The sequence below is a fragment of the Periplaneta americana genome, chromosome 16 (genome assembly GCF_040183065.1).
Source record: "Periplaneta americana isolate PAMFEO1 chromosome 16, P.americana_PAMFEO1_priV1, whole genome shotgun sequence".
Taxonomy (NCBI): domain Eukaryota; kingdom Metazoa; phylum Arthropoda; class Insecta; order Blattodea; family Blattidae; genus Periplaneta; species Periplaneta americana.
Genome location: NC_091132.1, coordinates 20,960,881 through 21,032,969, shown reverse-complemented (window position 1 = coordinate 21,032,969; position 72,089 = coordinate 20,960,881). Strand labels below are relative to the sequence as shown.

Below are 72,089 nucleotides of genomic sequence, written 5' to 3'. Positions count from 1 at the left end.
ACAAATGAACCAGAACTGTGGAGGAACTGTATTTCTCGAGTGATTGCATTTCTCCATGGGAAATAACTTCAACGACCTCTTATGTCTCCTTGGTAAACTACAAGTCTAGGAGATAAGTATGAGTATGTATGGGCAATCATCCAATTCAGCTAAGTCTTTGTATGTATGGGGCCCCTAAAGTCTTGTAGAAACTCCAGGAAATGTAAAAACAGAAATATACGCATAATTACTTTGAACGAGAATTTTTGGAGGAAAGAGAGAAAAAAATAAAGCAACTAGAATTGTTTGATTATGTACAATATATGTACCATGGACAGTCTGAGAGAATGAAAACATTCATGAATGAATCTGTGGAATATTGCAGACTGAATAAAGATAGGCCTACAGGCTTTTTGAAAATCGGAAATTTTTATGAGCAGTAATAAACCTAATTGGACATCGGTATATAGAAAGCTGGTCTATATTTTAATGAAAATATCATGTTATGAAGGTTTTGTCTACAATAGTAAAGTTATTATTGATCATACTCATAATTAGAATGTATTGTAGTTTTAAAAAGTACCGTACCAAGGTGAAGACTGCAATGTTGTATAAATATAATGCCATTAATGACAACAATACAAAGCCAATTATTGTAAAGTAATTTGTACAGACTTCGTGTTTTACTTGTTTTTAGGGAAATTATTAACTACAAATTCTGTCATAAAATTCATACTTTATTGGAAAGGAATGTTGCATGTCTGTATATGAATACAGTGTTCAGTGGAAGTCATTGAAATTAATAAAAACATTGTGATCTATTTCAAAGAATATAATGACAGTACAATTTATTTAAATTATGACATGCAGTAAATTCCCGTAAAATTAGACATTGCTTCTGGTGTTTTGTGTGTTTAATTAATAGGGTATTTTATTTTATAACCCTCAGCTTGCATTTGAATCACTTGCTCTCGTAAGTCGGGCATTGACGCTGTTGGAGGCCGGAGAATTAGCTGTGATAAGCTTTGGAGAGACTCCTAAAATACTGCATCAGCTTGGGGATCCTTTCACAGAGCAGAGTGGAGCGAGGTGAGTTACTATCATCTGTGGTGGTTTTTGTTGTCTTTAGACTCACATTATACAGTAGACTAACAGTTGCGCCATGTTCAGCGTTGTTTTTGCGTAGAACTACGTCTTTCTTCTCACTAGGTTCTGGAGGGGAATGACTTGGGAATTGAGCATCACATAAAAGTGCAACCCCACTTGTACGTGTTATTTATCTATATTTTTTATCAGACTATTATTATTACTATTATTATTACTATTATTATTATTATTATTATTATTATTATTATTATTATTATTATCATTATTATTATTATCATTATTATTATTGTTGTTGTTGGCTTATTGTTAGGTTTCGTAACAAGCTGTTTTTTTTTACCTATTTTTAAGAAGGGGGACAAGACTAACTGTAGTAACTTTCGAGGAATATCACTTTTGTTGACGTCGTACAAAATTTTGTCGAATATCCTTTTGAGAAGATTAACTCCATATGTAGATGAAATTATTGGGGATCATCAGTGTGGTTTCAGGCGTAATAGATCAACTATTGATCAGATTTTCTGTATTCGACAGATATTGGAGAAAAAATGGGAGTATAAGGGTACAGTACATCAGTTATTCATAGATTTCAAAAAGGCGTATGACTCGGTTAAGAGAGAAGTTTTATATAATATTCTTATTGAATTTGGTATTCCCAAGAAACTAGTTCGATTAATTAAAATGTGTCTTAGTGAAACTTACAGCAGAGTCCGTATAGGCCAGTTTCTATCTGATGCTTTTCCAATTCACTGCGGGCTAAAGCAGGGAGATGCACTATCACCTTTACTTTCTAACTTCGCTCTAGAATATGCCATTAGGAAAGTTCAGGATAACACAGAAGGTTTGGAATTGAACAGGTTACATCAGTTTCTTGTCTATGCGGATGACGTGAATATGTTAGGAGAAAATCCACAAACAATTAGGGAAAACACGGAAATTCTAGTTGAAGCAAGTAAAGAGATAGGGTTGGAAGTAAATCCAGAAAAGACTAAGTATATGATTATGTCTCGTGATCAGAATATTTTACGAAATGGAACTATAAAAGTTGGAGATTTATCCTTCGAAGAGGTGGAAAAATTCAAATATCTTGGAGCAACAGTAACAAATGTGAATGACACTCTGGAGGAAATTAAACACAGAATAAATATGGGAAATGCCTGTTATTATTCGGTTGAGAAGCTTTTGTCATCTAGTCTGCTGTCAAAAAATCTGAAAGTTAGAATTTATAAAACAGTCATATTACCGGTTGTTCTGTATGGCTGTGAAACTTGGACTCTCACTCTGAGAGAGGAACATAGGTTAAGGGTGTTTGAGAATAAGATTCTTAGGAAAATATTTGGGGCTAAGAGGGATGAAGTTACAGGAGAATGGAGAAAGTTACACAATGCAGAGCTGCACGCATTGTATTCTTCACCTGACATAATTAGGAACATAAAATCCAGACGTTTGAGATGGGCAGGATATGTAGCACGTATGGGCGAATCCAGAATTGCATATAGAGTGTTAGTTGGGAGGCCAGAGGGGAGAAGACCTTTGGGAGGCCGAGACGTCGATGGGAAGATAAAATTATAATGGATTTGAGGGAGGTGGGGTATGATGGTAGAGACTGGATTAATCTTGCTCAGGATAGGGACCGGTGGCGGACTTATGTGAGGGCGGCAATGAACCTCCGGGTTCCTTGAAAGCCAGTAAGTAAGTAAGTTGTTGTTGTTGTAATTATTGTTATTATTATTATTATTATTATTATTATTATTATTATTACGTGATTTTAGGTTGCTGCAGCAGTTCTCTTTTGAGCAGAAGAAAACACGAGTGGGTCAGCTTGTGGACTTCGCAACAACCATGTTAACTGCCACTCGCTCGCGAGCCGCAAGCAGCGCTGAGCGAGCCCAGTTGTTGGTCATCATTTCAGATGGTCGCATCGTGAGTGAAGGTGCTGACAGAGTGAAGCAGGCAGTCAGAAGAGCAAGAGAGAGCGGAATATTCATGGTGTTCGTAATTTTGGACAACCCTGAGAGCAAGGTAACGAAAATCATGTACTGGTACATTTCCTTTTACATTCCAAAAGAGAGCTTGTTAATGTTTCATAAATGATAAGGAAGGTAAACCAAACTTTGTTCACTTTATAAGAATAGTTTGCAAGTTTATTTTAAAACTTGATTACATAATTACTGAAAGCTATCATTTCCAAGACAATATCGTGAGGGAATCACGTAATGTATGTGAACGTAATAGTGAAACTTGTCTCTAAAGTTCTGACCTATTTATATTTAATTTCATCACGTGTGTGTATGTGTGTGTGTCTCTGCACGTGTAAGTGCACTTGTGCTCATGAATAATATAGGTACGTTACACAGTGTACAACTCAATTTCAGTAGCAGTATGTGCCTATCTTTAAGTTGTTTAAAAATATTATATCTCATATTATTTGCACAACTATAAAAATGAGTGGCTGTTACGACATTACTCAATTCAAAATCTACTGCATTCTCGAAAATCTCTGATGGTTGTATCTCAGTAATACTGGTGCCAGCATTTTTTATGTTGAGAACGTATTGTGCCTCTTACTATTGTAGTTACTGATCGAAAAAATGTTTCTCCATATTAAATATTAATATTTATCAACGTGAAATAAACAACAACTGAATAGACTACAGTGGACTATAGTGGACTTTATGTTGTCAGCAAACAGCTGGATACATTAAGAAGATAGAACAACGTCATCTCAAATAAAAACTTGTCACAGCGAAAAAATACTACGATCATTTGCATCAATCCAATATTTACTGGATTACAATCTTTCAGTTCAGTATTGGTACTAACTTTAAATTTTGTATGTTTCAGGACTCTTGTCTGGACATCCAGCATTCAGTATTCAGTGGAGGTACATTCGTAGGATTTTCATCATACCTGGATAACTTCCCTTTCCCCTTTTATTTAATTCTTAGAGATATTAATGCTCTTCCAACTGTCTTGAGTGACGCATTACGACAATGGTTTGAGCTTGTTACAAATATGGATAGGTAGATAAATAACTAAATGTTTGTTCCATTGCCTAAGAAATGTTGTGTTGAGTATCTAAGCAATATGAATTTTTTTTTTATGCTGAATGACAGAAATAATCAGTTCGTGCAATTCAGTGATATTTCTAAGACATACATTTCAGTGTTGTGTGGCAATTTACATTGAAATGTATATTGAACTGTATTGTTTTACAACGACATTATATTAATGTGTACATTTCGTTACTGTTCTAGCGAGCTAAATATTATCTACCTTGTCTTCCATACCTCAGTGAAAAATATGGTATTTCGCTTTACAACTGGGATGTTATAGGCTTACTATTTGGAGCGAGGGGTTATTTACCAAAATTTAAATGTAATATCCTTAAGTCTTTTTAAATTCCCTTTTATGAGGTTCAGAAGATTATGATGGAAATTCTGAAGGCCTCTCTTCAAATTCTACACTATCATTTATATGTTAACACATAATTTTTTGTTTTAATATACAAATCGAATAATTATTTTACTCGTATAATTTCTCTTTATCTTTTTATGTTTGTTAATTCTGGATCCCAGTGGTCAATCTCACTTGAGGACGGATGATTTTAAATAAATCGTAGTAGTAAGACGTCCATTTTATTTGCAGTATGGTATTGTTGTAATAAGTGTGAGTTTTTAAGGATTTTATGAAGTACTGAATTTTGTAGGTTGAAGAAAGACCAGAGAAAAATAGCTTCCTAGAACACTTCTTTATTTGTAAGTGGCTTCAGTCCAGTAATTCTTTCCTTAAAATTAAAAAGAAATTGAACATAACACTGGAAATCATACGCATTTAGTTTATTGTGTATTGTTTTTATAGCATTTTACATTGTCAATGTCTTTATCATTCTGAAAATAATAATGAAGAAATGTCACATTTTTGTGTGTTCTTATTCATGAAACATCTTAATAGTTGGTAATTCTAGTAAGAATTTCTTCGTTAAAAATCACAGTTTTCGAAGTCTTATTTGCAAATGTTTCACCACACTGAAAAAAAAAGATAAGTATCAGTATTCAATTAAACAATTTGATACCATAGAACAATAAAGAACTGAACTGAAAAGGTAAATTCCAAAACAAAGTCAAATCATTATATCATAGAAATTGTGTAACAATTAAAAAATTTGGTCTTCTTTTAAATTAGACCTAATAATGGGAAAATTCTAAATTAGAATTTCTTTATTTTTGATACAAGACTTGAATAGACTATAATGAATGATGAATGTTTGGTAGTTCTTCCCAGATGAAGTCATACTAGTTATTATTTCGAAATTGAAATTAATTATTTAATTCTCAGACACAAGAATTAGAGCACATTACATTCGGTATTTACAGTTATATTAAATCACAACTGACGGACATTATAACTTGCAATAAAGATGATATGGTGTTTTCCTAAACATAAAAATTCTCTCTTTCATAATATTTACCTCCTGTAGTGTTTTCTTTAGAAACTTAACTTTCCAAAGTGTTGTAAGTATGGTCAATTTTTTTTAACAGTTTTATGGTGAAAAATGCAGTTGATGAGAATAAGCGAGAGGAGCAAAGATGAATATGATTGTGAAAGAAACGAAAAAGTGTGGACATATTGGATTCTTATAAGTATGAATGGTATCAAAATATCGCAATCCCACCTGTAATTTTAAGTAGGTATCTAGTAAGTAGCATAATGACGTTGTAAAATGAATTCAAAAATAGTTGTAATAGTGCTACACCCTGGAAATATGTAATCATCTACGAAATGACATTTTCAGAGAAATGAAAAACTAACATGATATAAATTGCCTAGTGAAATTTAACTCTAGAGTTACCATACCACTGACATGAATTTAATGTTTTAATGTTGTATTTCTGATAAGTTCATAAACGTCCATTTTAATTTTATTTTAATGTTTTTATTTTTAAAAATTTTGTGTTTTTATTATATTCAGTTGTATTTGCTTGTATTGTGTGCTGTGAGGAATTCCAAGATAGACGTACATTTTTGTAAGATTATTAGGCTATAAACTTTGTTCCTATGGAAACTGATCAATAAATAATCACTGTTTATTCCTGTAAAAGTGTTCAAATAATTCATTAGGCTATAAGGTGCTCTCCAGCACTGTGAACATGTTTATTGATACATTCGTTAATGATATTAAAATATGTCCCTGTGTTGGCAAGTGAGGATAAGTTTGTACTAAACTTGAAGTATGTTGAATCTATAAGTAGTTCAACTTTTTTTCTTGATAAAAAAAAAGTACCGTTTCTTTCAAGTGTTTATTTCTGTTTTTATCATTTGAATCATTGCCTTCATTATTTTACATGTTGGTCATGTTCGTAGCATTTTGGTACGGATTTTGTTCCAGAGAACATGTGTAACAGGGATTATAGGAATATTATTATATTCTTGGCTTCTGCCCCTATAGTGAGGCCCTTCGCAACATCCGTCACCATGCTGTCCGTTCTATGCTGGCCAAGGCACTGAAGGAAGTAGGGTTTACAGTCCATCAAGAGGTGCAGGGACTAGCCACACAAGGAAGTGTTCAGCAAATTGATATCATTGCCATTAAGAACAACTTGGCATACATTCTCGATCCCACCATCAGATTTGAGACACATGCAGATCAACCGCATGAGGTGGACAGTGAAAAGAAATGGATCTATGAACCAACAATCCCGTTCTATAAAGATAAATACAGCCTGTCCCACATTGATGTAATAGGTCTGATAGTGGGAGCACGAGGTACCATACCCTCCTTCTTTGCCAACATATGTAAAAACCTGGGGCTAACACACAGCATTGTGAAGGAAATAGCCATTAGTGCCCTCAAAGGATGGTTCAGATATTGAGAAATCATTTGTATGGGAGTGATAATGGAAATTTCAAGTTATCTTAACCGATGGCTGTTGATTGATTTAGATATCAATGCCAATACGTAAATCCGTACTATTATTTTACTCCCGGTATATGGCATTCATATCATTCTAACCTATCTGATGATATTTTTTTCCCCCTTTCTTAACTGTAAATGAGCACAAACGCTACTTAGGTGTAAATTTTTCTGACATTTTGTATGTTCGATTCCCTCATTGTTTCAAATGCATATCATTTTACCTTTTAGGTGTGTTTCCAAATTATATGTAATACGCTTTGTCAAATCTGGCAACCTTTTCATAAGGGAAGCTAACTTTCTTCTTTTTTTCTAATGAATCGTCTCATAAAGTTTTTGTAAACTTGTGTATACCAACCTGAGGAAGAGAAATTCGTTTTATTATGATAAAACTCCTCTCATTTAGGAAATTAATTTGTTTATATCAGGTACGAATGTTCATTATGATCGTTATGAATCTGCTTTTGTATTTAATTTCATACAGTTGTATTTTTGAAAAACACTGTTGAGTTCTAATATACTGTATTATTAAGAGTAGGCTAAACAAATTCATTGAAATGTCAAATTGCAGTCTAACAACTTAATTTCATATTTTCAAAACTTTCTATTAAAATAATACCGATACACAGCTATTACAATGTTAAGTTCACTGCAAACTCAGCATTCTTTCATATTTCCTGCCTTCCTCTTTGTCTCAGCATATGATCCATGTATCTTAATGTTGTCTAGCATCTGATATCTTCTTCTGCCCAGAACTTTTCTCCCGTTCACCATTCCTTCTAGTGAATTCTTCAGTAGACAATTTCTTATTAACCAGTGACCCAACCAATTCCTTTTTCTCTTCCTGATCAGTTTCAGCATCATTCTTTCTTCACCCACTCTTTCCAACATAGCTTCATTTCTGATTCTGTCTATCCATTTCAAACATTCCATTCTTCTCCATATCTACATTTCAAATGCTTCTATTCACTTCATCATAATGTCCATATTTCTGCATCCATACAATGCCACATTCCACACAAAGCACTTCACTAGTCTCTTCCTTAGTTCTTTTTCCAGAGGTCCACAGATGATGCTCCTTTTCTATTAAAAGCTTCCTTTGCCATTGCTATCCTCATTTTGACTTCCTGGCAGCAGCTCATGTTACTTCTTATAGTACATTCCAAGTATTTGAAGCTGTCCCCTTTCTCTGCTGCCTCATTTAGTATTCACACGTTTATATTCTTTATTTTTCTTCCGAGAACTATGGTCTTCATCTTGTTTGCATTTATCTTAATCCCATATTATTGTTCAGAGCCATCATGCAGCTTCAGTAGCATATCCTTTAGTATCGTCTCCTTTTCTGCTAACAACACCATATCAACAGCAAATCTTATCCTCTTTATTCTTGTTTCTTCTACTATCACCTTTCCATGTTCTGAAAACAGTTCTTCACTAAATCCTCCAAGTGGATGTCGAACAGGCTAGGTGATAAAGGGCATCCTTATTGTACTCCTCTCCCTATTTCACTTCCTTCAGAATTTCTTCTCCTGTCCTGACTTTGACTCGTTTCATATATAGGTTATTGAACAGTCTCCTCTCTTTCCAATCCACATCTATTTTCTTGAGGATGCTCATCAGTTTATTCCAATCCACTCTGTCAAACGCCTTTTCTAGGTCCACAAATACTATATACACTTCTTTATTCTTTTCGAGGTATCTTTCATATCATTTTTTTAAGGAACGGCCTTTTTTTGTATTTTAAAAAGGCCTGTGGAAGTCTCATTCGATTTATTCAAGGCAGATGGAATAACCATATATTCTTCCATTATTTAGCTACTTCTTCCTGATGCTGAGATCATTTAAAGTTCCTTTATCATTTGGTAGGCCTGGTTGGCGCAGTTGATATAGCGCTGGCCTTCTATGCCCAAGGTTGCGGGTTCGATTCTGGGCCAGATTGATGGCATTTGAGTGTGCTTAAATGCGACAGGCTCAGTAGATTTACTGGTATGTAAAATAACTCCTGCGGGACAAAATTCCAGCACTGGCGACACTGATATAACCTCTGCAGTTGCAAGCATCGTTAAATAAAACATAACATTCCTTTATCATTTTTTGGTTTCAATTATGTCCTTACAAATATATTTTTCTGTTTTTCAGAGGAATTTAATTATTCCATGTGTGATTCTGGAGTATCCAGTTCTTGTTGTCAATTGAAAAGTCAGATTTCCAGCTTATTATCATCTTTCGTTTTGGATTGTTTCATAATGACTTATTACCTCTAATATTTTTACTAAATTAGATAGATTCTTCTTGACAGTTTCACTCCATGTTCGATGTTAGGAAAAGTATCCAATATTTTAGGAGGTGATGTATGCATCAAAACAAGAAAACAATGTCTAATAAACATGGGTCCTATGACACATATTTTCTGAGATCTGAACACTTGTTCATAGGAGGTGCTCAATGTGACGTCCATTCATGGCAATGCATTTCTCTGCCCTGCAATGCAGCAGACTACCAGATAATCATACCGTAGTTGACACCCCTGGCATGGAATACTGATACGTCGCAAGAAATACTGACAACAAAAGTCTGGTTGTGGATATGAGCGGGGTTCAGCAGAGATGATGTTGTGAATTTTGGTAATCAGCATGTGTAGGCTGATAAAAATCTCCGTGCAGTTGAAGAAACAATGCATTAGCACCAATTCTCAATCAACGTATGGGCAGACATTCTTGATGATAGATTAATAGGATCATATGTGCTGCCACAGAGATTAACTGGGGATGGTTATCAGGACTTTCTTATTAACGTATTAAAACAAATTTCAAAGAGTGCGTGATTCCTTACACCAAAGGGCAGAGGAATGCATCGACACAAATGAACGTCACATTGAGCACTTCTTATGAACAAGACGTTTTCAGAACTCAGAAAGTATGTGTTGTAGCACCCATGTTTATTAGACATTATTTTCTTGTTTTGATGCATACTAGCACCTCTCAAAATATTGGATACTTTTTAACACCCTGTATATCATCAGACAATATTTTTCAAATGATTCAGTCACTTGGTTCAACCAATTTTTTTTTATGAAGAAAGGAGCACAAAAATGTACTAAGGAAACTTTTTGTATCAACCGAAAAGATAATTCTTTATAGATAAAAATTACTGTTTGATAGAATATTTCACTCTTCAGAACCAAGGCTCAAATACCGTTTTCATAAGAATTAATATCCAGTTTCTTTTATGGAGACAGTTATGCTGCAGTACAGAAAGAAAAGTGGCGACCGTCATAGCTCAGCTGGTAGTGTATTTGCCTACTGATCTGGAGATGTGTTTGAGTGTGGGTTCGATTCTCGCCTGGGCTGAGTATCTAGTTGGGTTTTTTCCCGAGATTTTCTCCGCCTGTATAGCGAATGTCAGGTAATCCACGGCGTTATCTTTCCAAATACCATCTTGCTACCACAATTCAATCGATGCTAAATAAATAAAAAGAAAGGCTGAATGTGATATTTTTTTAACTGTGCGACACTCGTAAAGAGAGAAATCTTCTAAAAACCTCATGCCGGAAATTTAAAAATGTATCTCTATGTAAGACTTTCCTTCCAGCTGATATCTGATCTTCAACTTCCAATACTCAGTCTATCTGTTAACAGACAATAATAATTGACTTGCTGGGCCGGCCTTCAGCTGTTTAGTTTCGGCGTAACTTTTACCATAATTGTGAAGTCTCATCTGTCTCCTAACTTCTATTTTAGAGTGTTGGTCTTCCTAGTTTTTTCTGTTTCTCCGACATTGAGCCTACATGGTAGCAGCCCCTCCCGTATTCCTTTGTCCACGTCCTAGCTTCCTGCTGGGATTGGTTACCCTAGCTTCCACTAGATTGCGTGACAAGAACAAGTGAGGGAAGAGAACTTCATTAGAGCATAAGATCAGATACTTACAAATCTGCTTATATTCACACAATGAACCATTAAGACCACAGTATTAAAGATGTTCGTGGGTAGTCATTTCTTTCTGCATATATTATTTATTGCATCATTTAATTCATAAATCTTAAAATGACAAAAGAGTTTATTGCATTTTAGGGTACTGGTAACATTTCTGCTGTATTTGTAACACAAAGTGGTACTAGCCTATTTTCGTTAAACTTGAACTCTGTGATAGATAGATAGATTTATTCGTTCTATAATATTCTTACATTTGCTTTATAGCATAGAATAAAGAACATGTCCAATTCTTACGTTTAACAATAAGGTGCAATACATATAAAATGCAAATATGAAATATGTACAGAATTAATACCTTAATAACAGTAATATTTTATACAATGTAGTATGTTTACCATTTAATAGTATTATAATATTTACACAGTATTGTGAAATGTCAAGAATTCATCTACATAATAGAAAGTGTGAGATATTAAGTAATTTTTTAGTTTTACCTTAAATAATGCAGGGTTTTGGCTATGATTCTTAATGTCTTCAGGAAGACTATTGAACAATTTTATCGCCATGTAACGTACTCCCCTTTGAAAGCATGATAAATTTGATGATGGCGTATGAAAATCATTCCTTCTGCGGGTATTTATACTATGTATGGCTGAGTTAGTTGGAAAATTTTCTTTATTACATACACGGAAATTTATTGTACAGTATATGTATTGATTTGTTAAGGTTATAATCTCTAATTTTTTTTTAAATAATCTACATGATTCTCTAGCCTTTGCTCCAATTATTATTCTAATGGCTCTTTTTTGTAATAAGAATATATTTTTACTATCTGCAGAATTTCTCCAAAATATTATTCCGTAGGACATAATGGAATGAAAATAGGCAAAATATATTGTCTTTAAGATACTGCCGTTTAGAAATTGTTGTAACGACCTAATTGCGAAGCATGCTGAGCTAAGTTTGATAATATAATTGAGGATGACCATTACACTTTAAAGATTGTCATAAAAAATTATTAAAAGAGATCAAATTGATCTGGTTGACAACCTCTTTGGGCTGTATTTTTTTGTATAAAATTAAATAATACGAAATGAGAGAAAAAGAACGATAAAGTTAAGAGTGTTTTAGATTAAATTTGTGAGGTTGAAGGAAACTGCGGAACCCCTGGAAAAACCCTCGCCCTCCGAACTTGTCCACCGTTCCATTATTCCAGTCACTGGCAGGGATCGAACTTGACTTCATAAAATAATGGGCTTGTGTTCTTACACTGAACCACTGGAATAAATTATTGTACAAGTTTGGAATCAGAACTAATTCAGAAGGAACCAAGTAGTGATGATGATGATGATGATGATGATGATGATGATGATGACGACGACACAAAAATTGTTTGTATGCAAAAACTACCTTTTTTTGCGACGAAGTTGTCAGTATTATAGACAAAAGAAAATTAATTAGAATGTTTGTGCGTAAGAGAGAATTAATGTACACTTATATTCACACTTTAGTAGCCTTTGTGATGTAATAGAATATGTAAATTGTGTATTTAACTTAATTCACGTGACACAAAATATTATTACAGTTGCTCTTTGTGTATACCTTTTGTCGACATTATCAAATTCCGTGCTGAATTTTGTTATATACTGTGACTTAATATTTTTCTGAAAACTGAATTTCTTAATTAGAGCACAGTAAAATATAAAAAATTAGATTTTTAAATTCTGTTTTGTTAAAACATATATTGATCCGACAATGTACTGCATTAAGATTACTCATAGCTTCTTTCAGCACTTCTTACACCTGAAGGTCAAACCTGATAAAATCAGTGGTCTCTGACCGCAACCTTACTGCTTCCTTTCGTGCAAGTATACCACAATTGATCTTCATCTTTCCTCACGCTGAGTCGTATTTTATCATTTATCATGTACTATGTAACTGCCTAGCTTATTGATTTTCTTGAAGGTTGTGTACCTGTGTGCCAATTGTGTATGTAGAAGTGGTGGTGGTGGTGTGAGGTCAAGAAATCAATATTAGGTAGACAGAAAGAGCTTGCATGCCAAGTGAGAGAAAGGGGCATTTGCTTCACGTTTCTTGCTTCGCATTCTTCTGTGGTAAATGGTTTGAGATAGACGTGTGTTTTACTTATGGTTCAAATGTTGTAGTATTCAACTATAAATAAGGTTTAGCTGACACCCATTCGTACAGAAGAAATGTAGCCTGAAGCAATTATGTTGATTATATTTAAAAAGGTAAGTATATAATATGTAAGCTGTAATTCAGTGTTCATATTTAAGCCACAGTACTCTAAGATAGATATAATAAATATGTTTCTAATACAAATCAACTTGTTTGTGACAGGAATGAGAATTGATGGCAAGGAAACTGGCTTCACTAATATGCACCTTTTAAAAATAGCATAATATTTCAATGGAAATTGCAACCAGTGATTAACTCTAGAAATGGAAGGATAGTGATTTAATTCTTGGTGCAATCCGTATTTAAAACCTGAAGCTGTTCATGTAAAAATTTAAGCAAGGTAAGTTATTTAAATTAATATCTATATTCTAAAGCAGAAAATATTTTTAATAGTAAAAGTAAGTTCTCTCCATCTCATAACGTGAAATTGATAAGATTCAATTTCCATTTAAATGAGTATTTAAGAAGAGCATATACGATATAACATCAGGTGCTGTAAATATGTTGTACTGAAAGTGTTGGTTGCTTGAGTTGTCTCACATATTTGTAGAAACATCAGTTTTTCACAATCTGTTGTCAAATTTCAAGAGATTCTGACTCAATAGATTTGGTTAGACTTTACAGTGGATAGTCATAAATATTTTCATCATTAATACTGAACTTATATTCAGTAATAATAATAATAATAATAATAATAATAATAATAATATTTACGAATGGCTTTTAAGGAACCCAGAGGTTCAATGTTGCCCTCACATAAGCTCGCCATTGGCCCCTATCCAGAGCAAGATTAATCCAGTCCCTACCATATAATAATAATAATAATAATATAAAATTTGAATATTTATCCTTTGAAGAGGTGGAAAAATTCAAATATCTTGGAGCAACAGTAATAAATATAAATGACACTCAGGAGGAAATTAAATGCAGAATAAATATGGGAATTGCCCATTATTATTCGGTTGAGAAGCTTTTGTCATCCAGTCTGCTCTCAAAAAAAGCTAGAATTTATAAAACAATTATATTACCATTTGTTCTATATGGTTGTGAAACTTGGAGTCTCACTTTGAGAGAGGAACAGAGATTAAGGGTGTTTGATAATAAGGTGTTTAGGAAAATATTTGGGGGTAAGAGGAATGAAGTTACAGGAGAATGGAGAAAGTTACACAACACAGAATTGGACGCATTGTATTCTTCACCTGACATAATTAGGAACATTAAATCCAGATGTTTGAGATGACCAGGTCATATAGCATGTATGGGTGAATCCAGAAATGCATATAGAGTGTTATAGGGGTACCACTTTGTAAATGCAGTTGTAATGGCATGCGCTAATCTCCCCTCCTACAGTTCTTGTTCATGGCGAGCGCTGAATTCGTAGGGAGTACAGTTGCGCCAAAGTGAAGTGAAGTGGTAGTATAAAATAAATAAATGAATACTAGTAATAGTGCTGTGTGTTTAAGTTATAACCAGAGTATTGAAATGTCTTTACGTGAGTAATATTGTTTGATCATAAACTCATGTATGAATGTTCCCCAGAAAAATAGACGAAATTATGCGAGCATGTGCGGAAATCAGAGGACAAATATTTTGACCAGAAGTGTACGGTTGAAGCGGAAGTAAAGAACACAATCCAATAAGAGTCTCGATAATAGCGACTTAGCACCGCCAACTTCGGTTAAGACACAGATTCTGATTGGTGATCGACGTCGGGGAATGCACAGAGGGGAACACGCAGCGAGTATGGGAGAAGGAAATGATTTAGGTTTCCGCCATAGCTGCCTTTTCTAAGTGGTCTAGCTATAGTTGGGAGACTGGAGGGAAAAAGACCTTTGGGGAGGCCGAGACGTAGATGGCAGGATAATATTAAAATGGATTTGAGGGAGATGGGATATGATTGAAGAGAATGGATTAATCTTGCTCAGAATAGGGAACGATGGCGGGCTTATGTGAGGACAACGATGAACCTCCGGGTTCCTTAAAAACCATAAGTAATAATCATAATAATAATAATAATAATGTTACCTACCTGCAATTAGAACATTACTTGTATTGTATAACATTTAATTTAAGTTATTACATGTAGTATGACATTAAATTTGTTTTTATTTACATGTACTAAGTAGTCTCATAAATAATGTATTTCTCCATTTTTATAATGTTACCCTTGTTTGTTAAAAAAATATTATGTACCATACTTCAATCATAGTATTTATGTAATTGTTTTGAGCAGTGTAATTAGAAATAGACTTTTGGGTATGTCACGGTATCCTGTAAATTAATATTTCCAATGTAAACTATAAATTGAAATTATGCTGTTAGTAAATGGCTACATATTTTTACAGATGGATCCTTTTTATCAAATCTTGGAAGTAGTGCTACTAATTTTAATATTCATTTCATTTATTCTATTCCAAAGATTTGACAACAGCACTGTGGCTTTGAGATGTGGAACAAGTCAAAATTTACACGAAAATATACAGCAATCCATATAAACCTTTACAATTTTAATGAGTTATAATTTCCCTCTGGAAGCTACTATAAACTTGAAATTGAGTTTAATGATCTCAGTGGCTCTGGGAGAATCTATATTGGTACCCTCACCATCCATTGTTGGCTATTAGTAATTAGTTAGCAGTCTCTAGTTTTTGCAGTCATAACACGAACATGCAGTTCTCAATTCAGCAGCGTAGTTTTTATTGTGAAAACGTATTGGATGACAAATTCCTTAATTCAAACACAACGAGCATTTCGAATAGAATTCGGTGTGCGCAATGTTCCAACCAGACCAACATTGTTATTGATGGCAAGAAAGTTGGATAAAACTGACTCGCTCCTCATCAATGGCATATTGTCATACGTCTAACAATTCCATGAAACTTACAGCCAGCTTATTTGTTGATCAAATCTTAAAAAAAAATCTATGGCCCCCCAGATCACCTGATTTAACCTCTCCAAACTTCTTCTTACAAGCAAAATTAACAGTAATAAGACCAATTGTAACATATGCAAGTGAAACCTGGACTCTAACTGAATTGTCTAAGCAAAAGCTCCTGGTTTTTGAAAGGAAAATATTACGAAGGATATTTGGCCCAATAAAAGATGCAAACGATGAGTGGGGAATTAGAAATAATAAAGAGTTAAATATTTTAATACAAAACCAACACATAGTAAACTATATCAAAGCGCAAAGGACGGCATGATTTGGCCATATCAATCGTATGGACGAAGGAAAAACAGTTAAGAAAATATGTAAATGGAACCCCATCATTAAAAGAGCAAAAGGAAGACCAAAAATTAGATGGAAGGGAAACATAACCAAAGATTTGAAAACAATGAATGTAAAGAATTGACCAAATCTTGTTCATAACAGAAAAGAATGGCGTAAATTAATTGAGAAGGTCAAAACTTCGACGAAGTTGTAGCACCTACTGAAGAAGAAGAAGAAGAAGAAGAAGAAGAAGAAGAAGAAGAAGAAGAAGAAGTTATGAGGCTATGCTAAGTACATAGTACACAAGAATAAACTGTAGTCACTTGCTGAACTTCGTAAGGCCATTAGGAATGAAATCAGCATCATCAATGAGGATACACTTCACAGAACATCATGGAATATGGTTCGACGAGTACAGTTGTGTATGATGCATTTACATTTACATTTTCAACATTTACTCTGTAATTCAGAACAGATTGCACACGTTTGCTATTATTGGTTTAGAAGTTACGAATCATTAAATTGTAAAGGTGTATATGAATCACTCTGTACAATACACAGCAAGCAGATTAATTCATGTTTCAAGCATAAGCAATTCATCAGTTGAGGAGAGGTATAAGTATGCAGAAATTTTGTTAATTCTGTTCTGAGCCTTTTCTCTTTGTCCTTCAAAGCTTGAAGACAATTAGGCATGCATTGAAAACCATAATACATGAATTGTGAACTATTTTTTTTTATAGCAGCTTAAACTAATGGAGGGTAAATGGAGACCTCATTTGTGTCTTATATTAAAATTATGAATGTCTTGATTAGTACTAAATGTATCTTGGTTTTTAATATATAAAATATCACAAGGGAAAGATTAATATTCTGGGCTAACTAACTGAAGCGAAACATTTTTGTTTTACAAAAGATAGCCATAAAGATAATGAGAAAGTGTGCATAAAATGACACGACCTAAAAATATTTTCCAAAGTAGAAATCTTCACAAGTTTTGTAGAACAATTTACCAACAGAATCGTTGCCTGTGGTGTGCCATAGAAGTCTGGTTTACCCTATACCCATAATGATGAAATGAGATGAGATGGGGATTTGTTGGGATGCCACAAGGAAACCAGAATTCTTGGATGAAACCCCTGCGCTACCAGAAATTATTTGTATGAGTAAAATATATTTTCTTTCCGCCGCTATTTTGGATCTTTGTTCAGAAACTAGCCTTGTTGAGAGAGATAATGCATTAAAGAAATAATACTTAAGTTTTTATAGCTATTGACTGTTTAGTAAGTAAAAGATTTGGAACTCCTATGTTTCTTGTTTCATAATTGTGTGTATCCGACCTAAGATTATAGTTATTAAGATGTTCTTCTACGAACATAAAATTGGAATGTGCATGCAAACTTGGCATAATTTTTAATCTCGTAAAAACAAGTTGATAGGATAATTCGAAATTTTCTCGGGCTTCCAGCCAGATCATAAGTTGGTGATCCACCGACGTTTCGAGGATGTTCATCTTCCTCATCTTCAGGGTTAAATGATATCTGAGGGTACCCAGCTCCTTAATTTATAGTGCCAGAGGGAGTCAGCCAAGGAGCTGTGCGCCGATTGGCTGTTATTAGTGCAGACCGCGGCGAGAACACGGCCGACGTGTCGTCTTGCTTTGTGCTTTCCGGCTGAATGACCTTGGGTCTCATGGTGGGCTCAGCGGACGAGTTCTCATGTGTCCTCCGCTGATGACGGCCCGTCGTCCGGGTGGTGAGAAATTTAATAGCTGGTGCCCATGCCGCGCTTAGTTGGAGACCCGAGTCCCAGTTCAGGTTACCGCATTCCGCCGCTATGGCCAGGGTTTCTTTTACTCTTCTGTCCCAATAGCCCGCACACTTTACCAGGACCTCGGTGTTATTGAAATTAGCCCTATGGCTTTTTTCAATGCAATGTTCAGCCAATTCGGATTTTTCGGGCTGCATTAATCTGATGCTTCTTTGATGTTCCGAAAGACGCATCGCTATTGTGCTTCCAGTCTGTCCAATGTAAGCCGCATCACATTCACATGGGATGCGGTAGATGCCTGGTACTCTGAGGCCTAGATCGTCTTTTACTGATCTGATCTTTTACTGATCAGGAACAAGGTCAGATCAGTAAAAGATGATCTAGGCCTCAGGGTACCAGGCTTCTACCGCATCCCATGTGAATGTGATGCGGCTTACATTGGACAGACTGGACGCACAGTAGCGACGCGTCTTTCGGAACATCAAAGAAGCATCAGATTAATGCAGCCCGAAAAATCCGGATTGGCTGAACATTGCATTGAAAAAAGCCATAGGGCTAATTTCAATAACACCGAGGTCCTGGTAAAGTGTGCGGGCTATTGGGACAGAAGAGTAAAAGAAACCCTGGCCATAGCGGCGGAACGTGGTAACCTGAACCGGGACTTGGGTCTCCAACTAAGCGCGGCATGGGCACCGGCTATTAAACTTCTCACCGCCCGGATGACGGGCCGTCATCAGCGGAGGACACATGAGAACTCGTCTGCCGAGCCCACCGTGAGACCCAAGGTCATTCAGCCGGAAAGCACAAAGCAAGACGACACGTCGGCCGCGTTCTCGCCGCGGTCCGCACTAATAACAGCCAATCGGCGCACAGCTCCTCGGCTGACTCCCTCTGGCACTATAAATTAAGGAGCTGGGTACCCTCAGATATCATTTAACCCTGAAGATGAGGAAGATGAACATCCTCGAAACGTCGGTGGATCACCAACTTATGACCTGGCTGGAAGCCCGAGAAAATTTCGAATTATCACGTCGCCAGGAAAGCTTCAGTAGTTATTTCAAGTTGATAGGATTGTTTATTAGCCATCCCATCGTAATTCTTATTTCCCCCCCCTTTTTTTTTCTTTTTTTGGCATATGAAAACCTGGTTTTGGAAACAGCTATTCCTGGTATCCTCTAAAAATAATTCATATTGCAAATGAGCTGAAAGAAAGCGTAGTATGCTATGATAATTTTGTCAACATTTACACAAAATTTCAGTTTCCATAAAAGATTAGTAATTCTTGACAATTTCATGCATACATTACATTATTAATGTAAACTTCTAAGTTAGTGTTTTATCGAGATGAATTCCTAATAACTTGACTGTTTTATGTATACCATCATTGCTGCCGGTACCTAATTTGGTACATAATTTCAGTCTTTTCTCTGTTTATTTTTAGTTTATTAACCTTAAACCAAAATTCAGCATTCTTCAACATAATATTTTGTTCTGGTCTTAACTCTTCCAGGTTAAATAAAACTATTGTTGTTATTACCATCATTCTTAGCTACAGTGAGAAAGTTAATGTCTTGGCATACAATATGTAACAATGTCAGCAAACAAATCGTTTATCAAATGCTTTGCTTAAATCTACAAGAATAGCTCCTACAGTATGCTTGTCTTCAAATCCCTCTAGTTGTAGGTTCCTTTCCAATTTTGAGATTTTCTCGGAGATGTACTGTACGTTTTCAGCATTGCTTGTCTAGAAAAGAAAAATGTGGATTTTCCTTACTCCAAAAAGTTAGATTTTGGCATGTCATTTCTATGTGTACAAGAATTTGAGCGAAACTATTCAACAGAATTTATTCTGAAAAAAGTAATATTTCATATAATATAATAAATATATTATACAAAACGTCAGTTTTCACGAAAATTAGCAATAAATTTTGTTTCAGAAGTTTATTTCTTACATGAATTGGTGTATCATCGTATATTACGAAATTATTATTTATACAGGGTGGAAGTGAAATAATCCTACAGATTGAAAGATACGATAGTGTACGATTAAAGGAATAGAAAACCTAATTATGTTTCCTGATTAAATGCACGGTTGATTATAAAATTTAGTTTGAAGTTTCAGCAGCCTGGCAACACAGTCTTCTTTCTTCTCGCAATGCAGATGTAAGAGTTCAACGAACTCAGGTCTGTCTCTGTATGCGAGCCTTCATCTTTCACTACGATGTTGCAATTGGCTCGCATTGTTCAGTGGCTTGAAATTAGTGGTTTTTAAATTAAATTTACTCAAAAATTGCCCACGTTATTGAAATACGTCTGAGGTATAAATGATTAATTAGATTTTCTATCGATATGGGCAAAAATCACGATCCTACTTGCAATATTTACCGAAAAAAGAGTGTGTTAAACATTTGGGGAAAAACTTTTTTTCTGAAAAAATTATGAACTTTACACCATTATGGTACTATACTTTTTTGTTATATATAATATGAGATATTCGCTCTGAAAATCTGCAGGGTTATGTCATTTTCATCTTGTGTAATATTTATGCCTCCAGTCAGAAACGACTCATATTGCAGAAATTTTTAAGGTAGTAAAATTAACTTACCCCTAGCCATTGTGGAAAAATTAAAAAGTACCGATAGTGTGTTTCTAATAAAAATTTTACAATTCTGTACAAGTCGCAAAATGTAGTCAGAATTCCTTCCTCACCATTAATAATTTAAACGTCAGAGAAGACCACATGTCAATTCCCAGTTACGCTTTGTAATAAAAGGATTCCCCCTTTCATAGTTACTTTTAAACACCACTTTTATATTCACATAGGGTTACCATATGTCCATCATAAGAAAAGAGGACACTTCTTACAAAAAAAAAAAAAAAAAAAAAAAAGGATACAGCTTTTCGGCAAAAATACGTTGGTATCACAGTTGTTTAATATTATATTGTCGTTGATTTTATGAAACCTCCAATGTGACAGTACAGGGCATAAGTTTTTAGGAGGAAGAAAAAAATTAATTAAACAATAGGCCTACATGTTCCTCGATGATGTCATCACATTCACCAACATTTTCTACCGAATTATCAAATATTTTTCTGTACGTCTATTGATATTTAATTACTTTTTTCTTCCTCCTGAAAAAAATTTTGCTTTGTACTGTCACATAGGAGGTTTCATAAAATCAACTATAATATATTAAGCACAATATAATGCTACCAAACTTTAGTTATAATAATAATAATAATAATAATAATAATAATAATAATAATCCGTGGCGGTACAGCCCATGAAGGGTCTAGACTGACCAGCCGGCTGCTGGCCTCACGGCCACATGCCGAAGCAGAGGTGGACGATCATCCAACCAGAATGGAGGTATCGTGTGGTTAGCACGATGATCCCCCCAGCCATTATAGCTGGTATTCACAACCGGATTTCGCTACTTCCAAACTTTAGTTAAATTAAAACAACCAAAAAGAAAAAAAAAAAAAAAAAAACGATAATTTACTACATCTTGATAAACTTGTCTTCATTTTGGTATATGAGTGACTGGCATAATATAATAGATCAGTAGTTCTCACTACATGGCCTGCGGGCCGCATGCGGCTTCAAAGACATTTAATGCGGCTCGCACTACTGCTGCTCAAATCCATTTTAATATTATCCTCCCATCTACGTCTCGGTCTCCTCAAAGATCTTTTTCCTTCCAGTCTTTGAACTAACACTATAAGCATTTCTGGGATAATAATAATAATAATAATAATAATAATAATAATAATAGGCCAGATAATTTAATAATTAAAAATTTGCACATTTCGTTCAGCTTCAATACTGTGAAATGCATTGTGGCTCTTGGCAAATTAAAATTTCTCACTTTTGGCTCTCTAATTTTTAGTGAGTATCGCTGTAATAGATAAACATACAAATTTAGTTCTCCGAATTTAAAGTAACTAAATACCGGTACCTAATTTAGTGAAAGTTCCATACTTATTTAGTTTAATATGAAGCTTTTAGTAAATTGCTGAAAATATCTTAATTTTAATCTTTCACCCAACATTTCACTGTTGTCTTATTCACTTAATGAAAATGCGACATTTTCACGAAAAAGAAAAATCCCACGAATCTCTGCTGGTTATATGTCATTTTTTTTTTCAGTTATGATCCGAAATTTTTTGATCTGACAACACTGATAGCATAACAACACTTATTCTACTCTCTCACGGGGAGCCATATGATTTCTCTTCAACCCCTTCTCCGCCGAACATCGCACAGCGTTGATGCTGTGACGGATGAATATTAAGCGTTCCCGTTTAGAGTTTGGATTCGCTTCTGTGCCGAGCCTTGGGTTAATGCATATTTCAACTTTTAGCACCTAAAAACGTATATTTTGTTATTTTCTTTATCTAGTTGGTGTTTAAACTAAGATTAAGAATACGGAAAATCTCAAAAATGGAATACAGAAGAAGCACAGACATTGAAACACATTGCAGTATTTATATTTTATTTATTTCACTCTGAAAACATGAAGACAGTGCATTGTTGCCTACCAATCATTGCGGACAATTTCGCGGCAATCAACAAAGCACTCCATGATGAAGTACATTGCTGACTCTGTGCAAATGTATAGGCCTAATATAGAGACGTTATGATGGATGAAAGTCGAGATTAAAAGAACTGATAATCAAAACAAGAAGCAGCTTTAACATCTACTTCTCACGTGCATAACATTTTGGCAGTTTTCACGAGAACACTGCAAAATGATAGGCGCATAAATTGCGGGAAATGTTGATAGACTTATTTGCACTTGCTAAACTCGAATTTCCCTGCTTGTCAACAATGATATAGACCCGATAATGCAATTTTCAGTCTTCTACTTGCCGACTTGGCAAATCATATTATTTCATTGATTGTGATGAGGAAATTCGATAGTGTGTAAAGCGAATTGTGTTTTAGAACAGCTTAGCCGCAAGAAAAATCAATTTTGAATTAGTTTTATCAATGACGCCAACGAAATAATGTGCGAGACGTGTACTGCTTAAGTAGTGGGTTGAAGGACACGCAACTCTAGCAACTGATGATATCTCAGTAGTCTTACGTATAACCGTGTATATTCGCATCACGTGTATAACAGAAAAACCGTCAATAATAGTAATTTGCGTGAAATAAAATACATATATTTTTATTTTAACAGTGCATATTTTGTTATTTTTAGTGCATATATTCTGGTTTTTAAGTGCATACATGCATGTATATTTTTCGGTTTTTAGTGCTTATAAATCCGCCTCCTAGTGATAATAGACACATACGATACATTTTGAGTGAGTCATAGTGAAAAATTTGTTGCGAGCTGGGTTTAATTTTGGAATGATGCTTCATATGAAGAGAAAATATATTGCATACTCTTCATTGATTATTTCTCTCTTCATTTTTATTGATTTATTTATTTATTTACTTATTTATTTATTCATTTATTTATTTATTTATTTATTTATTTACTCATTCATTCATTTATTGATTGATTGATTCATTCATTCATTTATTGATTGATTCATTCATTATTTATTGATTGATTGATTCATTCATTTATTTAACAGGGCAAAGCCCCAATTACAATAGACAGTAAAGATATTTGTTTGAAGTCCACACCTGTGGAGTAATGGTCAGCGCGTCTGGCCGCGAAACCAGGTGGCCTGGGTTGGAATCCCAGTCGGGGCAAGTTGTCTAGTTGAGGTTTTTTCCGGGGTTTTCCCTCAACCTAATACGAGCAAATGCTGGGTAATTTTTGGTGTTGGACCCCGGACTCATTTCACCGGCATTATCACCTTCATGTCATTCAGACGCTAAATAACCTAGATGTTGATACAGCATCGTAAAATAACCCAATAAAATAAATAAAAAATATTTGTTTAAAACATAGAATTGCAGATAACATGAAAAAAGAGATAAAACAGATACAAATGCAAGATACAAGTGTAAATACAAATTAAAAATTTAAAAAAAATAGACAAATAGATACTACCTAAATAAAAGACACAGGTATAGATATAAATGAAAAGTACAAAATAAAAATAAATTAAAAATAGATAAGTAAACCCATACTCTCCATTTGTAAACCGAAACAAAAACAAAACACTCAAACTAACAAAGTGTAGTGACGTATTCTATGTGTCCATGTATCCCTGATACAGCACAGAACTTTTTTTTTTTTGTGTAGAGACTGCTGCGCCCCATCTCGAATACCACGGCAGCTCGTTACGAAACCCAGCCTTATTACTTCCCAGTATTATTTAATGTAAAAACTTCTAGAAAGAATAACGAAATATGCTCAAAATCGACAGCTGGATTAAAAAAAAAAAAAAAAGATGTAAAAATGGGTTCATATCATTTTCTCTTCATTCACATCAGTTTGAAGCAAGATGGTACCGGTATGTTCCAGTATGCAATACCGCCACTCATTTTTCTTTATGATTAACAGACAAAATTAATGTCAGTAAGGTATAACTAGCTGCTTAGCTTGAGAATAATATAAAATGAAAATGCGAAATTTTAGTACCGGTAAATATGTCACCTTGAGTTGCTCCTCCCACACCAACAGCGTACAAATGCATATCATTAATATATTAGTGTGTTTGTGCATATCCCATCGGGGCCTCCTAACCTGCTACATCCGAAATCAATATCAATCATTACCAATAGGAACGATAAGAAAATTACGTAACTAGAATTATTTGGGACACAAATTACGAGTAATTCAATTTACATAAGACTAAAAATATACCGCTTTTAGGACTGCAGATGTTTTACATTAGGTTTACTGCCTTGTTAACAATGACGTAACAGTGAAAGTAGCTTTGTGGAAGTATTAGAATTTAGATTAAGCCTAGATTGAAAATAATTTTTATATCAATTGTTAATTGGGAAACCTAAATTTTACTTCATTACTTACCGGTATTTATTCATTGCATTTTGTGAATTTATTTGTTTATAAATAATTAAAATAATTCTATTTTCTTTCTTATATTCTGAAATACGTGCCAAAATTTAAAGTCTTACGAAATTAAAAAAAAAAACCCTTACAAAATAAATTTTACATATTGATTAAATGGAATACAGCATTATGACTTTAAAAATTGTTGCATAATAAATTTACGGTACAAAGGTTAAAAATAGCATTTTATATGAGAGTAGTGAAGCAATCCTACAACGAAATAAAATTATTTTTAAGATGTGTATCATACACTATTTGTTAGACATTCATCTGTTCATGCTGACAGAGGCAATTCCCCCTACTTCTCCACTGTTATAATCCATCACATTATAATAGTGAAACTTTATCACGTTATAGCAAACATTGGTAGAAGACTCGACTGTAGATCGAGAGGTTTCTGCTTCGAACCTGGGTGCCCCTTAATTTTTTTAGTACATTTACTTACTATACAGGGCTTTCATTTCAAAACCTCCCAATCTAAATAACAAATTATTTCAATTTAATTCAAATTGAAAAAAAACACGTTAATTTATATATTGAGGGGAAGTCTGGAGATTTTAGATTTCACTCCCCACTCCCCAGCCGCCCCCACTTTGAAATTTCAAATGGCACTCCTATATTTCTATACTTAAGGGAGAGTCGGGTAGTATCGGACATCGGGTAATATCGGACAGTGCGTTTCTTTCATCTACCACCATATGGTAGTACCTGAATGACATGGTTACGTTTCTCTATGCGACATCACAGAAACGTAACCATGTCAATCAGGTACTATCATCGTGTGGTAGATGAAAGAAACTCACTGTCCGATATTACCCGATGTCCGATACTACCAGACTCTCCCCTAAATATGAAAGAGCATTTAATTGTTTATACACCTCATTCATTTGTTTCCGCATCTTTTGTTCCCTATCGTCGCCTGGCAACCTGGATTGTTATTGTTGATTAGAGCTGAAGAGAATAAAGCTACAAAAACTTATTCAGCATTTCATGTAATAGTTGTGTTTGTGTATTAAATTATTTTAAAATGATGTGTACTCTTCAAGAGAGAACAGAAATCATCCTTATTGATTCAATTGAGGAAATTACGCAAAAAGCTGTGTTTTCATCCTTCAGTCAACTGATAATAACAAAAATACAGGTTGCCAAGCGACGATAGAAAACAAAAGATGCGAAAACAAATGAATGAGGTACATAAACAATTGAATGCCCTTTCATATTTAAGTATAAAAATATAGGGATGCCATTTGAAATTTCAAAGTGGAGAGTGAAATCTAAAGTGCAATTAAGCCTGGTTTCAGACTTCCCCCTCAATAACTAAATTGATGGTTTCTTTGTTTAAATTGAATTCAATTTAAATAATTAGTTATTTAGACTAGGAAGTTTTGAAATGAAAGCCCTGTAAATATAATTATCAATAAATAGTTTCTGAAGTAATTTATTTAATTTGTGTACGTCTCTTAATCAGAGACACTCGTTTTTAAAAGTATACCTGCTATTGTTTGAACCACTTTACTGATTCATTGCAATTGTTTCTGTATAACATCTGATGGGAAGCATAAAATAAATCAAACCAGGGTACCTCAATGGTTTGCCTACTATTCCGGGTTCAAAACCCACTTGAGCTTTTGTTTGTTTCTGTCTTTCTTCACATTGATGTGGCTGTCATACCCAACGACGGCTGGGTATGATACTTCAATGGGTATGATAGGTGAGAAGTGAGAGTGAGAGGTTAATTAGGATTAGGGAGGAATCAGGTCATGTGCTTTGAACACGATAGCTGGTTCCTGGGATCGAACTCCAGAACTCCTGAATAGAAGACGGAAAAGATAACTATTACTCCATCATGCTTGGTTCAATACATGATTTATCATTTTTTTAATCTTACGCTTCATCGCTTTTATTTGATATTTTAAATTTTAATATCTAAGCCTCTCCATGACTTAAAGGGAGATTAACTGCCTTGTACCGCCAATGTTTAAATTTCAAATTTAAATTATGTTTTATTTAACGATGCTCGCAGCTGCCGAAGCTATATCGGCATCGCCAGTGTGCCAGAATTTTGTCTCCAGGAGTTATTTTGCATGCCAGTAAATCTACTAAACACATTTAAATGCCATCGACCTGGGCCAAGATCAAACCCACAACCTCGGGCACACAACCATTAACTCAAGAACTACTGAAGATATCGTATTGAAATTTTTACAGGTTAAAGAGACGAGGTTGCTAAACAAACTGGCTCTGATTTATCATGAAATGCAAGTTGTAAAAGAAAGGATTCGATTTTTTAAAAATAATATTGATTTTATTCTGCTGTTTTTATATAAATAGACATAAGTTACATAATTTAATATGAGTCAGATCAATCGTTGCATTGTAGATGTTGAATAGGGTAGGTGATAAAGGGCATCCTTGACGTACTTCTCTCCCTATTTCGCTTCCTTCTGACATTTATTCTCCTGCCCTGACTTTGACTTGTTGTTTCTATAAAGCAGCGTTTCTCAAACTATGGTCCGTGGACCACCTGTGGTCCTCGAGGTCTGCCCTTGTGGTCCTTCAAAAAAGGCAGAAGAAAAAAGTAAAATTCAAACGAATTGCGTATCACTCTATAGCTTAAAATCTCAGAGTTTGGAAATGACACATGGCAATCGCCTTTCATTTTTTCTCTCAGTACTGACATTTTATGAAATTTATTACCCTGACATCAGACATCTGAGCAACGACTAGAACAGCAACATGCAAGCATCATTGTTTGAGGGAAGTTTAATAAGAGAACAGTGAAAAGTGTAGTGTCAAACAACATTATACCTAACGAACAGCATTGAACCTAACGTGGAGTAGCTCGCCAAGTTAGGAAAACTGAGCTAACCCTACCCAAGGGTAGGAGGCCTTTGCCCTTCATGGGACATATTGGGCTATTTCATTCATTCATTCATTCATTCATTCATTCATTCATTCAACCGTCTACTGACTTCCCACTCCACTCTCAACAATAAAAGAGGGATTTAAAGCACTATGAACGTGGTGTTTCTCGCCATCTTTTCCCTGCACATCTGGCGCCGACCCTGTAACCCAGCCAGGGACCACCCAAATTTATAACAGAGGACCAAACCTTTCCATTTATTTATGACTTTCTTAATAGTTTTGCCGACACCCTGTCTACACATTGAAATGGTGACGTTGTACCGTACAGTACACCAGTAATACAACTCTGAGGTCACAATTTTAAACTTATTTTCCGAGTAAATATGACGAATTTTCATAGGTTCATGATCACTTTCATTGCGATATTGAAACTAACAAACTTTCATGGAGTGAAATTAATTAATTATATTTTAAAATATAAGTATATTGATATTAAAATATACTACAAAAATGATAAATTTGCTTTCGAAGAGAACAAGAGTAAGGTGGTCCGCGGAACTGTTCTGACTTAAAAAAGTGGTCCCCGCTTCAAAAAAGTTTGATAAGCGCTGCTATAAAGAATACTGAAGCCTTCTCTCTTTCCAATGCACACAAATTCTCTTTAGGATCCCCATCAGTTTATTCCGATCCACTTTGTCAAACGCCTTTTCTAGGACCACAAATACTATATACACTTCTTTATTCTTCTCTTGATATCTTTCGCGGATTGTTTTGTGAGATAATCGGTCATTAAATAAGCAAATTTAACATTGGGGCATTGGCAGTATAGGGTAGCTAATCTCCCCTGAACTTCATGAACTGACATTGGAAATCTTTGTCATAAATAATGAAAGTGACTTAATTATTTTAGTATTAAATTGCAGCTTCCACGGACTTCTGCTTGCTATGAACACATAGTTGGTTTAACATGGAGACAACGCATCGCACAAACACAGCAGCAGGTACCAACAAGCTTACTGTGCCATTCTACGCTCCACCGCCATATGTGAAGAAAACAAGTGCAGAGATCATCAGTGAAGCAAGAGCATCCATAATACGAGACAACGAAGGAATTAGGATCGAAAGCACAAGAATGGCGGCCTCGATAAGACCTGTGAATACCAAGAGGCCATTCACACCAAGAGAAAGACAGAGGACGCTGTTCGGAACTGCGCGGAAGTCAAGCTGCAGGCCTCCCAGTTCCTTCAGGTTAGTTATGATTACGTGTTCTTGCATTTCCATATCAAATTCTATTAATGGTTTTTGAACGAAAAGCTGTCTCCCTTGAAGGGCTAATATCTGGAAAATGAATACAAGGCTACATTAATAATTATGTAATACCAGTATAGTGAGATTATTCATTAATCAGCTTTCCCCCACTATCTGTTACCAGATGTGAACATGTTACCAGAAAAATATCTGCGATTGTTTAAGAGAAGTAACACAAATTGTTTCCACACGTTTGGAACTTCTAGCTGAATACCTATTTGATATCTTACACATACGCCCAAATTACCGTTCACACCAATTATAAGATTAATAACCAGCTTACAGCCCTATTTGAGTATCCTACAAAGGAATTTCGTTGGTTGTAATATGATTCTGTAATTCTAAATTAAAAAGAAAATACTTTAATTCCAATATATGCATTCAAGTTTCTTTTCTGTTCAGTACTACGAAAATTCCTACCGCTCATATTCTACCGAAACTATCGGACTGTTTTGAGGTCAATCAGTGGCGGCTGGTGAGGCATTCTGGTGGTGCCAAAAAAAAAATTTGCACGCAAATCACCCTAGTGAAATGTGATAATCACAGCTCACGTTTACATTATGTTAAATAAAACACATTAATTAAACTAACTGTTTTACCAGGTGTGCAGTTAATAATGCACCTAGTAACAGTTACAATAACATTTCCGAAACTAATAACGAAATTTACTAATACAGATAATGCAAAACTTTCACAGTATTGTTATGTTAAATACAAACAACTTTTATTACTAGTAAAATTATTGGCAAAAACACACGAGATGAACAATGATATAGATAATAAATGAACACGTTTGCACTTTACTTAAACAGGCTGATGAATCCAGGACAGCAACCTGAATAACACATGTTCATATCCTGCACAGGTCTCGTGTGTCGTTAACAAAGCATCAATACTAGCAACAGTGTAGCAATATTTAGTTGCCGCAAAAAAAAAAAAAAAAAAAAAAAAAACAAATAGTGTTACATAATATGAAAAAATATTTATATTTCTAAAAAGAACCATAACTGACTATCTCTGCATTCAATATAGTTAAATGGATAATAATTTACACATTCCAATCCAAGTTTTGTGCATTAGTTTTGAATTGGTAACATTACATTAAGATTTGATGCGGAACTTTAACTTGTGTGTTCGTGAAAGTCTGCGCATGATGGTTCCCTGCCTAACATCTCCAACAACCCTGCCATCTAGCGAAATTTCTGCATTACTGCGTTCTAGCAGGTGGAATGTTAACTACCGAGTCAAATTGAATTCTGCTCATAGTCTGCCATAAGAAACGCATATAAACTTGAACCAGTAGCCTTTCATACAGTGTTATATGGGCACAGATAGTGCCACACCAAACTGGCTCCAACATTCGGAGAAATGCTGCAAGAGTGCGTCCCGATCTGTGCACACTCTCGTTCAGATGAAATACGATTAAAATGTATAGAAATAAACTATTACAACTGCTTTCTAGGATATTATTTTTTGTTTCTTTCATTGGTGGTGCCATGGCACACTGGCACTGCCTCAAAAGCTGCGGTCAATGTCCTGACTTTGATGTTTTGAGTAGAGGATCTGTTCGAAGGTGTCACGTTTCGCTTTTTATTAAGTAATGTTCACGTGCCTTCATATGTATGTAGTATTTACTGTAGTTTTCAAGTGTGAAGTCAGTAGACTTCTAGCTTCTCAATATTTAACAATATAACATTTTAGAATAGACTTAAATATAGCATTTATATTACAGAGAATGGATTTTGCTTCTGCATTGGACTGACACCATACTTCAATCCTTTTGGTATTATATTTGCCTCTTTGTCTCATTATGTGGTTCTTTCCAGTATTAAATTCGGCTCTGATTGACTGAACGGTGTGACTTTTGGTGTTCCAAATAAGTGCTTTAGTACGGTTCTTGGCATCTCTCAGTGCAATCCCTACCCAAAGATCCGATTGAGGGACTATTTTACCTCCGGAGAATAGAATAGACTACAGTGGGCTATACTGGGTGTTCAGTTCAAAATGTGTCTTGGCTCGCTGTATGCCGTCATGTGGCTAGCTGATGAGCCTAGAGAATTCAATCTTCCTACACTTCCGCAGAGGTGTATAATCTAAGAGGCAGAGAAGTTGGCTAGCAAGTACGGCGTTCATTCTGAAGAGTACGTGCCGATACGTACGGTAACGCCGGTAGTGGCAGGAATGTGAACTGTTTGGAAATACGTACTGTCGGGATATGGGGAGAGGGTTAAGATGATTACTTACGTATTTGTTGACATTAACTTCGACGGTCAACATGGACACAGAGCATTTGATTTGTGTTGTGGAATGTTACCGTACTCAACCGATGATAACAAATACCCTGCGTACGACTTGCCGGCGCAAAACACAGTTCGAAAGAGGTTATGGTAGCACACAGACCGTACAGACCGCCATCTGTTGCTACGACGTTCAAGTTATACCGTACACGTTCTCAAGTTCAGATTGAAGAACGCCTTAAATAATAGGCAACTTCTCTAACATATAAACTGAAACTCGCTTCAAATCGGTGACCCAACAACAGTGACGTCATGACACACTTTGAAATGAACACCCAGTAGTGGACTTTATGTTGTCAGCAAACAGCTGGATACATTAAGAAGATTGATTGATTAAATACAGCATTTAGATCCTGATGTCCATCGCTGTTGAGTAACAGTTAGCATGTCTGACTGTGAAACGAGCCAGCCTGGGTTCAAATACTGGTTGGGATAAGTTACCTGGTTGAGGGTTTTTCCAGGGTTTTCCCCTCAACTCTATAAGAGCAAATGCTGAGTAACTTTCGGCGGTGGAACCTGAACTCATTTCGCTAACATTATCATCTTCATCTCACTAAGATGTTAGATAACCATAACAGTTGACAAAGCATCGTAAAATAACCAATTAAAAAAAAATAAAATAATGCTGATCAAAGGGAGACAGACAGCGAAAGTGAGCCATCCAGGTGTTATAAAAGTAACAAATCACACTCTGTTCTTCATTACAGTTTGGGTTATGCTCAGTTCCAAGAAGCAGATCTCAACAGTTCTATAAGCACAACACCACCTCACGTCAGAAGACTAAACCCTATTCCTGCCACGCCATCCTCGGCATCTCTGAACGCCAGCAATTCACTGGTCGATCTCAGAGATTGGAAGACTCTGCTGACCAACACAAATGTTGAAAGCTCTGCTAGTACACTCGCTAAAAAAGGAAGAGTGTTGTCAGCTCAGCCTTTTGGGACATTTTTTACTCCTGACCAGATAAACAGTGCTGCAAATAAATTTCGACTGCCGTCTATTGACAGTGCAAAACCACTTCTAAGTAGAAGACATCAGTTCCGTGCAACAGCATCACTTGATAACTGTAAGTATAGCTTCATGTTGTTTCTGACTTGTTTCGTTTAACAAACCACCTGACGCTTATGGCTCAGTAAGTCACTATTCTTAAGAATCACTTCAATGCAGATATTTTACTGCTTAATTAACTTGTTATTCCCAGAACATGAATTTTAGCAGCAATCGAAAAGTATTGGGAACCAATTTGAATAAGGAACAAAAAAAAGTTTCCTTCCCAGGCAGGATTCGAACCACGAAAATCTTAGTTACCAGTCTATCGTGCTCTGGAGTGAACAAGTGTACAACACAAGACCCTACGTTTTGAATTCCTGCCTACGACATTTGCACAATAGTGCACAATATCATATCAATCACAAATGCTCATGGAAAGATTCGACTCAGTAAATCACTATTCTTAAGAATCACTTCAATCCGGACAGAAACATAACACAGTTCACAGTGTCAGAAATTATAAAGAAGTTCAACGATATGGGAAGCTTGGAAACAAAACAATTTTCTTGATAGATTAGGACATTGTTTGATGCTCACGTCGAACATACAGTGTAACCCTCTTAAGACATTAAAAAAAAACAGTAAATGAACTTATTAAGCAGGAAAACTTCTTAAAAGGGGGGCCCTGAAAAAGTGATTGTACCATACAGTACCAGTATTCCATCACTTTTGTATTTGAAGTTATAATTTATTCATTATTACGGTATGTTATTCATTGTAAATACAATTTTAATTTATATATACCTATATTCATATATATGATGTCTCGTCATCCTCATTGAATAATCACGACTACTATACAGAAAACCCACAACAACAACACACATACACAACACATCCAACCACCCCACACAACACAAACAAGCTGCATTCCAAACAATGGTACACAGACTACTCAACATACCAATGAACCAACAGGATTACAACGAAGAACTAAACACAATCAAATACATAGCACAAGAAAACGGATACAACCCCAACATAATAGACAACATAATACGTAAGACAAAACAAAACCACAAAAAACAGAAGAATACAACACAAACACAAGAACACAAAAAATACATCACACTAACATACGAAAACAAAAACACACATAAAATTGCAACCTCATTCAAGAAATTAAAATACAATATCGCATACAGAACAAATAACACTCTACAAAAACATCTCAACACACAAACAACACAAACAAACAAATACAACCACACAGGCGTATGCAAACTCAAATATAAAACCTGCAACCACTTCTACATAGGACAGACAGGCAGATCATTTCAAACACGTTACAAAGAACACATCACAGCCATAACAAAATTACAAAACAACTCCACATATGCAGAACACATCAAAAATGCCAACCACACCTACAGAGACATCAACACAGACATGGAAATACTGCACATCCAACCAAAAAGCCAGAAACTCAACACACTAGAACAATATGAAATATATAGACACACGAAAACACATCCCAACGATATTCTCAACACACAACTCAATTTCAAAACACATACACTCTTTGAACGCACCCACATGCACCCATACAGGAAACAAGAGGCACCAAGACCAACAACGACCAGTTCTGAGGATGACGCAAAATAGGTCGAAACATGTTAACAAGGTACGTTGAAATTTAACAGAAGAAAGTTCTTATCATACATAATCCGAAGTGATACAGTGTTAAAAGTTGTGTAATCAAGATGTATACTATTTTGTGTTAGTAGTCCTGAGTTAGGTCGAGAGTGTAGTCTATATCATCCTGTTCTAATGGATTTTCTGGGAGCAATATTGGGCATGGCTGAAAGGATATATCTAGTTTTTCCTTTTCCTTCATAACTTTCTGTAGAAATCCCTCTTGTGTCTTTGATCTTCGGGGTCTTTGCATATTAAACAGTATATTGACAGTGAGAATTGCTCTTTGCTGATAATAGGCATGTAGAATGCAATAGTGAGCAGAATCTTTAGGAATATGTATGATAATAACTTTCTTGTGTTAAATTTTAACGTACCTTGTTAACATGTTTCGACCTATCTTCGGAACTCATAGAGAATGAGTTCCGAAGATAACCGAAAATGGGTCGAAACATGTACACAAGGTACGTTAAAATTTAACACAAGAAAGTTCTTATCATACATATTCCGAAGTGATACAGTGTTAAAAGTTGTGTAATCAAGATGTGGAATCTTTAATTTCTGACAGAGAGCAAATAAATAATCTAAGAAACAGGGAAATGTTTTTACGAGAGGGGAATTCTCAACCCCTCCGACCAGGATCAACTGGACTTTGGAATATCGGTATTCTTGAAGATTTTAAGCTTGGTAATAAGTTAATAACATTTTCTTTCTTTTTCCAGTGCCTGAGGAGTTGGAAGTGGATGAAAGTGATTCTGAAGATGCAGGAGCAAATTCAAGTAGTACAAAAGAGGTTCCTACAGCTCGTAAAGCCTACAGCAGCCCTGTACAACGTACAAGAAGTATGGACACTGAATTGGGCCATTTTACAGCTGCGAAGTTGTCTACTTCAGATGGAAGGAAGTCGGCAATGAATCACAGAAGTTTGATGGAGACAGATTCAGTATTGAACAAAGATACGAAAGAATCCTTGAAGACAGCAGACAGTCTTAAAGAAACTGGCGGAAGCACAGCAAGTGGAGTTAGAGTTATTGTTGAAGATCCCAGTGGAGCAAACATTGCACATTATGGAATTTTAGACTATAAAAAGGAACAGGAAAAAGCCCAGAGACATGCACTACAGCAAGATTCTTCACTTCATGTGAAAGACAAAAAGGAAAATACATCAAAATCAGAACAGAAAATTTCAAGCAAAACAAAGACACAAGTAGAGTCAAGCTCTGATGTAACTTTATCTCAAGGCGATAATAAAATTGAAGGCACTAAAATATCAAAGACCAAGAAGAAAACTTCATCTGCTAGTGGGAAGAGGAGCAAATCTGTTACGGGAAAAGATAGTGTACCACGTGATATCCAACTAGAAGACAATGCATTTGGTCCAGAATTGGATACCGTCACCACAAAGAAGGAAGGAAAACCAACAAACAAAATAGAGGGTCGCAAAAATAAATCTGATATTAAGGAAAGTATTAATATCAGCAGTGTTCCCAAAGAAAATTCTCAGAGTGTGATTAAAGGTGACAGCATTATTAAACAGACCTTAGCAACAGGAGATTCTAGTGCTGTGAGTGAGAACTGGACGTCTGTAAGTCAAACAAAGATGCTTGTTGATACTGTAACAAAGTCAGAGCTTCATAACCCAACAAATGTATTACAACAAGCAAAACCAGAGATGGCGTCGGAAGTGAAAACAAAGCGATCACTGCAACAGACAAAACAGACGAATGAAACAGCTGAAGGCTATGTCAGCAAGAAGCCGAAGTCCGAAGATAACAATTTACTTTCTCCTACAGAGGTGAAAAGTAGCTCTGTTCAGTCAATTCTTGCAGTCTTGAACAACCTTGCTGGAAAAGGTAACATTATTTCTATGAACTGTCACAGTTAAGGGGAGAGGATGGTCTTTTTGATGAAAAATGACAAAATTTAAAAAAAAAAAAAAAAAAAAAAAAAAAAAAAATTCTTTAAAATACTCTGTGATATGTGTGGATCGCCATTTTTAAACTTCCTGCATTATGGGTTTTTTAATCACTCGCCCACTTTTATTGTTGTTTCCGGTAAATTAAATTTCCAAAAATTTTTTTTTCTTTAAAATACCCTTTTATATATATGGAATGCATTGCATAACATTTTGTGGGTATTTGTGCCCTTATCGGATGTTGAGACGTCATTTTTAAACTTCCTATGCTATGTATTTTTAAATCACACGCCTGCTTTTATCGGTTTCCAGTAACTTCATTTTTTTTGCTACATTGCCAGACAAAATGGATATAATTTCTGAACTATTACATGCTAGAAATTTAGAACACACATTCTTTAGACTATTAGGAAACTTTTCTCTGTAACAGAATTTTGTTAATTGATTTCATTTTAAAAATACTTCCGTTTGTTTGCAAGAAAGAAAATCAGAAAATTGTTATTAAATTTTTAATTGTTTATTTTACAAACGTAGGGACTAATATCAAAATTCTGTTACAGACAGTTTGTAGAACATACTTTTGCAAACACATTGCAAAAACTGTTTGAATCTATCTTTAAAAATGGTTTAGATATATCGGTCTTAGTACAATCCTGCATTGAGTATATTTTTTTCAAATTTGGGCCCTCAAATAATTTTTTTTTTTTTTTTTCAAAATATTTTTATTTGGTTGAGTTGCCACAGCTATGAGCTCTCTACATACAAAAAATTAATAATTTACACCAAATAGGAAAAAAGTTTTAAAAAATACCATCCTCTCCCCTTAAAAGATCAGAGTCCACCAAAGTGAAAAACGAGTTATTACTACCAGTAGGTACCGTAACTAATATGAGTGTATCATCATGTTAAATATTACTGAGCATAAACGGTTAGAGTCCGAGGAACACGCAGTTCAAGTTTGAACTTTGTATGAAAAAATGATAATGGTCGACCTTTCAATTTCCCCTGTACTCTTCATTCATGATGATACTTGCAGTGGGTTCACGTCAGGGGCGAATGCTAGTCACGAAAGTTAGGCTTGCTCTTTTATTCATAGGGAAAGATGGGAGGATATAATAATTCATAATTAATAAAAATAATCAGACCCACATAAATAATTTATTTTATAATTATGAAATCATTATGAGTCATGGATCATATTCGCTTATCAGATGTAGAAGTTCGATATAATATAACAAACATGGCCAACAAAACAGTTTATTTAGTTTTTTCGACCCTGCCAACCAATGCACATTGTTGTATTGAGCTGCACTGAACGAGCACACATATTCTCTATAATGTCTGTCTTCTCTTGAATAGTCCTTCGGGAAAATGGATTTAATAATAAGATTTCAATGACACACAATTCCGAACTCATTGCAATACTTCAAATTAATGTTTAAGAATTAATAATACATGCAGCAGCTAACACATGCATTCTGTTCATACAATTACATTGCACTCGCAAATCACAGCACATTCCCGCTGTCAATACTGCTCTGTGTAACGTTAAATAGTCGTTGGTGTAGCTCTCGGACCAGAGCTTCAAACAACACATAACAGAAGCATGTGCGCCTAGGACGGACTAAGGAGGAAGGCACTTGCGCGCGCATCATATTCTTGCTATTTCTACATCTTTCCTGTAGCTCCGAGAAACGAGCAAGCATTGCGATACTTGCGGTGTGCAGCCTGTGGATGGTATTACACCTATACAATATTCCAAAAATCAAAATAAATTTTAATGTACGTAATCCCATTTTGAGAAATACACATTCTACGAAAATATTGGGCTTGCGCAGCAAGCATAGCATGCCCTGAGAAATCACCCCTGGTTCACTTACAGTACAAGTCCCCTTAAATCAATACATTAATATAGTAAACATAGTTATCACTTATCAGTTAATCATTTTTAAATTGCCTTAGCTCTCAAGAAAAATTCCAATTTAGAAGACGTTTTTACTTGGCTTGCACTTTAATAGACTAGAGCAGCCAAAACTTCGAATCCACCTTTACCCATATTACTTTCTTGCTGTGTTTCCTTTGTCCATACTCCACACTTAATTAAGTTCCATTGAGTGAGATAAGAAACTAATTGGAAGTAAATATACTGTAGAAATGTTTAAGTTGAGAACCTTTCTTTTGTAAGTTAATTCGTAAGCTATATCACGAAAAAGAAATCATATTTATAATTCCTGTTTTCTTATTTAATCTTATAGAAGAATATACAGAAGAAGTTATATCTCTTATGTCAAAGCTATATACCGCTTTGGAAGCTGAAGGAGGAATTGGGAAAAACATCCAGAACACTAAACTCAGAGGCCAAGTACTGAAAACACTTTATAAATTTGTGGAATCATCAAACGAAACATTGCTACTCCAGATTGCACGTATCATCTTGGCTGTGAGTAACAAAAATATAAGCATTATTAAAGACAGAAAATTGAATGCACTTCTTATTAATCATCACTGTGATAAAACATAATTGTTTCAGTTCCGAGTCAGTGGCAAGAATTTGTCAGGTGTATGCAAATTGGTGTTCAAGGTGTCCAGGTGCGACAAGAATGATAAACTCTTCTTAGAAGACAACATCCTAGGTATGTAGAAAGCAGTAACTAAGAGCATGTCCACAAAGTAATGCCCGTTTGGACTCAACTACCAATACAAATTCAAGGTCACCCACTGGCTTTGTTCCATGTCCTTAAAATCAGTTTTATCGTTTTTGTGCTTAGGCTTGAAATAAAAAAATCTGTAATTCCGCCATCTCTGAAGTGCTTTATGTTAAATATTTAAAATGTCCAACCTCGTGATCTCTATCATCAAATAATAAGGCAGTGGATGGTAAGGATGTAATGAATCAATCATCTATGAGACAGTAGTGTTGAATTTTTAATGATGGGAGGTCAAATGTTCACGAAAAAAAAAAGCGATCTGGATATCAATCTTGCATTACTGAAGACTTGAAGTACGGACTCAATAATTCATTAAATGAGTCAGGGTTTCCATGGGATTTCTTTTTTTAACTTTCTCACTCTCTTATCCATGAAACCATCAGATGTCAACTCTGTTACAAAAAATCATGTAATGGGTTTCATACATGAAGACTGTTGAAAAAAATGTTGCATAAGTGTTGCACTTACATTCTTGTAACAACATTACGAAAAGAATAATTTCCAGGGAAAAATTGTTCCGGAGCCGGGTATCGAACCCGGGACCTTTGGTTTAACGTACCAACGCTCTACCACTGAGCTACCCGGGAACTCTAACCGACACCGATCCAATTTTTCCCTCTATATCCACAGACCTCAAAGTGGGCTGACAACCGTCAAGCAACCAACTTCGAGTGCACACTGACTCCGTGTGACTTAAATTGTGGTTTTCACTTAACGAACAGTGACGTGTATTATGCAAATCAAGATTTCAGGTTAACTCCCTGTAAAGATGATTTGAATAATTTCCAGGGAAAAATTGTTCCGGAGCCGGGTATCGAACCCGGGACCTTTGGTTTAACGTACCAACGCTCTACCACTGAGCTACCCGGGAACTCTAACCGACACCGATCCAATTTTTCCCTCTATATCCACAGACCTCAAAGTGGGCTGACAACCGTCAAGCAACCAACTTCGAGTGCACACTGACTCCGTGTGACTTAAATTGTGGTTTTCACTTAACGAACAGTGACGTGTATTATGCAAATCAAGATTTCAGGTTAACTCCCTGTAAAGATGATTTGAATAATTTCCAGGGAAAAATTGTTCCGGAGCCGGGTATCGAACCCGGGACCTTTGGTTTAACGTACCAACGCTCTACCACTGAGCTACCCGGGAACTCTAACCGACACCGATCCAATTTTTCCCTCTATATCCACAGACCCCAAAGTGGGCTGACAACCGTCAAGCAACCAACTTCGAGTGCACACTGACTCCGTGTGACTTAAATTGTGGTTTTCACTTAACGAACAGTGACGTGTATTATGCAAATCAAGATTTCAGGTTAACTCCCTGTAAAGATGATTTGAATAATTTCCAGGGAAAAATTGTTCCGGAGCCGGGTATCGAACCCGGGACCTTTGGTTTAACGTACCAACGCTCTACCACTGAGCTACCCGGGAACTCTAACCGACACCGATCCAATTTTTCCCTCTATATCCACAGACCTCAAAGTGGGCTGACAACCGTCAAGCAACCAACTTCGAGTGCACACTGACTCCGTGTGACTTAAATTGTGGTTTTCACTTAACGAACAGTGACGTGTATTATGCAAATCAAGATTTCAGGTTAACTCCCTGTAAAGATGATTTGAATAATTTCCAGGGAAAAATTGTTCCGGAGCCGGGTATCGAACCCGGGACCTTTGGTTTAACGTACCAACGCTCTACCACTGAGCTACCCGGGAACTCTAACCGATCTCTAATTGGATCGGTGTCGGTTAGAGTTCCCGGGTAGCTCAGTGGTAGAGTGTTGGTACGTTAAACCAAAGGTCCCGGGTTCGATACCCGGCTCCGGAACAATTTTTCCCTGGAAATTATTCAAATCATCTTTACAGGGAGTTAACCTGAAATCTTGATTTGCATAATACACGTCACTGTTCGTTAAGTGAAAACCACAATTTAAGTCACACGGAGTCAGTGTGCACTCGAAGTTGGTTGCTTGACGGTTGTCAGCCCACTTTGAGGTCTGTGGATATAGAGGGAAAAATTGGATCGGTGTCGGTTAGAGTTCCCGGGTAGCTCAGTGGTAGAGCGTTGGTACGTTAAACCAAAGGTCCCGGGTTCGATACCCGGCTCCGGAACAATTTTTCCCTGGAAATTATTCAAATCATCTTTACAGGGAGTTAACCTGAAATCTTGATTTGCATAATACACGTCACTGTTCGTTAAGTGAAAACCACAATTTAAGTCACACGGAGTCAGTGTGCACTCGAAGTTGGTTGCTTGACGGTTGTCAGCCCACTTTGAGGTCTGTGGATATAGAGGGAAAAATTGGATCGGTGTCGGTTAGAGTTCCCGGGTAGCTCAGTGGTAGAGCGTTGGTACGTTAAACCAAAGGTCCCGGGTTCGATACCCGGCTCCGGAACAATTTTTCCCTGGAAATTATTCAAATCATCTTTACAGGGAGTTAACCTGAAATCTTGATTTGATTTGAACATTACGAAAGTAACAGTGATGAATTTCAAGGCTACCTCATCACAGGTAATGAAACTTGGGTTCTCCATTTCACCCCAAAAAGAAGAGTCAGTTACTGTAGTAGGACCATTTTCAATTCCTGACGAAGTCAAAGAAGTTAAAAAAGAAGTTCTCCATCCAGAAAGTTTTTCCAGAGTTTCTTGAACCAAACAGGTGTCTTGCTTGTTTAGGATAAGTACGTTTTATCCTTAGTGGTGTATGTAAGCTCATCTCTCGAACTGTCTACCACAACATGTCAGAGACTGTCAGACATTGTCTAGTTTCAAAAATAAATTAAAATTGCACTTTTTCAATTCAGATTCCTTTCAGTTATAAGCCCTTTTCTCTGCGATAGTTTTGTAAAAATATAGGCTATATATTTCTTTCCTTCCTTTCCCCTTTTTGTTCTCTTTATCAGCCGATGAATTTATTATCATAGCCTTTTTATTGTGAATTTTATTTAATATTCGTATTTATTTTCTTTTTTATTATTATTTTATTACATTCCATTTTGTTATATTCTACCTTACGTTTTCCATATTAACCATTTGTACTAAATGAGTTGCTTTTACTATATTCCAATGAATTTTACTTTCTTTTATTGTATTATTTTCATGTTGTTTAGTGTCGATTTTATTATGCTATTATTATTATTTTTTTTTTTTTTTTTTTTTTTTTTTTTTTGTAATATGTTAGTATTCTGTTCTTTAACTTTTTGTTAAATTTTAACTGCTTGTATACTTTGTGACCTGGTAGAGTGTAAGAGAAGGCCCTATGGCCTTAACTCTGCCAGTATAAATAAAGAATTATTATTATTATTATTATTATTATTATTATTATTATTATTATTATTATTAATATATTATTTATTTGAGTAAGATAATTTTACGCCTGTATTTTGACAATGTCAGTTGCTTCTACTAAAACAATGCTAATAAATACAATGCAATAAAATAGAATACAATACAGTATGCATCCACATTGATTTTTATGACTTAGGGCATAAACTAACAAACTTCTTAGATAATGATGGTTGTTATGATAACGAGCAGATTAATACCTTTTCCTCCACTAAAGTGCTGTTAGGGTGTTTGTTTTATTTAACCCATTGTATGGACCTCATGTTTTATTTCCTGAGGGTGTTTCTGCTCTTTAGAAACAGTTTCCAGTGTCCATTCTCTTAGCTTACCTGCCCTATAAAGAACCGTTTCCATAAGCAAATGATATCTCTTATGCCAGTGACTACCTACTAGGTCAGGCCTGCACAAACAGCGCTCAACAAGCGCGCGTGCTCCTTCGGAGCGGGATAGTGGTGTTTACTGCTCGCTGAAACTGAGAGGAAGATACGTCAGAATGACATAGACTTGCTGTAGGTAGAGGAGAGGGAAACGACCACTCAGCTATCTAGTGGAGTGCAGTGTGTAGACCTATTCTCAGTAACTGTTTCATGTTGCTTACCTACTGCTACAGTACAGTATAGAGGAATCTAAAAGACGGAACATAATATTTAACATTTAACGATTTACAGCTCGAACTTACTGATCTTCAATGTGACCTAAGAGCTAAAGATCGTTTGAATAATACTACTAGCCTGGTTGAGTTTTACAAGACTAAACATTAGCAATAATATCCACGACTACACAGACTGGCTGTGAAAATGATTGCTATGTTCGGCTCAACACTTATATTTGTGAGCAACTGTTTTCTATAATCAACTTTAATAAAGGCAGGCATCGAACATCTGTAACTGATGTTTCATTACGATCAGTAGGCTACTGTTCCTTTCAGCTGCCAACAGCATAAAACCTCGTTTTGATGTACTGATAAATAAAAATATAACAAAATGACATTGTACATTCAAGTAGCTATAGAATTTCTATTACTTCTGTAAAGTAAATATTTCTTTATTAATTAGTAATAGACCAAGATAGTTTTGCAAACACTGAACGGGAATTCATTTCATGAACACTCGTAATATTACTTCCTTTTGTGTACATTTTGTACGAGATCACCCCTTCTTCCAGTCCACCCTTATACAGAGCACAGCTAATATCTACATTCCGCTCATGAGCTGTGAGCCGGCTCAGAGAGCGCAAACCTTGTGCAGGCCTGTTCTAGATCATTACAGCTACGTTAAAGCAAGTAAACTTACCAGTTGCCTAAAACATATTTCCCATTACTTTGAGAAACTTGCATATTGAATAGGAACATAATGGGCCCAATTGTATTTGAACTGTTTTAGAGCTGTTCGTGGAGGCGCTAGGTTCAGCCAGTCCTCTGGAGGACGCGGAATCTTGTGTCTATGGTTACGGTGCCCTCAAGTTTCTCACAATGAATAACGTCCTGCTTGCTAAAGTGCTCAAACTTGGGATCCTGGAGCTCATGGTCCTACACATGAAGATGGTTAATGCTGCTGTAAGTTCCTACATTACGAATCTAGTGCTTTTCTACATTCTATCAATAAAGTTTCATGGATTATATTAATAATAATCGGCCACCTTTTTATTTCTTAATTTAATAATAGTTTAATTAAATATACATGCAGTTGGAAAAGAGTAGTTTGGCTTCAGGAAAGGAAAAGGTACGAGAGATGCAATTGGACTAGTGCGAACAATCAGCAAAAGATTCCTAGAGAAGAATAAAGAGGTGTATATAGCAGTGGCATAGCGTCAATATAAGCTAAAAAGCTCAGCTTCCCCAGTTAATAATAATTTCATAATAAATCTGCAGTCTATGGACAAAATTATTTATTAATTTTAAGAGAATTTATATTTACGCATTAAATATTGTGATGCAGCAGCTCAGGATGATTTGTGATACATCTGTAAACAAGAAGCCTGCACACACCAGCTTCCAAGCACACTGGTTTCTTACACTCATTCTTCTGTGTAACCCACCCCGCAGATTTTCCATCCCTTTCTAACCAAACTACTCTGGTCGCAAGGCTAGCAAGAAGCTAGCTTTGACATTGGAAATAAGTAGTTTCCGAGTTATCCCTTTTCGTCAGTTGTGTTCAGTTGAAGTGTTAGTGTGCATTGTGGCTGATATAATAAATAATGAGTGAAATAACAGTTCCTGACACCAATTTACTTGAATTTTTTAGGACAATTCTATTATCAAGACTGACTTACGAACAAAAGTGTGATCTAAAAAACAAATGACCGACTCCCTTGCTGTCAATGAAGGACACAACCAAAAGACAGATGCATACTTACGTAATGATACTAATACTGTATCTATTGACCGTTAATATTGTGATTCCTCTAACTATGACAGGGAGTGAGCTAATGTTATACGTATACGTGTCTATTAGAGATATGTGTAAACCGTGAAATCATATTTTACTGCATACCATTTGAGGTCATGCCTTATTGGTGTTACTTACGAGGTTCCAACCAATCTTCGACTGCTGACTTGAAATTGACTACTATTTATTTTAAGACTATATTTTTGTAATACGTTTTCTCATATTGCATGAAAGACAACTTGAATTAGCTTCCCCTGCTCAAAATTTCATGCTACGCCACTAGTATATAGTATTCGTGGATTTAGAAAAGACATTTGACAGAGTGGCTTGGAATAAAATTACGGGAATTCTGAAGAAAATTGGTTTGGATTGGAAAGAGAGGATGCCGTTCAGTAATCATTATATGAAACAATAAATCAGAGTCAGGATAGGAGAAGAAATGTCAGAAGGAAGTGAAATAGGGAGAGGAGTACAAGATGCCCTTTATCACCTACCCTGTTCAACATCTACATGGAGGATTTATTGAAGAACTGTTTTCGGAACATGGGAGGAGTGACAGTAGAAGGAAGGAGAATAAAGTGCATAAGATTTGCTGATGATATGGCGTTGTTAGCAGATATGTTCCTTATTATACCACATATCACAGCCATGACCAAAACTACGTAATTATTCAACCTACGCAGAACACGTCACAAACTCCAATCACAACTACAGCAACATACGTGAAAACACAAAAACACATCCATAGCACATCCTGAACACTCAACTGAATTTTAAAACAAACACCCACAAAAGGGAAACCAGAAGATAGCCCTGGACCTCACTAGGCTTCGGACAATGACGAATACCATTTAGAAATTAGTCATCCAGGTAAGTTTTATAATATTAACACAGTAAAGAAGTTACAACGTTAATAAGTGTTAAAAGAATGTATCCAACAATGAAAAAAAAAAAAAAGAGAAAAAGCTTAGAGGAAAGATTTATGTATGTATGTATTTATTCACACTGCAATGGGTATATACCCAGTGGCAGTGGTAACTAATTACACTCAATAATGACAATAATAAACTTATTAATTAAAAATACGATTAATGATAATACTAATAATTAATACTAATAATAATAATAATAATAACAACAACAACAGGGAATATACTAAATTAAATGAAACGATCACTTAAAATAACATTTGAAATATTCTAATTTGTATCTTAAAACTAAGATCGAACTAAAACCCACGAGTATATGTTCATATCTGCACAAGTACCTTTCAACATTACACTCATTTCGCTGTCAACTCACTCACTGCACTGGAACTACGACACATTTCACTGATTCTATCCTGATTTCACTAACACTTCAAAAACATTTCACTGTTCAAATACTTTGCACTGCCACTATAACCTATAAAGCTTCACTGACAGGAACACGTTTCACTTACACAGCACACTTCACTGACACGACATACTTCTTCACTGATACAACACTTCAATAACAACATATCATTTACACCCTTTAAGTACTGTGTATAATTACCGTCTATTAGTAAGGTCCTTAAGCCTATTTTTAAATACATTTTTGGTTGTTGGTAAAGCCTTTAGTAAGTCTGCAGGTAAAGCATTCCAGTCCCTGATAGTACGATTGAGAAAAGAAAACTTTCCAGTGTCCGTCCTCTGCCTTCTTTCCCTCAATTTATATGAGTGGTCGTTCCTTGAGTAATTTGGCGGCTGCAACCTATTTTTTATTTCTTTCCAGGCAGGCTCACCTCTGTACCAGAATTTTATTTTTATGATTTAACCCTATATATTTTCATTTTTTATTTTTTTACAGTCAACAGATTCTGCAGTCCAGCTGTTAATATTATGAGACTTGAATGTTAGACAAGGGTGCGGTCTTTCCCCTCTGTTGTTTATTATATATATGAACCATATTTTATACATTTGAAGGCAAAGTCATCATGCTGGAATTCAAATTAATCGAAACACAGTTCTCGATACATTAATGTTTGCCGATGATCAGGTTATTATCGCTAAAACAGAGGATGCTTTACAAAGAGCCATTTATAATTTGCAAATAATCGCCTCTGATTTCAATATGGAAATCTCAAAAGAGAAAACAAAAGTCATGGCATTTTCGGGAGAGAACCCAATTCCAAGTAAGATCATGATAAATAATACTTTAATTGAACGTGTTAATTCATTTAACTATTTAGGTTATAACCTCTCTTACATCACTGATGAAGATATGTCAAACAAAATATCTACATTTATAAAAATCACTGGCGTCATTAACACCGTCTTCAAATCCTCCCATGTTCAGAAACATACAAGGCTGAAGGTATATAAAACACTAGCTCGACCGGTTCTCACTTACGGTAGCAAGGCATGGACAATCAGAAAAGCTGATGAGCAAAGGCTAACGACAGCTGAAATGAGGTTCATGAGACGAACAGCGGGATGCTCTTTGCTGGAACACCGTAAAAATGTGGACATATTGCAGGAACTCAAAATGGATCCTATAGTTAATTTTGTTCAACAATATCGCCTTCAGTGGAAAAAAAACATGTCGAAAGGATGGATCGCACTAGATGGCCTAAACAGATTCTTACTTATGTACCAAGAGGAAAGAGGAAATTGGGAAGACCACGAAAGCATGAGACCGTAACAGATCCTGTAGGGTCTAATACGCGAGGGATATGATGATGATGATGATTTTTTACAGTCTTCTTCTACATCGAGAGATTCCCAGGAACAAAGAATAACAAATCATTTATTGCAAATAAAAAGAAATGAAATTTGTAATTAACAACGGTTTCTTTCAGGTTTTTATTGAATAATTTTTTTATTTTAATTGTTTATAGCGTGTAGAAGGCTCTCGTATACCAGAACAGACAAGTCACGCTCTGTTCCAACTTACTGGAGCATTGAGGAACGTTGCTGGAGAAGAAGAAATGTTTTCCCAGTTTGTAACAACAGGTGCTGTTAACGAATTGTGTCAAGCCATGGAGCTCTTCTCGTCTGACTTGGATGTAATTAGTAACATATCAAGAACCCTCAGGTATGCCATTGTGTTAACTATAGCCATTATATTAACATTATATAAAATATTCTAAAAAATGTTCAATGTATTCACAAACTAGATTTTTAAAAATAATAATTTTGTAATAAAGAGTTTTTTTAAGCAAGACGTGATTTAAATTGCTCGTATCTTCACTAACTTTTATGAAGTCCTGAAAATCCGGACGCTGTCTTTTTACAAAGAAAAGCATTCAGTTATCACAGTAATGAGTTTATTCTTAAATATATATGTTTTTTTTTTTAATTTCATGCCAATTTTCTCTTGTCAGAATGATGATTTGTCAATTCTTATTCCTGAAAAGAAATCACCAAAATGTGTTCTCTGCAAAGAAGAAGATTAACTTCAGTACTAAACTGTGAAACTATCAACATATCAGATAAAATTGTTAGTAACATCACAGATGTTTACTAACGTATTAGAAAACAAATCCATTTTGAATCTTGCGTACACTACCTTTAACATTTGAATATAAGTAATTGATTAACTAGCGGACTTACTCGTGTTAATTATGTAAGCCGCACAAACTTACATGATTAACACGAGTAAGTCCGCTAGTTAATCACTTACTTAGAAAACAAATGGAGAAAATCCAGTGTTATGAGCATTTCATTAATTAATTATAAAAGATAAGGATCTTAATACATAGCAGGTAGAGCTCAATTCAGGAATAATATCCTATTCTATCTGTTTTCCAGTTCAAGTTATTACCCAAGAAACATTGTGCTTAGAGATTCTTTGAGATACTTTCATTTAATCTAATATTGTAGGAAAACTTAGCAGTATTATGTGTGCTAAATTTGATTACATTGGTTTTATCCACATTAAGTGCTAGTTTATTTGCACTAAACCAATCATTCATTAGATTTAACTTTGTATTAGAAATGTGTACCGGTACATAGTTGTATAAAATTAACGCAGCATATAAATGGATGAAGGCAGAAATATTGAAGATTGACGCTTCTGAGCAGAAACAGAATTTTCCCTTTTATTTCTGTAATTTATGCATTTAATTGGTTGCATTAAATGTACGAACGTTGATTATTCCATAACAAACTAATTATTTCCTCTGTATTTTGTTGCAGCATTATATCAACTCATGAAGATTGTTGTACAGCCATTGTTGATTATGAAAATAGTTTCAAGATATTTGTTAAGTTGTTTCAAAAATTTCCTGGTAGACAAGACATCATAGTGAGGTTGGGTTATGCTCTTGGGAACTTAATGGCTGGTAGTGATACTGCAAGAACTAAGGTAAGATTGTAGTATTGGCTAGATTGTCATTTTAATGGATGTCAAATGAGTGAATATGTAGTGACAACGATTTTTTTTTTAAACTTTGTCATGTCTTTGGGGTCATATTGTTTCAAATAAGGACAACTTTTAAATGGAAATTTCTATCAGCTAGATTCCGTTTTAGGCAGAAAATAGTTAAATATGGTGAATAACCAGTAAATTGAAAAAATATATATTCCTTTATAATAATCTTTAATGCGTGAAAAATACATTACATCAAATTTAATGCGCGTTTATGGCATTTTTAGCTGCTGCAATGCTATTTTTAAAGCTGTTGTGCACAGGATTTTTAAAAACTTTGATTGTTATTTCGCGTAATTCATTTTTTTTTTTCAAAATTTTCTCCCCTTTAAAATACTCTCTGATATGTGAAAAATACATTACTAAAAATTTATTAGGCATTTATTGTGGTCTTGTTAGCTGCTGTGACGCCATTTTTAAAGCTCTGCTGCACAGAGTTTTTGAATGAAACTGAATGAATGAAAATTGCAGTTTCTCGTAACTTTAATTTGTTTGCTTTATTTCATACAAAAAATTATATATCTTCGAAACTATTAATGCTACGTGCATGATATTTGGTATACACATCCTTTAGTCTATTAAGAAACTTTTATCTAAAATATAAATTTATTATTTTGTTGCATTGGAAAAATATGCTTCCATATTTCTATAAAAATGCTCCTAAAATTCATTCTTAAAATGTACTGATCTCGGATTTAAGTTGGTGCAGCTGTTATATTTCTACATACAAAAAATTAAAATTGTGTATCAATTAGGAAAAAATCTAATTTCAGTATCTCACCTACAACTTTATAAAACTCTATAATATTCGCGAGACTATTTTATGTTATGGTAAATGACAGATGATAGACAAAATAGCAACCGAAAAGTCATAGGTTTTTCTTAATTATTTTCGGTATTATATAACTACTACAAATTCTGCAAACAGGTTTAGATGTTGTTATACCGCAGGCTGATTTTGGCTTACATGGGTTCCTAAAGTGACCATACATCCAGTGGTAGCATAAAAATTTTCAGCTTTTGAGGGTATTCTAATGGACAGATCCTAATTGAAACAGGCAACCCTCAGTGACGTCGCAATAGAGCTTGCAACTGCTGCAAAATGAAAATGGGGCTTTTTAAAAAGTCCGCTAAATTTCCGAAATGATTTAATTAAACTTTATTTTTAATTTATCTCTTTGTACTTATTTTAAAATATTATTAGTCTGCATCATAAAAAAAGAAGCTGCTTGAAGTGGCAGTTTATTAGTGAACCAACCGAAGTGATAATTGTCTAAGACGACGATAATAGTTGAAGCTCTCCTGTCTGTATTTATTTTCATATTCCGCGATCTCAGTAATTTTTTTTCTTCCTAATTTCAGTTCTTCAATGAAGATGGTGCTGTTGCTGCTATGCTCAATTTACTGACCATTTATCTGGACAAAGACCTGCAAATGTTGGGCTCTGCAGAATCTCATAGTGAGATAAGCTCAGATGCGGGATCTAGTGGGTCTGTTGAAGATGTTATAGTGAAGGTAATTAACTTGTATTATTCTTTTTTTATCAAGCATTTTTCATTTCTAATGCAGCACTGAACTTGGCCAGGTGTCATTTAAAAGTGTATAAACAGACATCATAACATCACAATAAACGAGTTGCTTAATTAACACTAACTAGGAAAACCTTTTGGATGTTATTCAGTTTCAAAATGACGATCTGGAATGCTCTTTTTGATAAAAAAAATTCAGTCTCTGAAAAGGTGTGTGACCAGGTGCGTTGTCGTGGTGCAGCATCCAAGAGTCAGCAAACTCTGGCTTGGTCAGAATGTCATGAACAGTTTGATGATTTAAATGCAGCTCACTTGCAATTATTCTGACAATCAGACATCGATCAGATCTCGCGAGATCTCTCAGTTTGGTCACGTTTTCGACGTGCAAGGTCTTTCACACTCTCACAACTCTCCAAAAATGCTTTATACCATCTGAAGCATCTGTACTGTCCATAGAGCATTTTCTCCACAAAAAAAAAAAATCAATCAATCTTCTTAATGTATCCAGCTGTTTGCTGGCAACATAAAGTCCACTATAATCCACTGTAGTCTATTCAGTTGTTGTTTTTCACGAGAAATGAGGGGTATTTTGATTGGTGTTCATTATAGATGCCTGTTGCTAGTAGCCAGAGTTGGGGTGTAGTCAATATATACTGCAGGGCTGTGTCTTCTGCAACTGGTACTGATGATTTTAATTTACTTCTTTTGTGGTTTATGGATGGACAGTATAGAAGAATGTGTTCTCCACAGGCCCTCTATAATTTTTCATAAATTGCAATTGCGCTTTCATTGAGTTTCATGCAAAACTTTATCGCACAATGCTGCTCGAGATTTTGTTACTCCAGTTCGTTACAACTGCAACATACACACAATTCGTTGTCGGATTAGACAGTGTTACCACTATCCAGGTGAAACTTGCACTGAACATCAAACAAGAACGTAGGTCTCAGCTGGCATTAGTAGTGTGGTTGCATTGTTGCCAGTTCTAGAGTAATTCGTCCAGTCTCTTTCTCTTTATGTTCTGCGTCTTTCAGTTATACCTCCTTTAACTGCTAATCGAAATTCGCCCTTGATCCTGTATATGTGGACAGTCGTAACACTACGAAATCCGAGAAAACCCATTTCATAAAATTAAAGTGGTAAGAGCGAAGAGAAATTATAAATCGAACAATTTGCACCGGTATATTCACCATTTGTGTTTCATTTTCAGATCATCCGCATTTTTGCCAACATGAGTATTAACCCCATGGTTGGCAGCAGTCTAACCTGTTCCTCACCTGTATTCTACAGCAATAATGTCCAACAAATAGAAATTGAGATCAGCAATATCGCCCCTGCGACAACGGAAAGCAGCAAGGTAAATATCTTTCCTGCCATTATGTATTTATTATATCACACTTAATTTACCTCTGTGATTTGTAGTTAATCCATATACAAATTGCCCCAAAAGTCACTGACCATTTAAACAGCAGTTGAAGACTTGAAAGCTTTCGAAGAAATTAATTCGGATTAGATATTGTGTGGAAAAGTACGTTTAATTATTGTTCCAGAACGTCTTCAACGATATATCAACACAGAAGAGAAATAGTTAAAAAAATAATGGATAATGACTTTTGGTCCATTCCAGGTATATACAATATAAAATCACTTCTGCTGTTTTGTACAATTGAGGGGCGTTTTCACAAAACTCGTTATGTACATTTTTTTTTTTTTTTTTTTTTTTTTTTTTTTTTTTTTTTTTTTTTTTTTTTTTTTTTCGATTTTGAGGTGTTAGCGTATCCTTATGTTTTTGGGTCAGGAGAATCCAATGGTGCTATCAGAATTAAGCTAAAGTTGGCAAATATATCAGTAAATTGATCTTGAAATAAAAGAGATTTTTCAAAACTCGGTATCTACAGTTGTGTATTTTAGAAAAGAGTTGTCTTGAAAAAAAAGAATATTTTGTAGATTACGAGTTTTGTGAAAACGCCCCTCAATTTGAACAAGAGAGATAATTTAATAAAAAGATACCAGTAATTACATAACGAACCTTTAAAATTAAATGTTATTTTGAAATGCTGATATGTAGGTAATGGATAATACTAGAAATTTCTTTGTCACTTCTTTCACAGAATTTCCCAGAGTACAAACCGCAATTTTTTTTACAAAAAATGATAGGGCATTCATCGAATCCATATAATTGCGTAAAATTTTTATGCTATTCGTAATTGTTATTGTGAGCATAGTTGGGATTTTAAGGATGTTTGTGATTTGAAGTAAAAGCTTGATATTTCTTTTAATTTCTGTCCGCATTTAAATCAAAGCTGCACTACATTTAACAACTCTACAGAACTTACTCAGGAAGGAAAAGATAATCTATACTAATAATAAATCTGTAGCCGAAATTTTTCTGGTAATTTTCGATTTTCCAAAAATAATTGGTCCTAACATATATAATTAACCACCCTGAAACCGAAAATCGCTTTTTTGAAATTTTTGTTTGTATGTCTGTCTGTCTGTCTGTCTGTCTGTATGTTTGTTACCTTTTCACGCGATAATGGCTGAACGGATTTCGATGAAAATTGGAATATAAATTAAGTTCGTTGTAACTTAGATTTTAGGCTATATGGCATTCAAAATACCTTATTTAAAAGGAGGGTTATAAGGGGGCCTGAATTAAATAAATCGAAATATCTCGCTTATTATTGATTTTTGTGAAAAATGTTACATAACAAAAGTTTCTTTAAAAATAATTTGCGATAAGTTGTATTCTTTGAAAAATTTTGATAGGACTGATATTTAATGAGATAAATGAGTTTTAAAATTAAAATAACTGCCATCTAAGGCCGTGTAATGAATTAAAAAACAAATGACTTCGTCTATAAGAGGCCTTGGACAGCAACAATCGAAAGCTATGAAAGATAGCCTACAGATAATGTTTCTGCGTTTCTATGAAGTAATATCGGAAGCTTAATTAACCGATTTGTATAATTAATTATTAATTCACCATTGGAAAGTGTAGTTTCTCTAGATGGACGTAATACTATAATGTTATCACAGTAACTTCTGAGTGAATCGAGAACAGGTAAGATTAAAATAGATTCTTATGCACAGAAAACTTGATAGGCTATTCTGTATATTCGTTTCCTGTATTTCCTAAACTAATTTTTATGACCAAATGAGTGGTCTCTGGATCAAAATGATCGCATTTTAATTTTTTAATTAAATTTAAATTAAGTAACATAATAAACGATTTATCCTTCTATCAAACACGAATGTTCCCTGGATCAAATGTCCTATTTTAATTATATAATTACTTTATATTTATTTCTAACGGGTGCAGCAGAGAGCACGGGTACGGCTAGTTTATGAATAAAAATAAACATATGACTTTCACATGTTAACTTGAACTAAGTTTAAAAAGTTGACTAGTTTTGGCATGGTTGCCTTCTTCCTAAGTGATATAGTATTAAAAGTTATGTAATCAAAATGTATAATAAAGGTGATTCGGTAATAATAGAGATTCTGTGAAATGATAAATGTCAGTGGAAAGAGAACAGTTGCACGTAATATGTATTATATTAATTTCTCTCTTTTTTTTTTTTTTTTTAAGGATGGAGGCCAGTTTTTGGATATCCTGTTGACGGTTTTGCGCCGGAAGTCAGTTGTAGAAAGTGAGGAGCTGGTGCACAGTGTTCTTAGCACGCTCAACAACCTCTCATACTACCCAACCAGTAATGATGGTGCATTTGGCGAGCGGGAGCTGGAGATCGCACAAGGTGTGTTACATTCATTTGTTAATCCTAATTTAAGTTAGCTTTTGTACAGTTGAGTAGATCAGTGCCAGAGTGAGTAAATGTTGTAACAGATATTTATGATTTCTTTAGGCTTTGAACATTTGTAGAATAGTAATCATAATCATAATCATTTATTACATCCACTGATCATATACATGATATGTTGTTGTTGTTGTTGCTTTCTAATGCCAGGCATTTGACAGTAAAGTCATTTGACCTCTTGCACTCCAATATTTTTCAAAGATATTATCATGACTAGCCATTGAAGCACAGATTTTGAGGTGTTCCGAATCCATTTCTTGGTTTGAGTTGCACAATGGGCAGTTAGGGGACTGATATATTCAAATTCTATGCAGGTGTTTGGCCAAACAATCATGGCCTGTTGCCAATCTAAATGCAGCTACAGACGATTTTCGTGGTAAATCGGGAATTAACTGTGGATTTTGATGCAGAGAGTTCCATTTTTTCCCTTGGGGTTGAGTTATCAAATTTTGTTTGTTGAAGTCTAAGTATGTAGATTTAATAAATCTCTTCACAGAGTAATACGTAGATTTAGTAACAGGTCTGTAAGTAGCAGTGCTGCCCTTCTTTGCTAAAGCATCCGCATTCTCGTTTCCCAGGATTCCACAATGGGATGGTATCCATTGGAATACAATTCTTTTATTGAGTGATATTAATTGAGAGAGCATTTTAGTTATTTCTGCTGTTTGAGATGAAGGTGTGTGTTTAGAGACGATTGATAGAATAGCATATACGTGATATGGAACATGTCATATTTACAAACTAATAATTAATTACATACTATACATAAAAGTAATAACTATAATTAAATGCAACACAAATACAAATATAAAAAACTTGGAACTTGATTGAAGAAAACTACAGGTCGGTCGATTTCGGCTATAAGTCCCGTTTGCAATATTTCTTGAAGTCAGGAGTCAATTTCAACCATCGCGTCTTTCATGAGAAGACATACTTCTCGAAGTCAGGATCTGGAAAAGAGGAAGTAAAGTTTTTTGAAGTAAGGTGTTCTTTCTATTCAGTTATGACAATTTTCAATAAATTCATTCATACTGTAAAAGGAGTTTTTGATTAAAATTTTATAAAGAGCTTTTTTAAATTTCTGATGTGCAGATATTTCTTTAAGATAATTTGGTAGGCTATTGTACATAAGAAGACCAGCATGAATGAAACTGTTTTTATATAGAGTTGTGTTAAAACTTCCAATAAAAATATTATCTTTATTTCTTGTATTGTACTGGTGTGTGTCTGAATTTGTAGGAAAGCTATACAAATTATATTTGATAAAATTTAGGGTTTCATAAATATAAATGCAGGGTAATGGCAAGATATGTAATTTTTTGAAGAATGGTCTGCAGCTGGTAGTTTGAGACACTTGAACTATGGCTGTAATAGCTCTCTTTTGTAGTTTAAATATTTGGATTGCATTGGGTGAATTACCCCAAAAGATTATACCATACGTTAGGATAGAGTGAAAGCATGTAAAGTACAAGTAAAACATCTTTTTTCTGTCATACTAATAACTTTTAAGTGTTTATAGATGAGTCCTATAGATTCAAAATCCCCTATATCCACTTTAAAAAAATTAAAGAATTTTGACAGTAATTGGTGCCAAATAGAAGGAATTTTCAACCTAACAGTGACTTTTAATAAAATTTTTGCTTAATAAATAGCAAACTTCTTTACAGTGTTAATATTTTGTATATACCTGCTTGACTAGTTTCGAAGTCTTGTGCTTCATTGTCCCTTATTCGAAACTATCAAGCAGGTATATACTAAATATTAACACTGTAAAGAAGTTTGCTATTTATTCAGTGATGTATGTATAAGTGTTAAAAGTGTATATACAAAAATGAAGAACCATTATTCTGACGAAACCTTTTGCTTTAAATTTAGTGGGTTCTTGAATTCAGACTATATAAATCATTAGAATTCTTTCTTAGCAAGCAGTATGTGGGCATGACTCAGTTCTGGACAAAATGTTCTTTAAAGGATTTTGAATCTAGAGGATTCAGATATATACGAGGGGGATCCAGGAAATAACGACCGTTTTGTTGTAATAATTAAAAAAATATATATTTATTTGAAAAAAACAAAGTCTGTTACATAACTGAAGCTTCCTTTACTTCTCTACATAATCACCACCTAGATTTAAACATTTGTCGTATCTGTTCACTAGCTTTAGAATTCCCGTGTTATACTCCTCTGCCGCCAGTTCATTAAGCCAGGTGTTCACTGTCTTCTTCAACTCTTCATCACTTCCAAAACACGTACCACCCAGAAAGTCTTTCAGCTTAGTGAAAAGGTGAAAATCGCTAGGAACAAGGTCTGGACTATAGGGCGGATGATCAAAGATTTCCCAACCGAATTGATCCAGCAATTCTCGAGTTGAAGCAGCAGTGTGCGGGCTGGCGTTGTCGTGAAGAAGCACAACTCCTCTCGAAAGCATTCCTCGCCTCTTGTTTTGGATGGCTCGCCGTAGTTTTCATAAAGTCTCACAATAACGATTTGCATTGATCGTAGTGCATTTTGGCATTAAATCCAGCAAAAGAACACCTTTGCGATCCCAAAAGACAGTAGCCATGACTTTTTGTGTTGAGAGAGTCTGTTTGAATTTTCTCGGTTTCTTGGGTGATGAGGGATGATGCCACTGACGTGATTGGCGCTTGGTCTCTGGGGTGTTGTGAGACACCCAGGTCTCATCACCAGTCACAATTTGATCAAGAAAGGCGTCTCCATCTGTGTGATATCGCATCAAGAATGTCAATGCTGAGGCCATTCTCTGAGTTTTTTGTTGGTCACTCAGTTGCCGTGGAACCCATTGTGCACAGATTTTGTGGTAGCCAAGATGTTGCGACACAATTTCACCAAGCAAAGAACGAGAAATGTCAGGAAAGGCAATATGCAATTCGTCGAGTGATGTGCGCCTGTCTTGCAAGATTCTGTCGTTCGCTTTAGTCTTCAGGTCTTCTGTGATGAGTGATGGGCGTCTGGGTCGAGTTTCATCGTGGACATTTGTTCGCCCATTGTTGAACATTTCGCACCATTTTCTCACATTTCTTTCATTCATTACAGTATCACCATACACTTCTTTCAATTGCCGGTAAATTTCTGCAGGTTTCAAATGTCGGGCATTCAAAAATCGAATCACACTCCTCACCTCACAGTCGGCGGGATTATCAATCACGTCGTTCATTTTGAAGTAACACAAAATGCACAATGGCGACTTGTTGCAACCAGTACTCACAACATTATGAGAACACATGTTAAGGAAGCCAGTTGACCTTCAAACAAGGAAGGGGAGTCAGCTGCGAGGCGGATATGCACGAACGGTCGTTATTTCCTGGATCCCCTTCATAGTTGCATTCATGAGCATATTCACAAAAACTTATCTTTCCTCACATTACCTTTGGATTATCCCTGATTCTTATTAAACCTTTCAATTTAATACGAGTTAAAACTAGTTTGTTAAAATAGAGACTTTTATTTTGAAGTGAAACGTCTATGTTCAAGATACAAAAGAGAAAAAATATAATATTTTGACTTGAAAAGTTCATTCTGACATCACTCGTCGTACCAGTACCATGGGAACAGAAGTGTAAATGGTCTTCCACACAGTCCATCTTGCTACATTCTCTATTTCATGTGCCTCAAGGTTTTAATAAGAAAGTATGAATTTCAGCTATACATGGAACGTCGTACTGGCGATCTTTCAAGTTCTTCTTCAGTGTGGGAATGAGATGGAAGTTATTGGGGTACATATTGGATCTGTACAGTAGATGACCAAATTCGTTCAAAATTATAAACATTATGCAATTCCTTGAAGTATTTTGAATAACTTTGTTCAGCTTCCACTCCACTAAAAAGTGGCTGCCAAAAGTCGAAGTATACAAAACAAGATACGTACAAGAAATGAAAGTAATTTGAAAATATATAAAACAGTAAAGATAAAAGGTATACAATAAGATATTTACATGAAGTAAATTTTAAATGTTCCCTGTACACTGTACTTTTAACGTAGATCTAATCATACGATACTGTAAACAAGAAGTTTACCTTCACATGAACCCAACAAAGGAAATCTAACCAAGATCCAATCTTTCAAATATACCGTGCACTTATGTTTTTCAATTTTGTTAAATATTTCGTAAAAATAAGGATTTGAAAAAAAAAATGTTTCAGACAAACTTTATTTTTGTGCGTGAAATCGGAATCTAATGAAAAAAGTTTGAGTTCCCACTAAAAAAAATAAATTGACCTTAAAATGACGCTCATAATTTCAATTAAATCAACAAGTTCTCATGCCATTGTTTTCCCCCTACAAACATTAGGCCTATGTTTATGTTTATTCACAATTTTATTGTAGTTTCTCAAAGGCGTTGTTTTTGAGATAAGCATCTGGAAAGTTAAAAAAAAAAAATCTCGTATATATTTATTTTATGTCAGTTTTTGGAAAGTTACTTACATATATCTGTTTAAACATTAACCTACAATTGAGGGGTTCACAATCATAGTGAACCAAGTCCTTCTGGAATAATTTTGAGAAATTGAGTCTTAAAGTTCCTGGTTCATGCTTAGCAACCTTCGCCTTCCATAGGAAATGCTGCCCTCTGTGGAGTAACAGATAAGTTATGGACTTGGTTTGATATGGCAATGAATAAATCTAATTGTATTAATCCACAAACTGACCACTGGTGGACTTGGTCCACTCTGGTTGTGAGCCCCTCAATTTTGTAAGTTAAGTTAAGTATTTTAATTTTGGGTTTATGTAAAAAATCTTTTTATGTTTAATCTGAAGAATGGAAGTTTATTTTTTGATTTGGATGTTTGTTAAATGATTTCATTAAGTACCTCTTTAGAATAAACTATGTATAGGAATGTCGTTCGCACATGATTTCTATTACAAAAAAGAGTAATTAGAAAAATGGTAGGTGCCAAATCTAGGGAATCGTGTAGGACTATTTTTAAAAAACTACAAATAATGCCCATGGCTTGTCAGTATAACTTTTCATTAATAATCTTCCTCGTATGTAATCGTGAAAACTTTGTAACTAATTCAACAGTTCATAGCATAAATAGACGTCAAAAAAATGACTTTCATACTCCATCAGCAAGTTTATCGTGCTATCAAAAAGGAGTCCGTTATATGGCAGTAAAAATTTTTAATAGCCTCCCTATCGATATAAAAATGAAACTCAAAACATAAGATTATTTAGGGCCAAATTAAAGAAGTACCTAATTTCTCACGCCTTCTATTCTGTAGGTGAATTCATGACATTCAATAACACTTCATGAAATTGATACTAAAACTATGTGTTGTACTAGTAGACTATATTGTAAATCTCGTCTGTATATATTTCATCTAGACTGTGACTATAAATTAAGACTTTATAATAGTATTAAGTTTTTTTGACTTGTTCCATATTCTAGCTGTAAGCAATGTACGAATACCATGGAATGTTAATAAATACAATACAATCCAATACAAAGTGAATTGTCGTGAAATGCTTAAAATATACAATGAAAAAAGTATTTCACCTTTGCCACACTAATTTTTAAAATTACACCAACTTTTGCTGTAACAGGGTTTAATATGTATGTTAACTCAAATCTTTCTGTATGATGGTTCATAAGTGAAAACAATGTTGTAGCTTTGTGTTCGCTGCTGAATACGGAGAACAAGAACTGCCTCATAGAAGCAACACGGGTCTATGGAAACCTAACTAGATCCAAAGACACCCGAGACTTCCTGATACAGAGCGGCGCGTGGAATCAGATACTCAAGTTCTTGGAATGGGACGATCCAGAGCTTCTGTGCACAACTGTAGGAATACTGGTCAACATGATGGCAGACTGGGACAAGCGAGTTGCATTGAAGGAAGGCCATGGAATTGAAAGGTATGATGATTGGAAAGAGTAGAGATGGGGCGAGAGGGGCGGTTATGCTTTGCTCTCGATCCGTCATATTTAATGCTTACCTCACATCAGAAGCTCAGTGACATTTTCTGTTATACGAAGCTCACACTTACTGCAAAATCTGCAGCCATTTGTACCATAGCAACTTTAGTTTCTAAAACCTGTTTAGTGGGGAAAATGTTTATAAACAACTTAAAAATGAACACAAGCGCTTCTTTTATTATATATCACGAGAAATACTGAAATTGTCCTCCATTTGCTTCAATACATTTTTGACATCTCTGAAGATTGTTCTGAAATAGTACTCGACTAACCTCTTCTTGCGAAATGTTTGAAATGACTTTCTGATATTTCTTTTCACTTTTTCCATAACAACTTAAAACTACAAAAACTTGCTGCAATATGCTATACTCCATTCTAAAACAATTAGGAAAAACATGGTAGCTTGCACTACACTACACACGAATGATTTGGTGCTTCATTTATGATCAGCTGTGTTTTGAGAACGATTTAAAAATTCTCTCACTTCAGTATCAACAAATCCTTCACAGAACGTATCCGAAATCGATATATGTACATATTCACAGCATAAGAAGTTTCACTTCTACTGCGCATAAAGGTTGCACAATATATATATATATATATATATGAAATGACATCAAGAAAAAAGTAGCGTAAAATGGAGAGTAGTGTTGATAGAATGAAATTTATATTGTTGAGGGAAACAAGAGAACCCCGAGGAAAAAAAAAAAACTCTCATCCTTCAGTCTTGTCCACCAAAATTATAATTCTAATTAGCACCAAGAAATCAACCCAAATTAGCTAAATTATAAGCCATAACTCTAGCACTAAGCTGTTAAAGAGTTAATACATGAGGCGATACCTATATTGTCTCCTGTGTAATGTGATCTGTGATCCTTTCTTTCTCAGACTGACCAAAGCGCTAAATAAATTTGGCGAAGGAGACTGGCAACTGGCTACATTGATATGTCAGGCACTCTGGAATTACTGCATCGAGTCAGCAAATCTTCATGCAGCTCTGGGAATTGATGAAACCAACCAATTACTGGGAATATTAGTGGACTTTCTCGGTAAGTGTAAGTACAGTGACTGGTTTCAGATGAGTTAACACAGTTTTGAAAGATTAATTTTTAGCAATATCCACAGTCTCAGGTGGTGGTGGTGGTGGTGGTTGCGGTAGTGGTATTCATAGGCGGATTTACTAATAGACTAAGTATGCTACAGCCTAGAGTGACAAATTTTAGGGGCAACAATGTTTTGGAGGAAATGGGTGCTTCCCAAATCATTAATCAGGGTACAAGGCCTGGTGGTGCCAAGACACTTTCATGATTTTCATATACAACCAATATAACTGCAGGACATTCATTATTAACATTATTAAGTACTACAGGACCCTATTTAAATTATACCTGGGTATATTAAGACTATTAATTGGTACTCAAATTACATTAGGCCTACTATCGTCAAATTTTGTATTTATAAAAAGTTGTATTTTATTCATATTTAAACAGTTTCATACTGAGGTCTACTCCGCAGATCTAACAACTTCTATATCTAGATTCGAACCCATGTATTTTCATCTGACATTCCATAAGTACTCCTGGGGAAATTATGATGATGATGACAATGACGATGAAGATAACTACTGCCGGTACTACACCGAAATCCCAGAGTCAGGGCACTTTTTTGTCTAGAAATACATCACTGGGTATAATATGTCTTTGCCCTTGTACAAGTTAAGTATACTGGTACTTTTTAAACATCCATATCTCAGTATCTTTCAGTGCTGGTGAAATGAAATTTGGCAAACTTACAGTACATTTTTTTTTTACTTCATTCTGCATTTTTAATATTTTCAAAGAACTGTTTTTAATTAACAGTAATTCATTTACAAAATTGTAGATGAAAACTGCGTAATTAGTACGCATTTTCCCTGATTTTTTTTTTTTTTTTACAAATCTATGACTTTTTAATTGACTCGTACTTCAAAATATTAGTACAACTACATGAACAACATAAAATAAAAACTTTTACTCATTTCTTGGAAAATATGTTTTTCTACCATTCTTTATAGCATGCATTATTATTATTTCAACATTTTCATGACATTATTTTTAAGGGCTAAAGGCCTTAATTCTACCAGACGAATAAATAAAATAAATGAAAATAGGCCTAATATATTTTTGAAAGTTTTGGAAAACGAGTACAATGAGTAAATTTAAAGGGAAATTAAAGTGACGATAGAGAAAGTTGAAGAGCATATTTCGGACACAATAAGAGATTTTTAAGAAATTCTTTTACCACAAGAAACGAGAAAAGTGTTTTCTCCCCTTAAAGGTGTAACTGCTCCCTTAAGAAAAAAAAAGGGCGGAAAATTTTTTGGTACTTAGGCAGAATTGTAAATCCGCCATTGATGGTGGTGGTGGGAGTGGGGGTGGCGAATGATAGCAGCAGCAGGAGTGTTTTATTTCATGATTCTTTGAACTGCAGATTTATTTAGGCTCAAAATAAAACGATGGCGAGAAATGGTCAGCAAATTTTACCCTGCGCCCTTTATCAGAGACAGGGTCTTTGACGAGTCGTAAATTTATGACATGGTACCAACAGACTTACTTCTGTCCTGGAGGTAGCAATGCGAAGTATTTATCAGCCTTTAAATCTGTTACCATCAGCTGTGTTTGATCCCACGAACCTTGGAAATCTTGTATACTAACCACCAGGCCATCTAACAGTGATGTGTAAAGCATAAGACATCCGTATATTGTATGTGTTTCAGATGAGGAGCGACTATTTGGTGTTATTGAAGGAACAGAAATAAACGAAGCCCTAGCAACTTCGGAACATTACCAGATGTGGGAGGAATTTGCAGGAGTAGCAACGAATTTGTTAGAGAAAATGGAAACGTTCTTAGATTCATTGGATTCACTTGAATCATTGGAGCAAGTAGACCCATTGCTTCTCAGTAATCACCAGTCATTACAACAGCAAGTGTCCATCACACATCCAGAATCACAGTATCATATTCTCTAAACATCATCCTTAAAACATGCAGGTATTCTGGGTAGATTTTGGTGTGGTAGAAGGCCGTATACTGTTTGTGGTACTAGTTATCATCTAACATCTCTACCAGTAACACTAAAAATATTGTAACTTTCTTGTAAGGGCTGTATGGTGAAAGGTAAGGTGCATTTTTATATTGTATATAGAATTTGTTTGTATATATCTTGTTTTAGAAGACATATGTTTTAAAAATAATATTTATGACACTAAAACTTGATAATTTCAATCTTGAAGGTTCTTACATTTGCAGTAATATTATACAGTACAGCTTCTATAAAAGAATTATTGATAATGAGAAGCGAAATAATAAATTAAAAGAAGTTTTATTACAATATACATTTATTAATATGAATAGAAAATTATATACTGTACAACATTTACCAGATTTACTATACCTAAAAGAATTTTGTAAGGATTTACTTGTTTACATATATACACATTACAGATTGCTGCAAAACTAAAAGACACTTCAATTCCGTCCAGGTCAACATTTTTTACAAACTATCTGAAATACTATAAATAAAATCAGATGTTTAATATGTTGTTGATAAGCATTTAATGTGATATTGTATTTGAAATGGTGTTATATATATATATATATATATATATTAAAACACTGTCTATAATTAATATAACTCCAATATTTCACATAATTTTACAAATGAAGAACTGAAACATAAATTAGTAGTATTGTACGAACTGTGTAAGAATTTTATTGTTGCTAAAATTTCAATACTGTTATTGCTATTTGTCTTATTTATTATCACGATCTTTAGGGAAAAAAGTATTTTTTTTTTTTAAATCAAGAGTTTATTCTTAAGATCAATGATCTCCACATGTAAATAACTATTGCACGGGGTATAAGGAAGTATGACAACTTAGATACATATAAAATATTTTCTTTATAGTTAGCATTCCTGGTAGATTATTCCAGTAGCCTTTGTAAGTGGTTCAATATTGGACACTCCTGTAGCAGGAGATTTTATCTGTTAATTGCTTTGTAAAATAGAGATATTGTTGTAAAGATTTAGCCATTTAATTTAGAAATATGTTTGATGACAATGTCAATAACTGTTATTAGTTAGTTATGGAATTCTACTAATTGGGTGTCGTCTGATATTAATCTGAGTAATTTATCTCTCATTAATTATCTTCCCAAGTTAACACTGTAGTATGTGTGATACAGTATAACGAAATTGTAGATAAAATGGAATTTCACAGTGTTTATATGTATCTGTAATAGTGGTTGTGTATTGTTAAACTCTTTAAAATATTATAACATTAATTTAAAGTTGAATGTTTACATGTTTAAACACAGAAAATATTAATTAAAATGGTTATAATTTTATACATTCGAGAGATAAATTTGAGAGCTATCTCCTTGAAAATTGTTGATTAATTTTTTTCAATCTTGGGAAGACATTTTAGGTAAATAATTCATTTTCATGAACCCTAGGGTTGGTCGCTATTATGAGCATTTTACAAAGTATCAAATCCAAATGACAGACAAAATTTTACTGGAACGGGATGCACTATTGTTGGCTATTACTTGCTTGAAAGATTTTTTTAGAACATTACACAGTATTCTGTATAGAAAATATTTGTCAGACCAGTACAGGTGTAATGAAATAATTACTGTCATGTCTTTGTAAAGTCAGTGGACTTTATTATTTCCCTTTAAAAGTTCTTAAACCTTTCCATGAATGCAGGCCTTTCGCTAGACAACTCAACTTTTCCTAAAATTAAATAAAACACTTTGCAGTACAAAAGCCAGTTGAACATAATAGGGCCAGGAAGTATTAAAGCAGGTATGGGCATTCTTTTCAAAGTAACTATACAGGGTGTTTCAGAAATAAGTACCGAATTTCTTAGGGATCTAGGTGATTATGTTTTGCATAGGAACATGATATCCGCGATGACCCTTTCTCTTGCTATCCAATATCAACATCTATCTACCTAGAAATTAGAAAGCTGGCATTAAAAAGAGCACCGTTCATTTGTTTACACTGCTACGCCACCTTTCGACTATTTAGTGTATCTGCTGACTGCTCTCCAATTAATGTTGTGTTTCTCATGTCACCGGATATCATTTATCTTGATTTTTATTTGTGAGCAAACATGAAGGCTTTGGTATATCAGAACCCGATAGACACTAAAGAAGACCTAGTGGCACTAATTGACACTGCTTCAGGCGAAGTTCGCGATAATGCACACGATGTCCGACGGTCCTTGGTCTGACGAATGGAATTGTGTCATCAGGGCAACGGCGGACACTTTGAACATCTTCTGTGTGTTATGTTCAAGTAAATGTAAATAAAACTAATCTTCACCTCTCGTGTCTTTTGTTTTTAATCAAAGTAGACATCTTGTGCTTGGAACCCCATACCATTGTGGGATGTTAAAAAGTAGCCTACTCTGTACGTATTGTTCACTCTTTCATTCCAAAGCAACTCTGGCTGCCTGTTCCTCAGGGTACAGCTCTGCCAACTTCAGCATCAAGGAATAAAAGCGACTCATCAGGCACACCAGGTTCCTATCCTTAAAATGAATAACCAGACCCAACTTATCATCTCTCAAAAATTCGGTATTTATTTCTGAAACATCCTGTATATTACGATACATAAAAAAAAGCCCCAAGTCTTAGGAAAACACGTGTTTTCACTTCAACTCGGTATTTCTCTTCTCTCAAAAGTTATAACAGGAAAAATCCAATGCTATGCTAACCATGGCAAAATGCCAGGTATGCGACCACCCAAATGATACTCTATATAATGACCTCTCCATGGTTAATACACAGTCTCACGTTTTTCACACTAATGATATTCCTGTGTAAGCAGTTTTCTTCCTTTGTCCTATAATAATGTAAATAAAACACGTTAACATTATTAGACTACTGTATTTATAAACAAAGTAGTCATATAAAGTGCTCATATAATAGAGAGTTTTCGCACCCTTTAACACCCACTAAACATCTAACACTATGTTGATGTCAATAGTGACGCATTTGGTGACGTATATTCATGTTCGCAAAACTTGTTTTCCTTTAACATGGCTTTTGTTTCTTGTTTCTATGATACAATATTTCTCGTTCTGTTAACCTTTACCGTGTCGTAGCTCCTATTGTAGTCAATCAATCATGCTGTAATTTTTTTAATTGATAACTTAATGTCTAAGGAAAACGTTGAAAAAAAAATCGAAATGAATTCTTGAAAAGTGAGAAAAAAATTAACTGCGATGTAATCTGTTCAAAATAGACATTTACATCTTCAAAAGTTGGTAAGCAGCAAACTTTTTTATTTTTCACTTTAGATGAGAATTCAAAGCGAAAGAAATGTTGAGAAACAATGGAAATTACTTTTAAAAGCGGTTACTATTCAAAATCTTTATTGGTTTCCTAGTTACGGTAAATTAAACAAAGAAGTGTTTTTGCTTGATGGAGTATTAATGACTCAACTTTTGTCTGTTGGAATCTCGACGAAAATTATTATTCTTTCCCTAGCCTTCTTGTACTTTGGCCTGAATAATTTATCTTTCATCAATGACGTCAAAATAGCGTTAAGCATTTAGTGTACGGCAAGGATGCGGAAACTCTCTACTATATGTTTACTGTAGAAAAGGACATTGTCATCACAGTGTTTGTTACAGAGATGATATTTTCAATCGAAATATTACGTTTCAATTTTTTGACGTAAATACGTAAATGCAGAAGGGTTCTTCGAGAGATAGTGTGTTAAGATCCAGTATTGTGCCAACTTGAACTGTCAATTGCACAGTAACGGACCTCACAGAAAACAGCTTACTAAACTATTGAATAACAACTCGCGATAAGTTAAAAATGGTAAGAAAAGGGTAGTGAATCCTGTATGAAAAGTGATTACAAAATAAAGACGTTTAATACTACAGTAAAATCCCTCATAACCGGCACCCAAATAACCAGCAATACCAAAACAACGGCACTTTTGGCTAAGCAAAAAAAAAAGTTTAAATCTGCCACATGTTGTTGTTGTTGTTGTTATCTAATGCTGGGCTTTGGCAACGAAGCCATTAGCGTTCTTGCTCTCCAATATTTTTCTGTGGTGGATCCATTAGGTAGAACTTCACAGGTTATGAGATGATCTTCAGTCATTTCTTCTTCTTTGTTGCATAGAGGGCAATTTGGATTTGTGTAAATTCCTATTTTATTCAAGTGTTTGGCCAAATAATCGTGTTCTGTAAGCAGTCTGAATTTTGCTACTGCAGATTTACGTGGGATTTCTGGAATAATTCCTGGTTTTTTTTTTATGAAAATGCTCCATTTTTATCTTTGGCTTTGGTACATAGTGCTTGGTTTTGCTTGATTTTATATTTATTTTTAATTAGTCTTTTGATGGATGTAAAAGGTAGGCTTGTATTTATATTCTGAATTAAATTGGATCCTTTTTTGGCAAGAAAGTCAGCAGTTTCATTTCCAGCAATTCCGCAGTGTGCAGGTATCCATTGCAATTGAATTCTTTTCTGTAGTTTTTGAAGTTGTTGGATCATTTTGTGACATTCTTTAATTTGGATTGACATCATTTTATATGAATTTGTTGCATATAATGCTGCTTTAGAATCAGAATGACAGCATTTTGAAATTATCTATTCTGTATAATAGGTGTTGGAGTGAGATATGAGTAGCCAATATTTCCGCATCAAAATTTGTTGTATGATGTCCTGCTGGTTGATAAAATGAGAATAACGCACTCGTAATTCCTGATTCTGAGTTGTTATCGATAGTAGACCCATCTGTGTAGATATGTAACCATTCTTCTGGTGGGTATCTATTGTTCACAGCTTCTAATGCCAGCGCTTTTAGTACAGGTTTGAAAGTTTCAGATTTTGTAACTGGTTCTTCTAAATCTAGTTGAATGTTAATTGGTTCGAAGGTTAGAGGGTTTTCTCTGCTTAAAATGTTTTCTTTAGATTTAGGGAGATTCAATTCTGCCACATTGCCGCAGTCTGATCCGTCAGTTTTGTCACATTAGGAAGTTCGCAGGAACTTTCATTTTCAGTGAATATTCGAACCCAAAATTAGTGTATTATTTGCGTTGTGTGATGTGTTTTAATAAGGAAAATCCACACAGTGTTTATGTTTATTTAATTATGTTTGGGCCGTCAGTGTTGCCACATTAGGAAGTTCGCACGAACTTTCATTTTCAGTGAATATTCGAATCTAAAATTAATGTATTATTTGCGTTGTGTGATGTGTTTTAATAAGGAAATTCCACACAGTTTTTATGTTTATTCAGTTATGAGCAAGTGATAGATAAATAAGCTTCACATGGTTGCAATTTCAACATTTAGCACTATGAAATAGAAACTTCTTTTTTTATACTGTACCTGTATTTATTCTGCAAAATCTCGTATCAGGAACTAGCCTGGCCCCTTTTGTGCCGGATAAGAGGGATTCTACTGTGTATACTTCATACGCAGACTTTTATTGGCTTTGTAATATTACAACCCTCATGCAAAAAAAAAATGCTTGTTGAATCGCGTTTAAATATGTGCCAGTAAGTATGGAAGATAGATCTAGATATGCAGTGTACAATATATGTGACAAACGAAAGCCTTTTCAAATACGTAATTAGATCCTAGGTTGGGCAAATAGTTTGGAAATTATAGGCATTTAATTGTGCAAATAAAGGTGCTTGCTGGTTGTTAAATATGAGAGTTTGAGTGTTGCATCATTTTATGTGAGATAATATCATGGTTTTCCTTGATAACAAATTATTTCTTTGAATTAACTTGAGAACAAAAACGTATTTACGTCAATATAATATACCCGTACAGGAACCGTTAGTTCCACTGCTACTGTTTTTAATAATTTACAGTAAGTTAATACAATTTACTTTAATAAGCCTAAACTTGGTGGCAGTCGACTGAAAAGAAATCATCAATAAAGTTATACTTTCAATGCATGACATTCTTATGTGAAGTCCGTCAGAACTTTTACACAGTTATTCTCACAGAAAACTTTTTGTCATAACAGAGTAACTCCTGTACTGCAAAATTTGTTACAAACTAATTAATAAACGTTTCTTAAAATTGTTTTTTTTTTCTGTAACTTAATTGCTCGATGCTTGTCAATACCTCCAGATATGGCAAACCAACACCTTTCCTAACTCCTCTAATCCAGTGGTGTGAAGAATTCCCATGTCTGAGATGGGGACAGCTGTAAAGTGAAATTCATTACCGGTACCTTAATTTTCGCATGATTGATGACTTGATATCAAATGATAGACGACATTAAGATACATGAATTGTATGCAGAGACTAAAAGGAAGGCAGAAAGTAGGAAAGATTGGAGAATGGTTTGCAATGAAAGACTTGCCCTCGAGCGCACTATGAATGAATGATGAATATAAATGGGTCCATATCATGGTGGTAGTCTCTGTATGTTTGAAATTAATATACTGTTTGCTACATGTCATAACAAAGTGAAAAGTGCAATGGAGAAATGAGGTAGTACACGTCAGCCTAGATCATATATGTAACAGATAACTCCTCGCTACGTTAAAATCGGCAGCACTTTGAAGAGAACAACCGCCAGGATCGCCACTCGTCCGCCGTAAACGAACACGAGATGGCAGTACAGTCGCTAATGCAATTCAAATGGGTATTATGACGTGACTCCTTATGTAACAACTAGATGGCAGCGTAGTAAACCTGACAAAAGTTGTTAACCTCAAAGCCTATAACCCCGACATATCTGTTACATATATGATCTAGGACGTCAGCAAGGCAAAATAGTTTATTTTCTGGGAATGCTATTAGCTTGGTGCTGTTTGGTGTCTGCTTGATATAGAGAATCCTTAGTAAGTCCTAATTTACAGGACAGCAGAAATTAATGTCCAGGATCCAAAGGTTTCAGACAGTGATATTTCATAAATACTGCAGAGTTGTATATCTGTTGACCTCCAATACTTTATTCCTTTTTTCCAAGTTATTTTAGTGTTGTTATACAGAGTGTTTAAAAAATACGGGGCATAATTTCAGGTATGTATTTCCCACATGTAGACAATCAAAATACTTCATTACAACATGTGTCCGGAAATGCTTTATTTCCGAGTTATGGCCTTCACAACATTGAAATTCACCGGAACGTTTTTCTTTCCGCAGGTCGTTGCCGTCAAAGGAGACATTAAGAGGGCACTCTCACAGTTCATTCCGAGGTGAAGGTTACATTCAGTGTTGTGTAGACGTTAGACTGTGCGACATGTATTCAAATCAAGAGCTGGCAGAGATACACTTCATGTACGGTAAGGCGGATGGCAATGCTGCGCTGGCTTATCGTTTGTACCAGGAGAGGTACCCACAGCGACAATGTCCAGATCGGAAGACATTTGTACGTCTCCATTACCGTCTGTGCGAGTATGGAAAATTTAACTCTCCTGGTTTGGGAAGGGGATGACCAAGATCTACAACTCCAGAAGTACAGGAGGAGATTCTGGAGGCTGTGAACATGACTCCTTCTATCAGCACACAAAGGGTAGCGTTGCAAGTCAATGTTCCTCATACGACTGTCTGGAGACTATTGAAAGAGTATCAATTGTATCCTTATCATTTGCAACGTGTACAGGCCCTGTCACCAGCAGATTACCCTGCACGAGTTAGGTTCTGTCGGTGGTTCTTGCAGCAGTGTGGTGTAAATCCGAACTTTCCTGCCTTAGTATTATTTACAGATGAAGCACAGTTCACACGAGATGGCATAACAAATTTCCACACTCAGCATGTATGGGCGTATGAAAACCCACGTGCAACTGTTCCATCTCATCACCAGGTGCGGTTCTCCCTCAACATGTGGGCCGGTATCATTGGTGATCGATTAGTTGGACCCCATGTACTTGTAAACAGACTTACGGGGCAGGCGTACACAAACTTCCTGGAAAACACCTTACCTCATGTTTTAGAAGACACTCCACTGATCAATCGTCAACACATTCACTTCTTGCATGATGGCGCTCCTGCACACTTCAGTCGTACGGCTCGCCGGTACTTGGATCGAAGGTTTCCTGATCGATGGATAGGTAGAGGTGGCCCAATTGCTTGGCCTCTACGGTCACCTGATTTGAACCCTCTCGATTTCTACTTGTGGGGCCATTTAAAATCATTGGTTTATTCGTCTCTGGTGCCTGATTTGGAATCCCTTCGGAATCGAATTGTGGCATGTTCTGAGGACATACGCAATACTCCTGGAGTTTGGGATCGTGTTCGCAGGTCAATGAGACATCGATGTGAGGTCTGTATTCAAGTAGGAGGTGGACATTTTGAACATCTTCTGTAATGACAACGACCTGCGGAAAGAAAAACGTTCTGGTGAATTTCAATGTTGTGAAGGCCATAACTCGGAAATGAAGCATTTCCGGACACATGTTGTAATGAACTATTTTGATTGTCTACATGTGGGAAATACATACCTGAAATTATGCCCCGTATTTTTTAAACACCCTGTATTGTAATTACTTCACTGAATTGATCAAATTCAGAGGAATTTTATATTCTTGTAATATTTGCCATAACCTCTTGCAATCTACCCTGTCATATGCTTTATTATAGTCTAAAAACAGTAAACAAGTTTTTAAATTGTATTCGTGCCTTATTTATAAAATTGTTTGACAGTAAAAATGGCATCAATACACAGTATAGCCTTTCTGAAACATTTTCCTCTTCACCCAATATTATCTCCTTTCATTATTTTAATACATATTTTTGAACCTTGATGAATTTTTTTAGTACCGTAGATTATTTAA

At 35.0% G+C, this 72,089-nt stretch overlaps 2 protein-coding genes across 2 annotated transcripts in view; both read left to right on the top strand.

Annotated features, from left to right (window-relative positions):
- LOC138692277 (midasin-like) overlaps positions 1-6,184 on the top strand; it is a 414,487-nt gene extending 408,303 nt beyond the window's left edge. Inside the window, exons 38-40 of the mRNA XM_069815450.1 lie at positions 929-1,068; positions 2,856-3,105; positions 3,928-6,184. Of these exons, the coding sequence (XP_069671551.1) occupies positions 929-1,068; positions 2,856-3,105; positions 3,928-4,110 (573 nt within the window). The 3' untranslated portion in view covers positions 4,111-6,184. The remainder of the gene's footprint in view (positions 1-928; positions 1,069-2,855; positions 3,106-3,927) is intronic.
- A 6,725-nt stretch (positions 6,185-12,909) lies between these two features.
- LOC138692279 (armadillo repeat-containing protein 2) lies at positions 12,910-69,386 on the top strand. The gene is made up of 16 exons (XM_069815452.1): positions 12,910-13,181; positions 13,291-13,468; positions 28,878-29,202; positions 32,267-32,625; positions 34,967-36,097; positions 38,415-38,599; positions 38,690-38,792; positions 43,602-43,774; positions 47,467-47,663; positions 48,767-48,935; positions 50,361-50,513; positions 51,738-51,884; positions 54,120-54,285; positions 59,976-60,222; positions 61,171-61,331; positions 63,038-69,386. The coding sequence occupies exons 3-16, from the start codon at positions 28,922-28,924 to the stop codon at positions 63,289-63,291; spliced, it is 3,726 nt and encodes a 1,241-aa protein (XP_069671553.1). The 5' UTR covers positions 12,910-13,181; positions 13,291-13,468; positions 28,878-28,921; the 3' UTR covers positions 63,292-69,386.
- The last annotated feature ends 2,703 nt before the right edge of the window (positions 69,387-72,089 follow it).

Coding starts and splice junctions, on each gene's coding strand:
- LOC138692279 (XM_069815452.1), top strand. CDS start 28,922: ATGGAGACAACGCATCGCACAAACACAGCAGCAGGTACCAACAAGCTT. Junction 43,775..47,466: donor TGAAGATGGTTAATGCTGCT/GTAAGTTCCTAC, acceptor AATTGTTTATAG/CGTGTAGAAGGCTCTCGTAT. Junction 48,936..50,360: donor GTGATACTGCAAGAACTAAG/GTAAGATTGTAG, acceptor TCCTAATTTCAG/TTCTTCAATGAAGATGGTGC.